This window comes from Scyliorhinus canicula, chromosome 17, assembly GCF_902713615.1.
Source record: "Scyliorhinus canicula chromosome 17, sScyCan1.1, whole genome shotgun sequence".
NCBI classification, from domain to species: Eukaryota; Metazoa; Chordata; class Chondrichthyes; order Carcharhiniformes; family Scyliorhinidae; genus Scyliorhinus; species Scyliorhinus canicula.
The window spans coordinates 112,654,379-112,715,326 of record NC_052162.1 but is presented as its reverse complement, the minus strand read 5'-3'; the positions used below and the strand labels follow the sequence as shown (position 1 = coordinate 112,715,326).

Here is a 60,948-nt window from a genome sequence, read left to right as displayed (position 1 = left end):
GGACTTTCGTGAGAAATAAGCACGGATTCTATAACCCCAAAATAACAAAAATAAATTGACACAGATAGTTCTATCTAGGGGTTTTCCTCGTCCATAGTGAGGACTTACATAACCGTACAACCCACCACCACACCGACCACCCACCAACCATCCTGCCATGGGGCTACTCACCTCTAAAATACGAGGTGAGGGGTATTGAAAATGTCGTCCCTCTTTGTAAATACAAGCATTACTGCACATCAGAGAGAAAAAGACAAGACTCTGCACAAACTTCATGTCACCCTCCAGGCTCGAGGGGCCGACTCCTGCTCCTAATTCGTATGTTATCACATCCTTTATGATAGATTTTAGCATTTTCCCTCCTACTGATGTCAGGCTAATGGGTCTGTGGTTCCCCGTTTTCTCTCTCCCTCCTTAAATAGTGGGGTTACATTTACCACCTTCCAATCTGCAGGAACCATTCCAGAATCTATAGATTTTTGAAAGATGATCACCAATGTATCCACTATCTCTACAGCCGCCTCTTTCAACACTCTGGGATGTAGAGCATCAGCTTTTGGGGATTTATTAACTTTCAACCACATTAATTTCACCAGAACTGCTTTTACTCTTTCAGTTCCTCGTGCTCACTGGTCCCTTAGTTCTTGGGAGATTTCTGTATCTTCCTCCGTGAAGACAGACACACATTGTTTAGTTTCTCTGCCATTTCCTTATTCCCCATTATAAACTCTCCTGTCTCTGCCTGGAATGGACCCACATTGGTCTTTGCTAATCTTTTCCTTTTCACAGGTAGTTTTCAGGTTTCTCACCAGGTTGCTCTCATATTCTCTTCATCAATTCCTTTTGCAAAACTCCAAAACAAGTTCCCAATCTTCAGACTTACTTCCATTGTAGCCACTTTTTGAGCCTCTTCCTTTGATATAATGGAATCTTTAACTTTTCTTGTTAGCCACGGTTGCATCGCTTCTCCTGCTGTGTTTGTTTCTTAAAGGAATCTATATTTGTTGTATACATGTAATAATTCCTTAACTGCTAGCGATTGTCTATCTATCGTCATACCTTTCGTTTAGCTGGTTTAGCTCACTTGGCTAAATCGCTGGCTTTTAAAGCAGACCAAGGCAGGCCAGCAGCACGGTTCGATTCCTGTACCAGCCTCCCCGGACAGGTGCCGGAATGTGGCGACTAGGGGCTTTTCACAGTAACTTCATTGAAGCCTACTCGTGACAATAAGCGATTTTCATTTTTCATTTTCATTCATTTCTTAGTTCCCAATCTACACCAACTTGCACCATATACCTTGACAGTTTCCTTCTGAGAGAAATACACAGATAAATTAAACAAAAGAACCATGTAACCACCATAGGCCATCTCCATGGCAACATGGCATGATTTGGGAGTTCCAAACAGAAATAGGAACTAAATACCTTCCAAATTCCAAACACCCTTTCACTCTGTGATCCTTGTGAAATTTCAAGCCAGGTATTCACAACAAGGCTCAAAGAGCATCAGCCACTCGAGGCAAAGTCGTGAGACCGGCCAGTCCAGCAAAACGAAACCTCTGACCCCCATTGACCAACTAACCGAATGAACGAAATGCAGTCCTGGATGTAATTGAGAGCAGAAACAATAACAGCAGAATCCAGCCCCTATAATCACTTGTGAACTTGTTGGCGTCTCAGCACGTGGGATGAATCACAATATCTCTTCTCACACTGAGAGCAGGTGAATGGCCTCTCTCCACAGTGTGAACTCGCTGATGCTTCTGAAGGGTGGATGAATGTCTGAATCCTCTCCCACACTGAGAGCAGGTGAATGGCTTCTCCCCAGTGTGAATCCGCTGGTGTTTCTGCAGGTTGGATAAATGAGTGAATCCCTTCCCACACTGAGAGCAGGCGAACGGCCTCTCCCCAGTGTGAACTCGCTGGTGTGCCTGCAGGGAGGATGAATGACTGAATCCCTTCCCACACTGAGAGCAGGTGAATGGTTTCTCCCCAGTGTGAATTCGCTGGTGTGACTTCAAGCTGGATAAATGAGTGAATCCCCTCTCACACTGAGAGCAGGTGAATGGTCTCTCCTCAGAGTGAACCCGCTGGTGTGACTTCAGGCTGGATAACCGAGTGAATCCCTTCCCACACTGAGAGCAGGTGAATGGTTTCTCCCCAGTGTGAACTCGCTGGTGTGTCTGCTGGTTGTCGAACCGAGTGAATCCCTTCCCGCACACAGAGCAGGTGAATGGCCTCTCCCCAGTGTGAACTCGCTGGTGACTCTGCAGGTTGTCAAACCGAGAGAATCCCTTCCCACACTGAGAGCAGGTGAACGGTCTCTCCCCAGTGTGATCTCGCTGGTGTCTCTGCAGATGGGATAACTCAGTAAAGTCCTTCCCACACTGGGAGCAGGTGAACGGCCTCTCCCCAGTGTGAACCCGCTGGTGTCTCTGCAGGTGGGATGAATGACTGAAACTCTTCCCACAATGAGAGCAGGTGAAAGGCCTCTCCCCAGTGTGAACTCGCTGGTGTGACTTCAGGCTTGATAAATCAGTGAATCCCTTTCCACACTTAGAGCAGGTGAACGGCCTCTCCCCAGTGTGAACGCGTCGATGAGCTTCCAGCACGGATGGGGCTCTGAATCCCTTCCCACAATCCCTACATTTCCATGGTTTCTCCATGTTTTGGGTCTCCTTGTGTCTCTCCAGGTTTGACAATCGGTTGAACTCTCACACAGAACACGGGTGCAGTCTCTCCCGCTGTAAATGGTGCAATGTTATTTTTTCAGGCTGTGTAACTGATTAAAGCTCTTTCCACAGTCAGTGCTCTGGAACACTCTCACTCGGGTGTGTGTGTGTCTTGGTGCTTTTCCAGTCACACTGATATGTAAAATCTTCTGAAGCCAACAGATCGGGAAACAATTCTTCAAGATTCAAAGGCCGATGATGTATGAGCCCCGCTGAATCGAGTGACTCAGTCTGATCTAGTCATGATGGTTAATATTTTGGTCTGTAATTCCTCTCTTTTAAGAGCCTGCAAAAACAAATAGAAATTCAGAACATACATAACGTTCTTTCTCCTCTTATTCCCCATCCCACACACTCTCCCTCCATTCTCACTCTGCTGTATCTAATATTCACCCTCCCAATTCTCCTGAAGGTGCTGATTCAGGCTGATTGACAGATCCAAGCTCACTGCTTCCTGTCCTGGACACAGAGACCATAACAAACAGGAGCTGCAGTCAGCCATTCGGCCCATCGAGCCTGCCTAACCATTCAATGGGATCATTGGCCGATCTACCTCAGCACCATTTTCCCACACTATCCCCCATATCCCTCAATATCTTCAATATCGAGAAACCTATCAATCTCTGTCCCAAAAATACTTGAGGACTGAGGCCCCACAATCCTCTGGGGTAGAGAATTCCAAAGCTTCACCACATCCTCGAGTGAAGAAATCCCTCCTCATCTCAGCTTTCTCTCCATTTTCCTGCCGGTTCCCTACAACCCCCGACTCCCTCGTCAATTAGAAATCTCTCTTGGGTGGGGGGGGGGGGAAACCACGTGATGTGGGCGCGGGAGTAGCTGCTTTTCCGCAGGTTCTGGTACCACTCACCTATAATCCATCATTTACCCCGATTGCCCGGCACTCATCTTCCTAATCCTTGAATTAATATTTGTTGCCATGTCCCTGGAAGACTTCAGGATTAGTTTTGGTACGATTATACTGAAAAACATCAAGAAATCGGTCGATAAAAGAGCGCAGGCAGATTCAGTGGGAGTGGAGCCGCCGTTTCAACATGGCGGCCTGACCCTCAGGAGGTCTCTCGACCCCGCGCTCTCCGGGGCTCTCTCGGAGGCGGTGAAAATGCTGACTGCCGACATTCTCCATGTTACTGACCAGAGACTGAGTGAGCTGACTCAATATCTGTGAGCTCATGAGGCCGAGCTGTAAAACACCATGAAGAGGCTCGATGATCCGGAGGAGAGAATCCTGAATGTTGAGCAAGATGCCTCCTCGGCGGAGGCAAGAATTCAATCCTTGGAAAACCGACCAAGTGATGTGCTGGACTCCTGGAGGATTTGGAGAATCGAGGGTCAGAGAAAGAACATCAGAGTCGTCTGCCTGCCAGAGGATGCAGAGGGTAAAGCTCCCGTTAGGTTCTTCGAGGACCGGCTGCCACGTTTTCTCAAGCTGGATGTGAATCCTGGGGGTTTCAAATTAATAAGGACGTCATATCCCGTCTTTGAGGCAGAGGGATAGTTTTCATCCCAGGCCTGTAATCATTCACTTCCACAACGTGAAAGATCAATAGAAAGTCCTGGAGACGGGTAAGGTGAGGTGCGACCTGGCCCCATGAGGGAGTGAGGATTTCCTTTTTCCAGGACTTTTGCTCGAGTTGAGTGGAATTATCTGGTGTATCCGCTACGATGCTTTGGGTTGGATTATATTGAGTGGATTCAATTGTATATCACAGACTGGCAGCGGCGGTGCTCACCAATGGTTTAAGGATGTCGAATTCTGAGCTTCAGAGAGGGACTAGACAGGACTGCCCTCTGTCCCCCTTTGCTGTTGGCCATTAGCCACTGAGCCCTTGCCAGAGGCTATTAGATCAGAGTCTCTGGTATCAGGACTGGGGGGTGGGGTGAGGCAGCACAAGATCATGCTCTGTGCAGATGATGTGCTGTTCTGAGTTGAACCCTATTGTTTCAATCGCAGCCATTATTGGAGCAGTGGATAGATTTAGTGCCTTCTCTGGTTCGAAGATCAATTTTACTGAGTCTGAGGTCATACCGGTGAGGAGGGGCAAGGGGTAAGCCCCCTCCTCTTGCTAACCTGCCCTTCAGATACCCTTGCTTGGGATTTAAATATCTGGGAATGTTAATGACCCCCCCTCTTTTAGGCAGCTGTATCATAGAATCTACAGTGCAGGAGGCCGCCATTTGGCCCATCGAGTCCACACAGCCCCTTGAAAAGCCCCTCGTGGCCCCATTCTGGCACCTGTTCTGGTACACAGAGGAAGAATTCAGAATGTCCAATTTACCTAATAGCACATCTTTCAGGACTTGTGGGAGGAAACCCAGGCAGACACAGGGAGAACGTGCAGACTCCGCACTGACAGTGACCTAGCGGGGAATCGAAACTGGCACCAATGCGCTGTGAATCCATAGTGCTAACCACTGTGCTAGACCTCCTGTCTCAGATTTACTGTCCCCTTAAATGTCAGCCATCTCCTAGGGGAAACGAGCCCTTTAATTGAGAACATTAGGAAACAGACCATCCTTTTAGCCAGACAAATAACTTGTGTCAAGCTGAGGGAGAAAAGGATGTCAATGTCTTTAAAAGAGAGAGAGAGACCTGGGCCAAGCTTTCCAGAGTCTGCACCCTCCCTGGATTGACTTCCTTTCCCTTCAGTTGCTGCAAGTGACCAATTGAAGGTCATAATGAAAAAAGAAATGGAAAGGGGGAGAAAATAAAGTGTTTTACTCACAGATGTTGGAAACAGGAGGAAGTTTTAGTCCGTGCGAAGATTCAACCAGAGAGAGAGAAGAGCAGCAACAACGATCAAATAAACAAGCTCTTTGTCCAACTTCCGCATTCACATAATGGGGGAGCGCAGATTGGCTAACGGACAAGACTCCTTCCGGTACTCCGACTCTTCCCATTGGTCAACAAACCTCCAGCGCACGCAATGGAATTACTCTGTTGCGTGCTGACGTCTCCGGGTTCTAGTGCGCAGGCCCGGCGCGGCCCCCGCCTTTGTTCCCCCTCTCTTTCTCTCTCTCTCTCTCCACCTCCTCCAGACAAGGTTTCCAGGCAACCGGCTGACGGCTCCGGCCAGAGCGAGAAGCCGCTCGGTGGTCTCCCCCTCCCAGAGTCCAGGACTGCGCATGTCCAAGGGAGTGGAGAAGTTGCGCATGTGCAGGGTGAGCCCACCCACTGACCTTCCTGCTGAGGCTCACTTGTCCTCAAGCCAATTAAAGGGCTGGTTTCCCAAGGGGATGGCTGACCTTTAAAGGGGCAGTAAATTAATATCAGGCAGGGAGATGTCCAGTGTTTTTATATGGTACAGATTAGATATATTATTGATGGTTCTGTAATAAAGTACATTTATTATTATTTCCAGTTGTGTAATATTGTGCTGAAGCTACGTTATATATTTCCAGACATCTCTTCCCTCAGAGGGTTGTTAGTCTCTGGATTTCTTTTCCACAGGGACCACTGGAGGCTGGGGGGTCACAGAATATATTCACCGCTGATTTAGACAGATGTTTAATAAATTTTTGTGTTATGTTTCTTTTACATTTTTAAAATAATGCAACAGAGTTTATGGGCAAGGTAGCACAGTGGTTAGTACCATTGCTTCACAGAGCCAGGGTCCCAGGTTTGATTCCCAGCTTGGGTCACTGTCTGTGCGGAGTCTGCACGTTCTCCTCATGTCTGCGTGGGTTTCCTCCGGGTGCTCCGGTTTCCTCCCACAGTCCAAAGATGTGCAGGTTAGGTGGATTGGCCGTGTTAAATTGCTCTTAGTGTCCAAAAAAAACGTTAGGTGGGGTTACGGGAATAGGGTGGAGGTGTGGGTTTAAATGGGGTACCCGATGGGCCAAATGGCCTCCTTCTGCACTGTACATTCTATGATTCTATGAGTAACATGAACACTGGTGAAAAATAGGTGCAGAGTGGAACAAGAGATATTACCGCATAAATACAAGTAACGCGTTGAAGATTTAATTCATAGCAGTATATTTGAGGGACCAATGAAATGCCAGATCAATAGAACAACCAGTTAACAGGTTAACATAGTGAGTGGGGAAAGCGGGTAAGATTATATAAAAACAGAAGGATAACAATGCACACCCCAAAATATTACAAAACAATACCAGCTTAGTCAAAATAAAATTAATAGCATAACATAGATGATATAGAATTCCGATAGTGCAGAAGGAGGCCATTTGGCCCTTCAATTCTGCACTCACCCGAGGGCAGCACTGCTGCCTCACGGCGTCGAGGTCCCAGGTTCGATCCTGGCTCTGGGTCACTGTTTGTGTGTAGTCTGCACATTCTCCCTGTGTTTGCGTGGGTTTCGCCCCCACAACCCAAAAAGATGTGCAGGGTAGGTGGATTGGCCACGCTAAAGTGTCCCATAATTGGAAGAAATGAATTGGGTACTCTAAATTTTAAAAAAAATTAGCACTCACCCTCCGAAAGAGGACTCCACTGAGGCATACTCCCCACCTTATCCCTGTAGCCCCGTGCAGTGATCATGGTCTACCAACCTAACCTACACATCTTTGGATACTTGGGTGCAATTTTGCATGACCAATCCACTTAACCTAAACATCTTTGTGCTGTGGGAGGAAACCAGAGCATCCGAAGAAAACTCTCTTTTAAGAGCCTGTAAAAACAAATAGAAATTCAGAACATACATAACATTCTTTCTCCTCTTATTTCCCATCCCACACACTCTCCCGCCATTCTCACTCTGCTGTATCTAATATGCACCCTCCCAATTCTCCTGAAGATGCTGATTCAGGCTGATTAACAGATCTATGCTCACTGCTTCCTGTCCTGGACACAGAGACCATAACAAATAGGAGCTGCAGTTGGCCATTCGGCCCATCGAGCCTGCTCAACCACTCAATATGCAATGTGCATGAGAGTGTGCAAACTTCACACAGTCAGTGACCCAAGGCTGGAATTGAACCTGGATCCCTGGCGCTGAGGTAGCAGCATTAACCACTGTGCCCTAATCCCGGCCTGAGTTAAATTGAATTCACTCATGGAAAGTCCAGGAGGCGCAAGTCAGTCAAATTGGAGCCTATGTATTTGAGATAGGAGTCCACTTTACCCAATACTTTATCCAATGCATCGGACTGAGAATGAAGTACAGATGTTAAAAATTCCATAGGGATGCATTCCATAATCAACCTATGCCAGTTTTGGATAGAGGGAGAATTGACTGGTCTGCTTCTACATTGAGCCAGATGGATATTGGGTCCATCCTAACCCAATCCCTTATGAACCTTAGACAAGAGGCCAATTGATGAAGCCTGATTTTCGGGAGACCCTGCCCTCCCTTAGCTTCTGGTGATTGGAGCTGAACAAACTTGAGGAGAAAAGGCGATCTCTCCTCGCCATGAAATCGGAAGAGCCGACCACCGGGCAAGGTCCATCCTAATAGTCACCATCAGCTGTGGGAAGTTGGCCCAATATAGCTGTCTGAAAGAGGGGCCATTGACATTCCCAAATATTTAAATCTCAAGGGGGACCATCTAAAGTGGAAGTTAGGAAGAGGGCCATCGGCATGGTCTCGAACTCGGTATATTCGATTGTATAACCATAGAAGGCACTAAATCGATCCACTATTTCAGTAATTATGTGGAGCCTGCATGTTCTCCCCGTGTCTGTGTGGGTTTCCTCCGGGTGCTCTGGTTTCCTCCCACAAGTCCCGAAAGTTGTACTTGTTAGGTGAATTGGACATTCTGAATTCTCCCTCTGTGTACGCGAACAGGCACGGAATGTGACAACTATGACATGTTCACAGTAACTTCATTGCAGTGTTAATGTAAGCCTACTTGTGACACTTAAAGATTATATTATTATAATGGCCAGGATCAAAACACTGGGGTTCCACACAAACACCAGCCCATCATCTGTACACAAAATTATCTTGTGCTGCCTCACCCCACCCTCCAGTCCCGATATCAGAGGATCCGATCTGATATCTTCCGGCAAGGGCTCAGTGGCCAACGCAAACAGCCAGGGGGACAGAGGGCAGCCCTGCCTCGTCCCTCTCTGAAGCTCAAACATCGACACCCTTAAACCATTGGTGAGCATCGCCGCTGCCGGTCTGTGATATAACAATTGAATCCACTCAATATAATCCTCACCCAACCCGAAACCTCTCAGCGGATACACCAGATAATTCCACTCAACTCGAGCAAAAGCTTTCTCTGCATCGAAGGAGATCAGCAGCCCATCCAATGGATATTTCTGAAAAGCCTGAATCACATTCAGCAACCTTCCAACATTGTTACTGGAAAACCTTCCCCGTATAAACCCAGTCTGGTCCTCCCGCACGATTGAGCGGATGGATTTGTTTATTGTCACATGTACCGCGGTACAGTGAAAAGTATTTTTCTGCGAGCAGCTCAACAGATGAAATGAAATGAAATGAAAATCGGTTATTGTCACGAGTAGGCTTCAATGAAGTTACTGTGAAAATCCCCTAGTGGCCACATTCCGGCGCCTGTCCGGGGAGGCTGTACAGGAATCGAACCGTGCTGCTGGCCTGCCTTGGTCTGCTTTAAAAGCCAGCGATTTAGCCCAGTGAGCTAAAAGAAAATACATAATAAGACAACACAAGGTACATAATGTAACTACATAACACTGGCATCGGGTGAAGCATACTGGGTGTAGAGTTAATGAGGTCAGTCCATAAAAGGGTCAATTAGGAGTCTGGTAACAGCGGGGAAGAAGCTGTTTTTGTGTCTGTTCATGCGTGTTCCCAGACTTTTGTATCTCCTGCCCGATGGAAGAAGTTGGAAAGGTAAGTAACCCGGGTGGGAGGGGTCTTTGATTATGCTGCCCGCATTCCCCAGGCAGCGGGAGGGGTAGATGGAGTCAATGGATGGGAGGCAGATTTGTGTGATGGACTGGGCGGTGTTCATGACTCTGAAGTTTCTTGCGGTCCTGGGCCGAGCAGTTGCCATACCAGGCTGTGGTGCAGCCAGATAGGATGCTTTCTATGGTGCATCTGTAAAAGTTGGTAAGGGTTAATGTGGACATGCTGAATTTCCTCAGGAAATTATAGTATAGGCACTGTTGAGTTTTCTTGGTGATAGCATCGACGTGGATGGACCAGGATAGATTTTTGGTGATGTGTACCCCGAGGAATTTGAAGCTGCTAGCCATCTCCACCTCGGCCCCGTTGATGCTGACAGGGGTGTGTACAGTATTTTGCATCCTGAAGTCAATGACCAGCTGTTTAGTTTTGCTGGCATTGAGGGACAGATTGTTGTCGTTACACCACTCCACTAGGTTCTCTATCTCCCTCCTGTATTTGGACTCGTCGTTATTCGAGATCCGGTCCACTATGGTCGTACCGTCAGCAAACGACCATAGTCGTTGAAAGTTGGAACCAAATTCTGCCACCAAATGTTCAAGCCAACATTCAAAAGAGAGATTGGGTGATGAGAGGCCCACTCCTTCAGAATCAAAGAGATGTTAGCCTCACGAAGAGTGGGTGGCAGCATCCCCGATCAAAAGAGTGGCAATACATATCTACCAACTGGTCCAACAACAAATCCTCAAACTCCCGATAAAACCCATACCCACAGCCATCTAGTCCCAGTGCTTACATAGAGCATAGAACATTACAGCGCAGTACAGGCCCTTCGGCCCACGATGTTGCACCGTCCTGTGAAACCACTCTAAAGTCCCTCTACATCGTCCCTTATCGTCCATATGCCTATCCAATGACCATTTAAATGCGTTTAGTGTTGGTGAGTCCACTACTGTTGCAGGCAGGGCATTCCACGCCCTTACTACTCTCTGAGTAAAGAAGCTACCTCTGACATCTGTCCTATATCTATCTCCCCTCAATTTAAAGCTATGTCCGCTCGTGCTGGACATCACCATCCGAGGAAAAAGGCTCTCAATATCCACCCTATCTAATCCTCTGATCATCTTGTATGCCTCAATTAAGTCCCCCCTTAACCTTCTTCTCTCTAACGAAAACAGCCTCAAGTCCTTCACCCTTTCCTCATGAGATCTTCCCTCCATGCCAGGCAACATTCTTGTAAATCTCCTCTGTACCCTTTCCAATGTTTCCACATCCTTCCTATAATGTGGCGACCAGAACTGCACGCAATACTCCAAATGCGGCCGCACCAGAGTTTTGTACAACTGCAACATGACCTCATGGCTCCGAAACTCAATTCCTCTACCAATAAAAGCTAACAAACTGTACACCTTCTTAACAACCCTCTCAACCTGGGTGGCAACTTTCAGGGATCTATGGACATGGACACCGAGATCTCTCTGCTCGTCCACACTACCAAGAATCTTGCCATTAGCCCAATACTCTGCCTTCCTGTTATTCCTTCCAATATGAATCACCTCACACTTTTATGCATTAAACTCCATTTGCCACCTGTCAGCCCAGCTCTGCAGCTCATCTATGTCCCTCTGTAACTTGTAACATCCTTCTGCACTGTCCACAACTCCACCGACTTTAGTGTCATCTGCAAATTTACTCACTCATCCTTCTACGTCCTCCTCCAGGTCATTTATAAAAATGACAAACAGCAACGGCCCCAAAACAGATCCTTGTGGCACACCACTAGTAACTGGACACCAGTCTGAACATTTCCCATCAACCACCACCCTTTGTCTTCTTCCAACTGGCCAATTTCTGATCCAAACTGCTAAATCACCCTGAATCCCATGCCTCTGTATTTTCTGCAATAGCCTACCGTGGGGAACCTTATCAAACGCTTTACTGAAATCCATATACACCACATCAACTGCTTTACCCTCATCCACCTGTTTGGTCACTTTCTCGAAGAACTCAATGAGGTTTGTGAGGCACGACCTACCCTTCACAAAACCATGTTGACTATCTCTAATCAAATTATTCCTTTCCAGATGATTATACATCCTATCTCTTATAAACCTTTCCAAGACTTTTCACACAACAGAAGTGAGGCTCACTGGTCTATAGTTACCGGGGTTATCTCTACTCCCCTTCTTGTACAAGGGGACAACATTTGCTACCCTCCAGTCCTCTGGCACTATTCCTGTAGACAAAGATGACTTAAAGATAAAAGCCAAAGGCTCAGCAATCTCCTCCCTAGCTCCCAGAGAATCCTAGGATAAATCCCATCCGGCCCAGGGGACTTATCAATTTTCACATTTTCCAGAATCGCTAACACCTCCTCCTTATGAACCGCAAGCCCTTCTAGTCTAGTAGCCTGTATCTCAGTATTCTCCTCGACAACTTTGTCTTTTTCCTGTGTGAATACTGACAAAAATACTCATTTAGCACCTCTCCTAGCTCCTCGGACTCTACGCACAACTTCCCACTACTGTCCTTGACTGGCCATATTCTTACCTTAGTCATTCTTTTATTCCTGACATACCTATAGAAAGCTTTAGGGTTATCCTTGATCCTACCTGCCAAAGACTTCTCATGTCCTCGCTTGGCTCTTCTTAGCTCTCGCTATAGAGCCTTCCTAGCTAACTTGTAACTCTCAAGCGACCCAACTGAACCATCACATCTTATCTTCACATAAGCCTCCTTCTTCCTCTTGACAAGTGTTTCAAGTGTTTGACAGTGGTGTAACGACAACAATCTCTCCCTCAATGCCAGCTTTACCCGGCTGCAGCTCCTTCATGACATTTAGCACCTCTTTCGTAGAAAGGGGATCATTAAGAGCATCACACTGGCTTTCTGAGGCCTCCGGAAGATTCAAGGAAGAGAAAGAATGCTCCACACCCACCAACACATCACCAGACTGCTCAAACTTGTATAATCCGGCATAGAATTCCCCAAATCCCCATTTGTCTCCTCCGTCTTCACGCTGGGACACCACGGTAGCACAGTGGTTGGCACAGTTGCTTCACAGCTCCAGGGTCCAAGTTCGATTCCCGGTTTGGGTCACTGTCTGTGCGGAGTCTGCACATTCTCCCTGTGTCTGCATGGGTTTCCTCCGGGTGCACCGGTTTCCTCCCACAGTCCAAAGATGTACAGGTTAGGTCGATTGGCCATGCTAAATTTCCCTTAGTGTCCAAAAAGATTAGGTGGGGTTGCTGGGTTATGAGTGTTGGCTGAAGTAGGGTGCTATTTCCAAGGGCTAGTGCCAACACGATGGGTCAAATGGCCTCCTTCTGCACTGTGAATGCTAAGTAAATTCTATGTACATTCTGTGACGCTTCTCCATCCCCCAAGCCGCATAGTAAGAATTTCTCTCAAGTTAGCCATTTTCTTTGTCAAATCGGCCAAGTATTTGCCCAGCTTATTCCCAAACTCGTACAACTTCTATCTCGCAAACATTCAACTTTACTCGACTTGCTGAGTCAACACGGAGTCCAAAGCTGCTCTTGCTGCGTTAACCTCCTTCAGCAATAGCTTACTTGGGCCCTCCATATGATTCTCCTCCACGTTCAGCAAACAGACCTCCAGACCCCGCTGGTTCTCCAGCATCCTGCACCTTTTATTAGCAAAGAACAAAGAACAAAGAAAATTACAGCACAGGAACAGGCCCTTCGGCCCTACCAGCCTGCACCGATCCAGATCCTTTATCTAAACCTGTCTCCTATTTTCCAAGGATCTACTTCCTTCTGTTCCCCGCCCGTTCATATATCTGTCTAGATGCATCTTAAATGATGCTATCATGCCCGCCTCTACCACCTCCGCTGGTAAAGCGTTCCAGGCACCCACCACCCTCTGCGTAAAAAACTTTCCACGCACATCTCCCTTAAACTTTCCCCCTCTCACTTTGAAATCGTGACCCCTTGTAACTGACACCCTTACTCTTGAGAAAAGCTTTTTGCTATCCACCCTGTCCATACCTCTCATACTTTTGTAGACCTCAATCAGGTCCCCCCTCAACCTCCGTCTTTCCAACGAAAACAATCCTAATCTACTCAACCTTTCTTCATAGCTAGCACCCTCCATACCAGGCAACATCCTGGTGAACCTCCTCTGCACCCTCTCCAAGGCATCCACATCCTTCTGGTAATGTGGCGACCAGAACTGCACACAGTATTCCAAATGTGGCCTAACCAAAGTCCTATACAACTGTAACATGACCTGCCAACTCTTGTACTCAATACCCTGTCCGATGAAGGCAAGCATGCTGTATGCCTTCTTGACCACTCTATCAACCTGCGTTGCCACCTTCAGGGCCCACCTTAATGTATTTTAGAATACCCAAAACTTCCCCCTTCCGTATGACAACTTGACCGAGAGTATTTAAACATGACCCTGTTCTGGGTGATCTGTTCTGGGGCCGTTGCTGTTTGTCATTTTTATAAATGACCTAGAGGAGGGCGCAGAAGGTTGGGTGAGTAAATTTGCAGACGACACTAAAGTTGGTGGAGTTGTAGACAGTGTGGAAGGATGTTGCAGGTTACAGAGGGACATAGATAAGCTGCAGAGCTGGGCTGAGAGGTGGCAAATGGAGTTTAATGTAGAGAAGTGTGAGGTGATTCACTTTGGAAAGAATAACAGGAACGCGGAATATTTGGCTAATGGTAAAATTCTTGGTCATGTGGATGAGCAGAGGGATCTCGGTGTCCATGTACATAGATCCCTGAAAGTTGCCACCCAGGTTGATAGGGTTGTGAAGAAGGCCTATGGTGTGTTGGCCTTTATTGGTAGAGGGATTGAGTTCCGGAGCCATGAGGTCATGTTGCAGCTGTACAAAACTCTGGTACGGCCGCATTTGGAGTATTCCGTACAGTTCTGGTTGCCTCATTATAGGAAGGACGTGGAAGCTTTGGAACGGGTGCAGAGGAGATTTACCAGGATGTTGCCTGGTATGGAGGGAAAATCTTATGAGGAAAGGGTGATGGACTTGAGGTTGTTTTCATTAGAGAGAAGAAGGTTAAGAGGTGACTTAATAGAGGCATACAAAATGATCAGAGGGTTAGATAGGGTGGACAGTGAGAGCCTTCTCCCGCGGATGGAGGTGGCTAGCACGAGGGGACATAGCCTTAAATTGAGGGGTAATAGATATAGGACAGAGGTCAGAGGTAGGTTTTTTACGCAAAGAGTGGTGAGGCCGTGGAATGCCCTACCTGCAACAGTAGTGAACTCGCCAACATTGAGGGCATTTAAAAGTTTATTGGATAAGCATATGGATGATAATGGCATAGTGTAGGTTAGATGGCCTTTAGTTTTTGACTTCCATGTCGGTGCAACATCGTGGGCCGAAGGGCCAGTACTGCGCTGTATCGTTCTATGTTCTATGTTCTATGACCCATGTTCTATAGGGGCAGCACGGTAGCATAGTGGTTAGCATCAATGCTTCACAGCTCCAGGGTCCCAGGTTCGGTTCCCGGCTGGGTCACTGTCTGTGTGGAGTCTGCACGTCCTCCCCGTGTGGGCGTGGGTTTCCTCCGGGTGCTCCGGTTTCCTCCCACAGTCCAAAGATGTGCGGGTTAGGTGGATTGGCCAGGCTAAATTGCCCGTAGTGTCCTAAAAAGTAAGGTTAAGGGGGAAGTTGTTGGGTTGCGGGTATAGGGCGGATATGTGAGTTTGAGTAGGGTGATCATTGCTCGGCACAACATCGAGGGCCGAAGGGCCTGTTCTGTGCTGTACTGTTCTAAATCTAAATCTAAACCCCTTTTATCCCTCTTTATTGCATGTTTGAGATTCGTCCTACTTTCCCGATATTCGTCCAAAGCTTCATCAGTTTTGAGTTGCCTCGAAGAGTATGCTTCCTTTTTCATCTTAGCTAGTCTCACAATTTCACCCGTCATCCATGGTTCCCTAATCTTGCCATTTCTATCTCATTTTCACAGGAACATGTCTGTCCTGCACTCTAATCAACCTTTCCTTAAAAGACTTCCACATTTCAAATGTGGATTTACCCTTAAACAGCTGCTCCCAATCCACATTCCCCAGCTCCTGCCGAATTTTGTTATACTCGGCCTTTCCCCAATTTAGCACTCTTCCTTTCGGACCCCTCCTGTCCTTGTCCATGAGTATTCTAAAACTTACGGAATTGTGATCGCTATTTCCAAAGTAATCACCGACTGAAACATCAACCACCTGGCCGGGATCATTCCCCAATACCAGGTCCAGTATGGCCCCTTCCTGAGTTGGACTATTTACATACTGCTCTAAAAAACTCTCCTGGATGCTCCTTACAAACTCTGCTCCATCTTCACCTCCAACACTACACGGATCCCATTCAATGTTGGGGAAGTTAAAATCTCCCATCACAACCACCCTATTACTCCTACATTTTTTGATAATCTGTCTGCATATTTGTACCTCTACTTCATGCTCACTTTTGGGAGGCCTGTAGTAAAGTCCCAACAATGTTACTGCACCCTTCCTATTTCTCAGCTCCACCCATATTGCCTCAGTGCTCGAATCCTCCATCGTGCCCTCCTTAATCACAGCTGTGATATCATCTCTGACGAGTAATGCAACTCCTCCACCCCTTCTACCTCCCTCTCTATCCCTCCTGAAGCATCTATACCCTGGGATATTCAGTTGCCAGTCCTGCCTTTCCCTCAACCAAGTCTCAGTAATACCAATAGCATCATATTCCAAGGTACTGATCCAAGCCCTAAGTTCATCTGCCTTACCTGCTACACTTCTCGCATTAAAACAAATGCACCTCAGACCACCTTTGCATTCATCATCTCTTCCCTGTCTACTCTTCCCCTTAGTCACATTGAGTTTATTGTCTCGTACCTTACTGGCTTTAGTTGCTGCTTCTTTACTGACCTCTAACTTCCTAATCTGGTTCCCATCCCCCTGCCACATTAGTTTAAAATCTCCCCAACAGTGTTAGCAAAAGCACCCCCTAGGACATTGGTTCCAGTCCTGCCCAGGTGTAGACCATCCGGTTTGTAATGGTCCCACCGCCCCCAGAACCGGTTCCAATGTCCCAAAAATCTGAACCCCTCCCTCCTGCACCATCTCTCAAGCCACGTATTCATTCTGACTATTCTTGAATTTCTACTCTGACTGTCCCGTGGCACTGGTAGCAATCCTGAAATTACTAACTTTGAGGTCCTACTTTTTAACTCCCTAACTCCCTAAATTCTGATTGTAGGACCTCATCCCTTTTTTTTACCTATATCGTTGGTGCCTATATGCACCATGACAACTGGCTGTTCACCCTCCCCCTTCACTATGTCCTGCAGCCGATCGGAGACATCCCTGACCCGAGCACCCGGGAGGCAACATACCATTCGGGAGTCTCGTTTTCGACCACAGAAACCCCTGTCTACTCCCCTTACGATTGAATCCCTTATGACTATAGCCCTGCCAGTCTTTTTCCCGCCCTTCTGTGCAGCATTGCTAGCCACGGTGCCATGAGCCTGGCTACTACTGCCTTTCCCTGGTGAGTCATCTCCCCCAACAGTATCCAAAACGTTATACCTGTTTTGGAGGGAGATGACCGCAGGGGACACCTGCACTGCCTTCCTGCTCTTTCTCTGCCTTTTGGTCACCCGTTCCCTGTCTCGCTCACCAATCCTAATCTGCGGTGTGACTAACTCACTGAACGTGCTATCCACGACCTCCTCAGCATCGCAGATGCTCCAAAGTGAGTCCATCCGCAGCTCCAGAGCCAGCATGCGGTCTAACAGGAGCTGCAGCTGGACACACTTCCCGCACATGAAGGAGTCAGGGGCATCGGCCGCGTCCCTGAACTCCCACATTGCGCACGAGGAGCATAACACGGGTCTGGGATCTCCTGCCATTTTTACCCTTTACCTTAACTGATTACAAATATAGTATCAAATAATTAATAAGTGAAAGGAATAAAGATTGTCACTTGACAACAGCCCCTTCCCAAACCACCTTCAAATTAGGCTGACCGCACTGCACGTATGCAAATCTCCCCAGAACAGCCAATCAGTAGCTCCGCTCTGCTGCCCTCTGCTGGATGCTTTCTTGCACTCGAACTCATCGGGTCTCTTTCGCAGGTACACCTTCAAATTAGGCTGACCGCACTGCACGTATGCAAATCACCTCGGAACAGCCAATCAGTAGCTCCGCTCTGCTGCCCTCTGCTGGGTAAGAAATGATCAGCCCCCGAGCATAAACTTTACACGTCTCCTACAAAATGGAGGGGAAAATGCCAGGGGCTGAGTTAAACGAAAGGAAGAACTCAAACTCTTCCGTAAAGAGTAAATGAAGCAACTCTTATCTGGGAGGCATCAAACCTCCACATTCTTGACCTGGGGGGTGAGCTCTCAAGCAAAAACGTCAGACAAACAGGGAACATGGTCCGCGTTTACGATGCTTCCAATGATGCAAGAGGACACCAGGTGTAGGATCGTCCTCAGCATTAAAAAAAAAAGTAGATTCTCATATGACATTGCTGTGGGGCTGGAAAGAAGGTAAAATCTCTGCTCCTCGGGTGCAAAGCTCTCTAAACATCCATAATCACCCATCTCCTCACCATTATGATCCTGGACCAGATTCCAACAGTGAACATAGAACATTATAGCGCAGTACAGGCCCTTCGGCCCTCGATGTTGTGCCGACCTGTGAAACCCCTCTAAAGCCCATCTACACTGTTCCCTTATCATCCATATGCCTATCCAATGACCATTTGAATGCGTTTAGTGTTGGCGAGTCCACTACTGTTGCAGGCAGGGCATTCCACGCCCTTACTACTCTCTGAGTAAAGAACCTGCCTCTGACATCTGTCCTATATCTATCTCCCCTCAATTTAAAGCTACGTCCCCTCGTGTCGAGAATTGTAAGGTGTTTCATTTTGGCTGGAACAATGCAGGGAGACAATATATAATAAAGCGTACAATTCTAAAGGGGTGCAGGAGTAGAGATGTGTGAATATTTGCAGAAATCTTTGAAGGTAGCAGGACAGATTGAGAGTGCCGTTAATAAAGCATACGGCATCCTGGGATTTATCAACAGAGCATATGGTACAAAAACTAGGAAATGATACTAAACCCATAGAAAACATCTGTTCAGCCTCAGCTGGAATATTGTATCCAATTCTGGGTGCCACACACTATATGTAAAGGCATTCGAGTGGGTACTGATAAGATTGATGAGATTAGTTCCAAAGATGAAAGACTTCAATTACATCGGAAAATTGGAGAAGTTCTTCTTGTAAAGGAGTGTTGAAAGAAGATTTGATTGGGGTATTCAAAACCATGAGAGGGTCAGTACAGAGTAGGTGGGGAGAAACTGTTCTCGTTGGTGAAAGAATCAAGAACCGGAAGGGCACAGATTTAATTGGCAAAAGAAGCAATAGAGACATGAGAAGAACAACCTTTTCCTCAGTGAGTGGTGGGAGTGGGGGCACGACGGCATTGATGCCTCATGGTGCTGAGGATCTGGGTTTGATCCCAGCCCTGGGTCACTGTCCGTGTGGAGTTTGCACATTCTCCCCGTGTCTGTGTGGGTCTCACCCCCACAACCCAAAGATGTGCAGATTGGCCAAGCCAAATTGCCCATTCATCGGGGAAAAAAAAGAATTGAGATCTTTAAATTTATATTTAAAAAAGAAACCCCAATATTTTATTTTGGTTTTGGAAGACTGTGAGGACCTCACTCCATGAATGATTTCATGAAAAATAGGGACATAGTATATTGAAATAATCGTTATTACTAACACAGTATTAAAATGTATTTAACATCACACCAGAAAACAGCTGACAATTAGTCCTTAAACAATGCTAATCAATACAGTGAATACAGTAACCCTTAACTGCTACCTTTATTCCCACTCAAACAACAAAAACACCATCTCCGCTCTCAATCCACCGTTAAACACAGTTAGCCCTCAGCAATACCTGCTTTACACAGGTGCTCTTTGACAAAGAGAGACCTCATGTCATCGCTTTAAAGACAAGATCTGAATCCTGTCAGAATCATGAAGAAACAGTATTTCTTGGAAGCTGTTTCGGCTCACCTAGTTACACTCTTCTGAACTGCTTGGAATGAAACTCCTAATCTAACTACAGACATATCTTTTCAACTGAACTGAGATGCTTGACTTCTGCTGACATCTTCATCGAACTCTCAACTAGAACACTGCTTGTCTGCAAAAAGCCTGATATCTTGGGTCCTCCCAGTAATGACATCATCTTACCTAACTGAAATATAATTAATTCCACAGGGAATCCCCTTCATCCAAACAACATTCCATGAGCCCATGCTTTTTAACGATGCTTTCATTGCACCTCTGGCTCCAAAATATATTGGCCTTTCAAATGAGGATTTCTTTTAAAAACATGACTGCAGCAGTCACACACACTAACTCAGGCTTTTAACCCTGCTGCACCAAATACCCAGAATACAATATCTCTGAAATTCCGACAGTCATCAATCACATCATAAACCAAGGTCAACCCCCGAGCTTGCAGCGTGGGGTGAGCCTGGTAACCGGGAGCTTATCTACCAGAGGATTTAAGTGGCAGTTGAAGTCACCACCCATAAAAACTTAGTTGAAGCTAACTCTGCAAAATCCACAAAAGTCTTAGTAATGAACTCTGGGGAGTAATTCGGATAACCATTCATTGAAACAACATCTCCAGACACCGAACCTCTAATGATCACATATCCACCTCCTTTGTCCTTGGTGCAGGTTTCAACCTTAAAAGGGATATTTTTATTAATAAGGATTGCAACACCCCTGCTACTTGAAGAGAAGGAGGCAAAAAAAACCTGCCCCACACAATCCCGCCTCAATTTGGATTGGATTGGATTGGATTTTATTTATTGTCACGTGTACCAAGGTACAGTGAAAAGTATTTTTCTGCAAGCAGGACAATAAGAGGATAGCGTAGATGGGCTTTAGAGGGGTTTCACAGGTCGGTGCATCATTGTGGGCCGAAGGGCCTGTACTGCGCTGTAATGTTCTATGTTCTATGTTGCTCCTTTCATGGACAAAAGCCCCATCTGTACCAGAGTAGGATAAAGTCAACAACACATAAACCCTCCCATAATAACGTAAATACAAAAGAATCACCACCACAATAGATCCAAGGGGACATTCCTCGATAAGACAGCAGAGTGAGAATGGAGGGAGAGTGTGTGGGATGGAGATTTACAGATTTTGGGGAATGGGAGAAGAATGAATGTTCCATAAAAACTAGAATTGTCTGTTCTCAATTTCTATCCTGTACTGACAGTAATGTTGTTGCTCGTTGTGTTCTCTCCTTAATTGGCTCTGTTTATGGCAGTTAATATGGTCGCCTTCCTTAGTTCTAATTATGTTTGCTCAAGAGTCGCCAGGTATCTTTCGATACCGCCACAAGGTTCAATACCGAATACTGATCAAAGACTCGATACACCAGTTAGTAAGTTCGAAATCAATGCTCGTTTATTTACACACACAGTCAAATATACTCATGCACAAAACTCTACCAACTAAACTATCACTACTACTAAAACCTATACTTAGCTTCGGGCGCCCACTCAGTCAGAGGAACAATGGCCGTTGTCCGGTTCTGAGGCTGCTGGGGTTGAGCTGGTACAGAATAGTAGCTAGGAGCGTCTGTTTCATAGCGTGCGTTGACTTTGGACTTACTTGTTCTGGTGAAGCTGCTAGGCAGGTCTCTCCGCGCTGAGAGCCAAGGCCAAGAGAGCGATTCTCTCTTGGGGGCTTCTTCTTATACCCAAAGGGGCTTTGCGCGCTTTTGGGCGGGCCTTGAACTTGGTCCCAATTAATTGGACCGTATCCTGATCATCGGTATCGATTTCCTCCAATAACGGGGTGGCTGCCCTAATTGCTGGGCAGGCCCTAGGTGGCCGTTGGCCTGCTTTGTTCTAGTCTCCTCTGGCGCCGGGGTGTCTGCTTTAGTATCGTTTACCTAAATGTTACTCTTTTGTCCCCGGAGATGGCTCATTAGTATGGTAATGGCTTTGCAGTATCGGTCTTGTCTGACCAATCAACAGACAAACCTTGCACCTGCTTGCTTTCTCAGTATTGTCCATTTTCCCTGCATTCTTTGCAAAGTGTCCATTTTGTAATCGGGACGTGGCCACCGCAGGTGGCTACGATGTCTTTTGTAAATTGTTTTTGCAGGATATTAGAAGAGGAGGAATTACAGTCAGAAATCTCAAACGTCACATCTTGATCTAACAGAGTCACTCGATTCATCGGAGCCTGGATATCATTGCCCTTTGAATCCAGAAAGAGAAATTAATTTTTTATTAAGGGGCATTTTAGTGTGGCCAATTCACCTATCTTGTACATAGAACATAGAACAGTACAGCACAGAACACGCCCTTCGGCCCTCGATGTTGTGCCGAGCCATGATCACCCTACTCAAACCCACGTATCCACCCTATACCCGTAACCCAATGAACCCCCCCCCCTTAAACCTTACTTTTTAGGACACTACGGGCAATTTAGCATGGCCAATCCACCTAACCCGCACATCTTTGGACTGTGGGAGGAAACCGGAGCACCCGGAGGAAACCCACGCACACACAGGGAGGACGTGCAGACTCCACACAGACAGTGACCCAGCCGGGAATTGAACCTGGGACCCTGGAGCTGTGAAGCATTTATGCTACCGTGCGGTTGTGGGGGTGAGACCAAGCAGACATGGGGAGAATGTGCAAACTCCACACGGACAGAGACCTGGGGCTGGTTTCGAACTCAGGTCCTTGGCGCTGTGAGGCAGCAGTGCTAACCACTGCACCATCATGCTACCCTGTGGAATGAACTTTAACCAGTTACACAGCCTGAAATACCATCACCCCATTCACAGCGGGGAGAGACCGTACACGTGTTCTGAATGTGGACGAAGCTTCAACTGATTGTCCGACATGGAGATCCATGAGGAGATACACCCCATGGAGAAACCATGGAAATGTGAGGACTGTTGGAAAGGGCTACAGATGTCCATCATCGATTCATTAACACTGGGTAGAGGGAGTTCATCTACTCTGTGTGTGGGAAGGGATTCCATGATTCATCCCGCCTGCTGAGACACCAACAAGTTCACAATTGATTACAGGGGATGTTTTCTGCTGTTATTGTTTCTGCTTCAGTTACATCCAGGACTGCATCTTGTCCATTCTGACAGTTGGTCAATGGGGATGTCAGAGTGAGCGTGAGAAACTGAAAGAGATTAGTATTAGTGAAAAAGTAGTACTGGAGAAATGAACCTGGTTGAAAGTTAATAAATCCCCAAAAGCTGATGCTCTACATCCCAGAGTGTTGAAAGAGGCGGCTGGTGAGGTAGTGGATACATTGGTGATCATCTTTCAAAATTCTCTAGATTCTGGAATGGTTCCTGCAGATTGGAAGATGGTAATTGTAACCCCACTATTTAAGGAGAGAGAGAGAAAATGGGGAACCACAGACCCATTAGCCTGACATCAGTCGGAGGGAAAATGCTACAATCTATTACAAAGGATGTGATAACATACTGTTATGGGCCAGGGTTTAGAGAACCCCAAAGTGTTTCATGAAGTTCACCTGACCCACAACTTTTAATAGATTGTGGTTATGGGGAGCACATGGGCCTCTGGTATAGGTGTGATGCAACAGGAATCTACAGTACTTTTAAATTAAAACAATGTTTCTTTATGAAACCAGTTAACACTTTATAAACCCACAGTAAACAGCTTAACTATCAACACCGATAAATCCCCCAAAGAATACAGTACTCTAAAAGTAACTCTTAATCTTTCCTTGCAACATCCATCCGACAAAAAGAACCCTTTTTACAGAAAGACATCAGGTTTAAATTCTCTGCTGAGAACAGTTATCACTTCTAAACTCGCAAGTGATTGGAAGACATTCCTTTCATGCAGAAAGAATCAGAATTACACCTGGTTTTGCTGGATGCAGCTTCCAATCTGCAAAACGAAACTAAATACACCCTGTAGCTGCAGGTCCAAAGCGAAAGTGAAAGCAGACAGGCAGCCTAGCTTCACCCACTCTGTGACACCACTGCAGCTATCTAATAAACACCCATTTCTTAAAGGTACACCCACTACAGCTATTCGATAAACACCCATTTCTTAAAGGTACTCTCGCATGACAATAAGAATTCGGAGCAGGAGTAGGCCACTCGGCCCCTCAAGCCGGCTCCACCATTGAATAAGTAACTTCAACTCCACATAGGCCCCTTAGAAAATACATCTGGGGAACAAGTAAATGGCAGAGGAAGTAGTACTGGACAAACTAATGGGGCTAAAGGCAGACTAGTCCCCTGGCCCTGATATCTTGCATCGTAGGATCCTAAAAGAAATGGCTACAGAGATAGTGGATGCATTGATTGTAACTTTCCAAAAATCCTTGGATTCTGGAGTAGTACCAGAGGATCGGAAAACTGCCAATGTGACACCTCTGTTCAAAAAGTGAGGGAGGGAAAAAGCGAGAATCTACAGACTGATCAGCATAACATTTATTATTGTAAAAATGTTGAAATGCATTATTAAGGAAATAATAGCAGCACATTTGGAAAATCATAATCTAATCAGAGTCAGCATGGCTTCATGAAAGGGAAACTGTGTCTGGCTAATTTAGCAGAATGGTTTTGAGAAAGTCTCGACAAAGAATGTATCACGGGGAATCGGTAGATGTATTGATTTGAACTTCCAGAAGGCGTTCGACAAGGTATCTCACAAAATGTTAAGTCACAAGATTGAGCCCATGATGTTGGACGTAGTATATTGACATGGATGGAGAATTGGCTAATGAGCAGGAAACAGCATGTGGGGATAAGGGTTTCTTTTTCAGGTTGGAGACCTGTAACCAGTGAGGTTCCACAGGGATCAGTGCTGGGACCGCAACTGTGTACAATTTATATTAATGACTTGGAGGAAGGAAGCGAACATATTGTCGCCACATTTGCAGACAATACAAAAATACGTGGAAAGGCAAGTTGCGAGAGGGATACAAACAGTTTGCAAAGGGATATTGATTGGTTAAGTAAGTGGCCAAAAAGTTGGCAAATCTGCAGCACGGTGCTGCAGTGGTTAGAGCTGCTGCCACATGGCACTGAGGTCCCAGGTTCGATCCCGGCTCTGGGTCACTGTGTGGAGTTTGCACATTCTTCCTGTGTTTGCGGGGTTTTGCCCCCACAACCCAAAGATGTGCAGGGTAGGTGGATCGGCCACGCTAAATTGCCCCTTAATTGGAAAAAATTAATTGGGTACTCTAAACTTATTCTTTTTTAAAGTTGGCAAATGGCGTACAATTTGGGAAAATGTGAAGTTGTTCATTTTGGAAGGGTGAACAAAAGAACGGTATTATTGAAATGGAGAAAAACTGCAGAAAGCTGCAACACAAAGGGACTCGGGGGAACTTGTGCAGGAAACACAGGAAGCTGGCAGACAGGTGCAGCAGGTAATCAGGAAGCTAATGGAATGTTGGCCCTGATTCCAAGGGGGTTGGAGTATAAGAGTCGGGAAGTCTTGCTGCAACTCCCTCATTTAATGAAAGATATTATTTCATTTGAGGAAGGATCAGTAGGATACATAAGATCAGAACATAAGAACTAGGAGCAGGAGTAGGCCATCTGGCCCCTCGAGCCTGCTCCGCCATTCAATGAGATCATGGCTGATCTTTTGTGGACTCAGCTCCACTTTCCGGCCCGAACACCATAACCCTTAATCCCATTATTCTTCAAAACACTATCTATCTTTATCTTAAAAACATTTAATGAAGGACCCTCTACTGCTTCACTGAGCAAGGAATTCCATAGATTCACAACCCTTTGTGTGAAGAAGTTCCTCCTAAACTCAGTCCTAAATCTACTTCCCCTTATTTTGAGGCTATGCCCCCTAGTTCAGCTGTCACCCGCCAGTGGAAACAACCTGCCCGCATCTATCCTATCTATTCCCTTCATAATTTTATATGTTTCTATAAGATCCCCCCTCATCCTTCTCAATTCCAACGAGTACAGTCCCAGTCTACTCAACCTCTCCTCGTAATCCAACCCCTTCAGCTCTGGGATTAACCTAGTGAATCTCCTCTGCACACCCTCCAGTGCCAGTACGTCCTTTCTCAAGTAAGGAGACCAAAATTCAACACAATACTCCAGGTGTAGCCTCACTAACACCTTATACAATTGCAGCATAACCTTCCTAGTCTTAAACTCCATCCCTCTAGCAATGAAGGACAAAATTCCATTTGCCTTCTTAATCACCTGTTGCACCTGTAAACCAACTTTTTGCGACTCATGCACGAGCACGCCCAGGTCTCTCTGCACAGCAGCATGTTTTAATATTTTATCATTTAAATAATAATCCCATTTGCTGTTATTTCTATCAAAATAGATAACCTCACATTTGTCAACATTGTTTTCCATCTAACCCATTCACTTAACCTATCCAAATCCCTCTGCAGACTTCCAGTATCCTCTGCACTTTTCGCTTTACCACTCATCTTAGTGTCATCTGCAAACTTGGACACATTGCCCTTGGTCCCCAACTCCAAACCATCTGTGTAAATTGTGAACAATTGTGGGCCCAACACTGATCCCTGACGGACACCACTAGCTACTGATTGCCAACCAGAGAAACACCCATTAATCCCCACTCTTTGCTTTCTATTAATTAACCAATCCTCTATCCATGCTAATACTTTACCCTTAATGCCATGCATCTTTATCTTATGCAACAACCTTTTGTGTGGCACCTTGTCAAAGGCTTTCTGGAAATCCAGATATACCACATCCATTGGCTCCCCGTTATCTACCTCACTGGTAATGTCCTCAAAAAATTCCACTAAATTAGTTAGGCACGACCTGCCCTTTATGAACCCATGCTGTGTCTGCCCAATGGGACAATTTCTAACCAGATGCCTCGCTATTTCTTCCTTGATGATAGATTCCAGCATCTTCCCTACTATCGAAGTTAAGCTCACAGGCCTATAATTACCCGCTCTCTGCCTACCTCCTTTTTTAAACAGTGGTGTCACGTTTGCTAATTTCCAATCCACCGGGACCACGCCAGAGTCTAGTGAATTTTAGTAAATTATCACTGGTGAATTTGCAATTTCCCTAGCCATCTCTTTTAGCACTCTGGGATGCATTCCATCAAGGCCAAGAGACTTGTCTACCTTTAGCCCCATTAGCTTGCTCATCACTACCTCCTTAGTGATAACAATCCTCTCAAGGTCCTCACCTGTCATAGCCTCATTTCTATCAGTCACTGGCATGTTATTTGTGTCTTCCACTGTGAAGACCGACCCAAAAAACCTGTTCAGTTCCTCCGCCATTTCCTCATCTCCCATTATTAAAACTCCTTTCTCATCCTCTAAAGGACCAATATTTACCTTAGCCACTTTTTTTTTGTTTTATATATTTGTAGAAACTGTTACTATCTGTTTTTATATTCTGAAAGTTTACTCTCATAATCTATCTTACTCTTCTTTATAGCTTTTTTAGTAGCTTTCTGTTGCCCCCGAAAGATTTCCCAGTCCTCTAGTCTCCCACTAATCTTTGCCATTTTGTATGCTTTTTCCTTCAATTTGATACTCTCCCTTATTTCCTTAGATATCCACGGTCGATTGTCCTTCTTTCTACCGTCCTTCTTTTTTGTTTGTATAAACCCATTGTATAAACCCATTGTAATCTCCTTTGTTTAAGCACAAAACACGAGTGTTTGATTTTACCTTCTGACCCTCCATCTGTATTTTAAATTCCACCATATTGTGATTGCTCCTTCCGAGAGGATCCCTAAATATGAGATCATGAATCAATCCTGTCTCATTACACAGGGCAAGATCTAGGACCGCTTGTTCCCTCGTAGGTTCCATTACATACTGTTCTAGGAAACTATCGCGGATACATTCTATAAACTCCTCCTCAAGGCTGCCTTGACCGACCTGGTTAAACCAATCGACATGTGGATTAAAATCCCCCATGATAACTGCTGTACCATTTCTATATGCATCCGTTATTTCTTTGTTTATTGCCTGCCCCGCCATAATGTTACTATTTGGTGGCCTATAGACTACTCCTGTCAATTACTTTTTCACCTTACTATTCCTGATTTCCACCCAAATGGATTCAACCTTATCCTCCATAACACCGATGCCATCCCTTACTATTGTCCGGATGTCATCCTTAAATAACAGAGCAACACCACCTCCCTTACCATTCACTCTGTCCTTCCGAATAGTTTGATACCCTCGGATATTTAACTCCCAGTTGTGACCATCCTTTAACCATGTTTCAGTAACGGCCACTAAATCAGTCATTCATGATGATTTGCGCCATCAACTCATTCACCTTATTTTTGATCCCGATATGGAGGGATTATCTTCGGGGCAAAGGTTAAACAGGTTGGGACTCTACTCATTGGAATTTAGAACAATGAGAGGTGATCTCATTGAAACAGACAGGATTCTTAAGGGGCTTCACAGGGTAAATGCTGAGAGGATGTTTCCCCTCATGGGAGGGTCTCGGACCACAGGGCATCGCCTCAGAATAAAGAGATGTCAATTTAACACAGATGAGGGGGAATTTCTTCTCTGAAAGTTGAGATTCTTTGGAACTGACAGTTGTGGGGACAGAGTCCTTGTGTATATTTAAGGCTCAGACAGATTCTTGATCAGTGAGAGAATCAAGGCCTACGGGGAAAGGGCAGGAAAGTGGATGTGAGAAATGTCGGATCAGCCATGATCCTGTTGAGAGGTGGAGCAAACTCGAATGGCCGAACAGCCTACTCCTGTTCCTGTTTCTTATGGTCTTATTCCTGCCTACCCCTGATAACCATTCACCCCCTTGCTTAGCAAGAATATCTCCAGTTCCGAAGACTCACGACCCTCTGAGAGAAAAAAGTTCTCATCTACCATCTTACTTTTAAAGTGAGTCCAATTTCCAGATTCTCCCACAAGAGGAAACATCCTTTCCACATCCACCCTGTTGAGGCCCCTCAGGATCTTATACGGTTCAATCAAGTCACCTAAACTCCATCGGACACAAGCCCAGCCTGTCCAATCATTCCTCATAAGACCAGCCTCCAATTCCAGGTATGAGTCCAGTAAACCTTCTCTGAACTGCTTCCACCACATTGACATAATTCCTTAAATGAGAGCAATACTGTACACAGTGCTCCAGATGTGGTCTCACCAATGTCCTGTATAACTGAAGCATAACCTCCCTACTTTTGTATTCAATTCCCCTCACAATAAACAATAACATTCTATTAGCTTTCCTAATTACTTGCTGTTCCTGTACACTCACCTTTTGTGATTCATGCTCCTGGACACCCAGATCCCTCTGAGTCTCAGAGCTCTGCAATCTCTCACCATGCAGATAATTAGCTTTTTTATTCTTCTGGTCAACATAGACAATTACACATTTTCCACATTATACTCCACATCTTATCCCACTGATTTCACACATATCTTTTTAACCTCCTTATGTCCTCTTCACAATTTGCTTTCCTATCTATCTTTGTATCATTGGAACATAGGAGCAGGAGTTGGCCATTCAGCCCAACCATTGTCCTGTACAATACATCACCATTCAATACGATCATGGCCAATCATCCCGTTCAATGCCTTTTTCCCCCCACTATCCCCATATCCCTTTGTGTTATTGGTATTTAGAAATCTGTCAGTCTCTGCTTTAAACACAATGACTGAGCTTCCACATCCCTCTGGGGTGGAGAATTCCAAACATTCACAACTTGTAGATCTCTGTCGATCAAACCATTGCCCCGTTCTATCCCCATATTCCTGTTGGTTTATTTCCCTCTAGTGCCCATCCAACCTCCTTTGGGAAAGAGTCCATCATCTCTGCTTCTACCCCCTTTCGTAGGAAGTGGGTTCCAGGTTTTTCCCACTTTCGTCAAATACAAACGAGGTTCAGAGAGCACAGATGGAGGCCGTTCTGTCCATCGGTCCCATGCTGGCTCTTTGCATTAACTATTTAATTAGTCCCATCACCCTGCAAGTTTCTTTTCCTGCAGAATCTGTCCAGTTCCCTTTTGAAAGTTACAGTAGAATTGACTTCCTGCACCATTGTCAGGCAGTGAATCCCAAATCACAAGAAGTCATTCTGTTTTAAATCTAATACTTTCATGATACGCTGTGTTTGGATTTTCACAGGGGATTTGAAATGGAGAGAAAGACATGGTTGTTGCACAAATACAAGACTCCGTCTTTATGAGTGATCTTCGTAAGTGGGCAGAGTTTGATATACCCAAGTTTGCATCCCAAGGTGCCAGTCTGGCACTGCCAAGGTATCCATGTTCTAGGAGGAGGGTCAGGGGGGAGGCCCTGACCACTCAGGGTCTCCAATATCCTGGGAGACCCCTCAGGTAACATACCTGGTCCACATTTGTGCCGACCAGTCACGCTCTGCGCCCGGGTGACCGTTCTCTGGGAAACCGGTTAATTACGGAAGGACGTTAGATAGGGGGTCCTTCCTGTTAGAAGAATAGAGATTGGCCTTAATTAGATCCAGATCTCGGCAACAGGAGCGGGCCAGTTGGATCGGTAACCAATTGGCGTGCTTACCGATTTCAGACTCTCCCGCGATCTAACTGGCTTGCCCAGCACGTCACTGCCATTAGATCGAGCCCCGAGTTTTATTTGCTGTAAATTTAAAAGCTTAATTGCTGGGTATTAAAAGAATGTGTAATGAAGATAAGCATACTGGCAAGAGAGACCTTCAAGCTCTGATTGGCCTCAACATTTGAAACTGTATGAATAAGGGATTGTATAGAATCAGATAAAGGGATAATATGAAACAGTTCTATTGTATTCCTGTCTGCGATAATGAGAGAAGGCGGCGTCAGTAATTGGGGATCCAATTAAATTAATCAAGTGGCCAAATTGACCAATTGTCATGTTACAACAGGCCCATCTCTGACGTGAGGTAATGGTCACTTTGGGTATAAAAGTATTTTCCGAAGGCCTTCCTTGCTGAAGGAGAGTTCGAAAGAAATTACTGTCACAGCAGGAGCCAGACTCTCGAGGCTGAATGCCACAAGAATTACTGTCAAAGAAGGAGCCAGAGAGAGTGTTAGCGGGAGAGGATCTCAAATAAATCACTCAATGCCCAGGGCTGCTGGTCCTCAGTTTATTTCGCCGGTGGGGAGATGCCATCTGATAAAGACCCAGACCATCTCTCCACTGAACAGAGGAAAACATCCATTCTTATACATTTTTCAAAACAGATGCACAGCCCATTTCAGTCGGACCTTGTCCAATACTGATTATAGATTACATACATTAGATATATATCCAATTAAATTTGACATTATGTAAAGTGGGTTGGTACCTTACTGCCTCCTGACTTCATGAAGAAGTCACTCATACTAACTGTTGAAGTTATCCCTCTTGTCTGCATTGGCGACCTTGGGCTGGCGAGGATGAATAATGATCCTTGTATTTCTCTGTGCCTGTCTCCCTAGAATCTCCCATGTCTGTTTCCCATTCAATGTCTTGTTATTTATACCAGTTTGTGACTTAACTTGTGAAATGGTTGTTCAGGAATGTGGCTAACTCAGCTAACAGCCATTTTGTGGAACATCTTTTTTTATATAAATTTAGAGCAGCCAATTATTTTTCATTTCCAATTAAGGGGCAATTTAGCGTGGCCAATCCACCTAGCCTGCACATCTTTGGGTTGTGGGGGTGAAACCCACGCAGACACGGGGAGAATGTGTAAACTCCACACAGACAGTGACTCAGGGCCGGGATTTGAACCGGGGTCCTCAGCGCCGCAGTCCCAGTGCTAACCACTGCGCCACATGCCGCCTGCATAACTTTTTTAAAAATTAGATGTCTGTCCTTTCTGATATTAGTAATTTTTAGCTTATAAAATCACAAGCATTGTTTATGCACTCTCTATTCCGACAAATTGCCTTTTTCCAGGTATCTAAACCAATGGATACCTTTTGTATAAAAACCTTCTTTCTGAATCTGACTTCAACAAAGGGTGACGCTTCTACAGACTGATCACCCACAAGAAGTTGTAAAAGTCAATGTCCTAAAGTTGTTCAGTAAGCATTTAAATTTAAAAAAAAAAAATTTAGAGTACCCAATTATTTTTTCCAATTAAGGGACAATTTAGCATGGCCAATCCACCTATCCTGCACATCTTTGGGTTGTGGGGGTGAGACCCACGCAGATACAGGGAGAACGTGCAAACTCCACACATAGTTACTGAGGGCCGCGATAAAATCCCTGTCCTCAGCGTGATAGGCTGCAGCGCTAACCCCTGCTAAACATTTCAACTGAACAAATTTTTTAAATTTACTATCCAGTCAATTTAAAAATTGCATTTCTATCGCGCCTTTCACAACCACAAGACGTCCCACAGTGCTTGACTGCTGATGAAATCGTTTTGAAGCCACTTCCTATTTACACACAGCAAGATCCCACACAGCAATGTGATAATGAGCCAATGATCTGTTTTTAGTGATGTTGATTGAGGGATAAATATTGACCAGGACACCGGGGATAACTCCCCTGCTCTTCTTCAAAATAGCGGCTGTGGGAACTTTTACACCCACCTGAGAGGGGCAGACAGGGCCTCAGTTTAACATCTTATTTGAAAGAAGGAAACTCAAACAGTGCAGCACTCCCTCAGTGCTGCGAGGAAGAATGTCGGATGTGATTTTTGTCCTCAGGTCCCTGGACTGGGATTTGAACCCACAACCTTCTGACCCAGAGGTGAGAGAGCTGCCCACTGAGCCACGGCTGACACTACGGACAATACAAAGTTAGAAAGGGAAAGTTACCCTTTAAAAGCCCCACCCTTTGCCTCCAATGCCGAAATCTAATAATAAACACCCCAGCATAAATAACAGATTTGACTGACAAATATTGAAGTGTTGGTTTAAAGTAACAAGTTCTGACTTCCCATTTGAGCCTCGTGCACCTTTCTGTCTCTATTGCTCGTGTCAATGACAGGCAGGCGACTGAGAATAACGGGGCCTGTGCCCCAGTTGGGAAACTGCCATGGGCGTCGCACTAATAGAGAGACAGGAAGGTGCTGGAGGACTGACTGGGAAATGGGCCTCCAACCAATTGTTATATCGGTCACTCAGAGCGAAAGAGAAACCCGTCTCTTTAAATACATAAACAGGGAAGAGGCTGCAATGAAATCTGTCCGCTTTAACCTGCACAAAAGCAGGAGGCTCAGATTAACAGACTGCAAAGGGAGTCCATTCAGCCCATCGTGCCCCTGCTATCTCTTTGAAAGGACTCTCTGATTCATCCAACTGCTCTTTCCCCACAGCCCTGCAAATTCTTCCTCTTACCCTTTGGAAAGATCTGCTTTCAGACAGATCAGAACACATTGCATCAAAAAATAAAATAAAATCTCATCTTCCCTCTGGCTCCTTTGCCAATTACCTGAGAGGGTCGCACTTTCTGTTAAACAGCTTGCCAAGGGGTGGCACAGTGATTGACATTGCTGCCTCACAGCGCTGCGAACCTGGGATCGATCCCGGCCCGGGTCACTGTCTGTGTGGAATTTGCACATTCTCCCTGTGTCTGCGTGTGTTTCACCCCCACAACCCAAAGTTGTGCAAGGTAGCAAGGCAGCAGGGTAGCATGGTGGTTAGCATAAATGCTTCACAGCTCCAGGGTCCCAGGTTCGATTCCCGGCTGGGTCACGGTCTGTGCGGAGTCTGCACGTCCTCCCCCTGTGTGCGCGTGGGTTTCCTCCGGGTGCTCCGGTTTCCTCCCACAGTCCAAAGATGTGCGGGTTAGGTGGATTGGCCATGCTAAATTGCCCGTAGTATCCTACAAAAAGTAAGGTTAAGGGGGGCGTTGTTGGGTTACGGGTATAGTGTGGATACGTAGGTTTGAGTAGGGTGATCATGGCTCGGCACAACATGAAGGGCCTGTTCTGTGCTGTACTGTTCTATGTAGTTGGATTGGCCACGCTAAATTGGCCCTTAATTGGGAAAAAAAATAATTGGGTATTCTAAATAAAGAGCTTGTCAACCCGCATCAATCTAATCATGAAAAGTCCAGAAAAATCAAATATTCTTTACTGTTAAGATCCCCGCTGATGTTAAATGTGAGAGTTTCCTGAAACTCAGAAGGGTAGCTGGAACACTGGTTGGTCATGGTGTTTATTTGCAATTTGGTAAACTGCAAAAAGATGTGAACCAGGGAGAAATAGTCCAGTCATTGAGAGAACAATTCATACAGAATATTTATTAACTTAAGAAAAAAGACAGAAAGACTATAATGCACAACACTTAATTACGCTAATGGCTACACACACACACAGTTGTTAGTGGGAATGACTCAGCACTCTGGTTTGCTCCAATCGCCAAACAGTTTATTGATTTAACACCGGCGGGGAGCGAGTCACTGGGCTCACCATGTACATCTCCACTGAACAAAGAAAATCATCAATATTTATAGTTACTCAGCCCATCCCGGCCGGACACAATCTAATACTAACGATTATAGATTACATATTGCTGCGACCATCAATTCACTCAGAGACACGAGTAGAAGTAAACTGTGGCTTTAATTGACTTACAACTGAGCCTGCCTGCGACTAGCTGAACTGAAGGCGGGCTCGCAAGACCGCAGCACTTTATACTTCCAGTTGTGGGCGGAGCCAAGGGTGGAGCCCTGTACAAGCTCCTCATCTCCCCCTGTGGGCAGAGCCGCGCAACGGCTCACAGATGGAGCCCACAGGGACACAGTGATATACAATGTGGATTAATATTATACATTCACCACACATATGTTAAATATTGATCCAATGAATTGAATAACTAAGCATGATGGGGCTGCGTAATCAGCTCATGAACAGGGGCCTCCTCATGATGTTTCACACACACCTTATCGACCATCCTTGGGTCTTCTTGGGTACATCACAAGACTACCTTATCTTAACCTGGTTTCCGCCTGGTGGAGTTAGTAATTACCCAATTACCCAGCCTGGGGCTGATAAAGAGAGGCCGTGCTGAATGAGCTGTTCTCGCTGTGTGTAACTAGACCACAGGAATGTGGTCAAGTCAACGAAACCCCATGATGCTTCACAAACGGTTACACTCCATTTTAATTAGTATCGTACATTGTTAGTGTGTATATACATAATATATAGTTTATATAGTGCAAGTGCCTTTACCTCTGGCCCACTGTAACAATCCCCGCTTTAGGTAATGGAATAGCCCTAGTCCCATTCGCCAACATTATTAGTTCGTCATTGCTCCCTCTTTTGTAAAGTTGTCCAGTATTCCCTGCCTCTGACGTGCTGGCCAGTCACGTGATTTCAGGAATCCCAGTCGTTCAAATGTAATTAATATGTCCCAAGTTAATACGTCCCTCTGAGATAAGCACCTTCTGATTCTCTTTGATCGTAGCTGTGGCTTTCTTTCACAAAGTGTCTCGTCTACAGGATCTATCATGCCCCATGTCAGCGCCAGGATTAATTGTACGCTGACTTGTATTTGTGACATTATCTGAATTCAGGAGTGGATGTTCACATTCATATCCCAATCCCAGATCCTCTCCCACCAGCTCTGGCTTTGCAGCCCTCGGTCTGTATCCTGCTCCAGAGTTTGACTGACTGGCCGACCCTCAGTACCTCTGCTAAATGCGGGAAGGGAGACCGCTTTGGCTTCTCATAATCCTGTAAATGCTCATGAAGCTGATCTGAGGCAGTGGTGGCTTCAACTCCTCATCATTTTAACATGGGACTATCCGGGCCAGCCCTATAGTAGTCACTGGGGTGTAAAGCAAAGATTTGGATATGGATAGGGCATCGCAAACTAGTGGAACAATGTGACTCTTGGGTCATGGAGGCGCAGTATTGCCTCCCCTCCCCCCCCCAACCAGAACCTGCTCTGGGGAAAGGTATGGCTGGAGGGACGATTTGTGAGACACAACCCTCAGTGTGATTGAATCCACATTCATCCAGCTCCTCTTCCCCACCGAGTGAGGACACACTGTAATACCACCCTGCTGCTTACACCCAGTGAGGGAGATTCTATACAACGTATAGTTCCTTTTGTATGACAGCAGTCTCAATCAGATAGTAACAGAGGGAGGCCTCGCACAACTCCAATATTTTCCAAATGGTGGAGTGGGAACGGCCCTGTGTCCCAGAAAACTATGGGGATCATGAGGACCACCCCTATCCTGGTTGCCTCACCAATTTCACAATCGGGGATTACTGGGTTTACCCAGGTAAGACCCTTCAGAGTACAATTGCCCAGTATCCCCTTCCCATGGCCAGCTGGGCTACATGTCTGTCCAATCTGGCACCTCCCCCTCTGTATCTGATCAAGGTTGTGTCATATTTGACCCACCTTCCACTGACCATAAGCATGACATAGTTGTCCCGGTCTTCAGCCTTTTGGCATCCTCTTGCTCTCTGTCATTAAGATGGCTCATTGTTTTGACGTGGGCTTCCAACACTGAGATCCCATCTAACTGTACCCCCACAACTCCCTCACCCAGGTTGGCTCGTTTCGCCTGGTTTCTCTCTGCTCGGGCAGCACGGTAGCATGGTGGTTAGCATAAATGCTTCACAGCTCCAGGGTCCCAGGTTCGATTCCCGGCTGGGTCACTGTCTGTGCGGAGTCTGCACGTCCTCCCCGTGTGTGCGTGGGTTTCCTCCGGGTGCTCCGGTTTCCTCCCACAGTCCAAAGATGTGCGGGTTAGGTGGATTGGCCATGCTAAATTGCCCGTAGTGTCCTAAAAAGTAAGGGGGGGGGGGGGGGGTTGTTGGGTTACGGGTATAGGGTGGATACGTGGGTTTGAGTAGGGTGATCATGGCTCGGCACAACATCGAGGGCCGAAGGGCCTGTTCTGTGCTGTACTGCTCTATGTTGTAGAAGTTCCCTCATCACTCCTCCAAGTCAATCTATTCTTTCCATTTAACCCTTGTTTGTCTGGCGAGTTCGCGACAGAGGCCCCCATATTAAACCCGGTGAGAACATCACTAACTATTTCACTCTTACTCCTGCCAAATTCACTATGTCCTCGAAAACCTCGTGGCGCCCATGGCATCAGCATCTTGCTGCATGAGAATAACACTGAACAAACGATACTTATTCCTCACTTGCGCTGAGCAATATTCCAGCATTTGAATTTCGGAGATATTAATCAGCACAGGTACAGTTTCAGGCTTGACGTTGTCATACAATATTTCACCCTTATCAAACAGCATAATCCCATACTCGGGCCATTAATTGCTGGTGGGCAGAGCGGTTTTGCTGGTGGGATGAATAGCATTGTGGGTTGCGATATCCTAGGAGAGGGAAAGCCACACATACAAGGACAACGCTGGTGTACTCCCTCCTCAAACTGCCCGCGTACTGTCACCCCTTTTCCATAGGTAACCGTTGCCTGGGTTCCAACAGGGAGCCCGCAAATGATTCTGCAAACACACCCGCCAGCTCTTCTCACCTCCTTTCCTCAGCACAGCCGACATGTGCAGTCAGTGGAACAGCGTAGGCATACCCCGTCTTTTCACGGGTACACTTGAAGCCGTGCATTAAAGTATGTTCCACCTTTGCTCCAGTCTTGGGCTATTGGGATGTATATCGAATCAGTGACATTATATGAACTATGGGGCTCTGTATAATTCCGTTCCCCTTGCATTACTCAGAGAGTGGTTAGGGTGCGGAATGGACTGCCTGCTGTGATAGTGGAGTCGGACACTTTAGGAACTTTCAAACGGTTATTGGATACGCACATGGAGCATACCAGAATGGCAGGGAGTGGGATAGCTTGATCTTGGTTTCGGACAATGTTCGGCACAACATCGAGGGCTGAAGGGCCTGTTCTGTGCTGTACTGTTCTATCTATCTATCTGCTGTGACTCCAGTGACAGGTCTACATTCTCGTCTGCTCACAGTCACCCCAAGGGCAGCACGGTAGCATGGTGGTTAGCATAAATGCTTCACAGCTCCAGGGTCCCAGGTTCAGTTCCCGGCTGGGTCACTGTCTGTGCGGAGTCTGCACGTCCTCCCCGTGTGTGCGTGGGTTTCCTCCGGGTGCTCCGGTTTCCTCCCACAGTCCAAAGATGTGCGGGTTAGGTGGATTGGCCATGCTAAATTGCCCGTAGTGTCCTAAAAGTAACGTTAAGGGGAGGGGTTGGGTTACGGGTATAGGGTGGATACGTGGGTTTGAATAGGTGATCATTGCTCGGCACAACATTGAGGGCCGAAGGGCCTGTTCTGTGCTGTACTGTTCTATGTTCTAAGGTTCCGAATACTGGCACGAGTCCCCATGGCCATTGTCGCCCCATCCTTTTAGTTGGTTAGTCTGAAAATTTAAACAGAGAGTCCTGGTCGTCACCAGGTGTTAGATTTCACCAGCACATCTCTCCTCCTGCATTGACCGAATGCGTTCTGTTATTCAGGTGTTAGTAATTGTTTATATTTTACAACCTTATCATCCTATCTCTTCGAGGTTATGCGCCTGCTGTTGTGTCTGAACCCGACACGGATGTAAGAACGTAAAAACTAGGAGCAGGAGTAGGCCATCCAGCCCCCCCCCCCCCCCCCCCCCCCGAGCCTGCTCCGCCATTCAATATAATCATGGCTGATCTTTTTGTGGACTCAGCTCCACTTACCCTCCTGCTCACTGTAACCCTTTACTGTTCAAATATCCATCTCCCTTGGCCTTAAAAACATGAGGTAGCCTCAACTGCTTCACTGGGCCGGGTATTCCACAGATTCACGACCCTTTGGGGAGCAACTGTGCTAACCACTGTGCTACCGTGCAGACTTTCAGTGTCCTCTGCACACTTTACTCTACCACTCATCTCAGTGTCACCTGCGAACTTTGACACATTACACTCGGTCCCCAACTCCAAATCATCTATGTAAATTGTAAATAGTTGCGGTCCCAACACTGATCCCTGAGGCACACCACTAGCCAACTGATCGCCAACTAGAAAAACACCCATTTATCCACACTCTTTGCTTTCTGTTAGTTAACCAATCCTCTATCCATGCTAACACGTTACCTGTAACGTCGTGCACCTTCATCTTATGCAACAGTCTTTTGTGCGGCACCTTGTCGAATGCCTTCTGGAAATCCAGATACACCACATCCACCAGTTCCCCGTTGTTCACCGTGCTCGTAATGTCCTCAAAATGTGCTTGCACCAGTTTAGTTATCCATTGAAATATTGCCCAGATCCCGGTCAATACCAGTATTTTTCTTTTTATTCACTCATCGCAGGCTGGGCCAGCATTTATTGTCCATCCCTAATTGCCACTTGAGGGGTTAGTTAAGAGTCAACCACATTGCTGTGGGGCTGGAATCACATGTCGGCCAGTCCAGGTGGGGGTGGCAGAGTTCCTTCCCCGGAAGGGCATTCGTGAAGCAAACGGGTTTTCAGAACAATCGCCAACCTCTGGTTCAGCCGGTTATCTACCTTCAGTTGGGGATCAGTGTTTCCATCGGCCCTCCCCTTTCATAGCGACACATTCGCACGTATCACTGGTCATGACAATATTGTACAATCCGGTCCATTTTGGGGCAAAGCCTGCCTGTTCAGGGATGACTCACACTGGGATCCTGTCACCTATTTGAGGCACAACTTGATCAGTTTTGAACACTTGCGGATTTCTAAATCCCACATCACTGGTCAGTCCCTTACCTCCTGTGCCTACCATTAGAACCTTCAGATACCTCATACAATTTTGAATACTGTTTGAATAACACACTGGAGAATGGATTATTTGGAGGCTCAGACCTCTCTTCCTCAAAGGGCAGTGGAAGCAGAGACTTTGAATATTTTGAAGGCAGAGCTGGATCGATTCTTGATAAGCAAGGGGGTGAAAGGTTATCAGGGGGTCAGCAGGAATGTGGAGTTGAGGTTGCAATCAGATCAGCCGGGAACTTATTGAATGGTGGAGCAGGCTCGAGGGGCCGAGTGGCCTACTCCTGCTCCTAATTCGTCTGTTATTACATCCTTTATAATAGATTGTAGCATTTTCCCTCCTACTGATGTCAGGCTAATGGGTCTGTGGTTTCCCCGTTTTCTCTCTCCCTCCTTAAATAGTGGGGTTACATTTACCACCTTCCAATCTGCAGGAACCATTCCAGAATCTATAGAATTTTGAAAGATGATCACCAATGTATCCACTATCTCTACAGCCGCCTCTTTCAACACTCTGGGATGTAGAGCATCAGCTTTTGGGGATTTATTAACTTTCAACCACATTAATTTCTCCAGTGCGACTTTTTCACTAATACTAATCTCTTTCAGATCCTCGTGCTCGCTGGTCCCTTGGTTCTCTGGTGTTTTGGGGACGATTTCTATATCTTCCTCTGTGAAGACAGACACACATTGTTTAGTTTCTCTGCCATTTCCTTATTCCCCATTATAAACTCTCCTGTCTCTGCCTGGAATGGACCCACATTGGTCTTTGCTAATCTTTTCCTTTTCACATTCCTATAGAAGCTTTTCCAGTCGGTTTTTATGTTTCTCGCCTGTTTGCTCTCATATTCTATTTTCTCTTTATCAGTTTCTTGGTCCTCCTTTGCTGAATTCTTTTTTTTTTAAATTTAGATTACCCAATTATTTTTTCCAATTAAGGGGCAATTTATCGAGGCCAATCCATCTACTCTGCACATCTTTGGGTTGTGGGGGTGAAACCCACACAGACACGGGGAGAATGTGCAAACTCCACACGGACTGTGACCCAGAGCCGGGATTCGAACCTGGGACCTCAGCGCCGTGAGGCAGCTGTGCTAACCACTAGGCCACCGTGCTGCCCCTTTGCTGAATTCTAAAACAATTTCCCAATCCTCAGGTTTACTACTATTTTGGCCACTTTATGAGCCTCTTCCTTTGATCAAATGGAATTTTAACTTTTTTTGTTAGCCACAGTTGCATCACTTTTCCTGTTGGATTTTTAAATGAATCCATATTTGGTGTACATATGTAATAATTTGTTACCTGCTAGCGATTGCCTGCCTATCGTCATACCTTTTCATCGAATTTACAGTGCTGAAGGATGCCATTCGGCCCATCGAGTCTGCACCAGCTCTTGGAAAGAGCACCCTACCCGAGGTCAACACCACCACCCTATCCCCATAATCCAGTAACCCCACCCAACACTAAGGGCAATTTTGGACACTAAGGTCAATTTATCATGGCCAATCCACCTAACCTGCACATCTTTGGACTGTGGCAGAAACCAGAGCACCCGGAGGAAACCCACGCAGACACAGAGAGAACGTGCAGACTCTGCACAGACAGTGACCCAAGCCGGGAATCGAACCTGGGACCCTGGAGCTGTGAAGCAATTGAGCTATCCTCAATGCCACCATGCTACCCTTTTAATGCAATCACTCAAACTACTACAGCCAACTTGCCCCAGAGCTCAACAATTTCCTTCTGTGAGAAACATCCAGGTAAAATAAACAAAAAAAAAATTTAACCACCACAGCCCATCCCCATGGCAACATGGCATGCTTTAGAGAGTTACAAACAGAAATGGGAACTAAATATCTTCAAACTTCTAAACACCCTTTCACTCTGTGATTCTTGTGAAATCTGAAACCAGGTATTCGCAACAATTTTCAAAAAGCATTAGCCCACTGGAGGCAAAGTCGTGAGAATACCACGTCAGTCATAAAGAAGCCCGCTGGCCATCTCCATTGTCCAACTTTCAGAAAGAACAAAATGCAGTCCTTGATGCAATTGACAACAGAAACAGGTACAGCAGAATCCAACCCCTGTAATCACTTGTGAACTTGTTGGTGTCTCAGCAAGTGCGATGAAACAATGAATCCCTTCCCACATTTAGAGCAGATGAATGGCCTCTCTCCAGTGTGAACTCGCTGGTGTCTCTTCAGTGTGGAGGAATCGCAGAATCCCTTCCCACACTGAGAGCAGGTGAACGGTCTCTCCCCAGTGTGAACTCGCCGGTGTTTCCGCAGGGTGGCTGGATCAGTGAATCCCTTCCCACATTCAGAGCAGGTGAACGGCCTCTCCCCAGTGTGAACCTGCTGGTGTATCAGCAGGCTGGATGACTGGATGAATCCCTTCCCACATTCAGAGCAGGTGAATGGCCGCTCCCCAGTGTGAACTGCCCGGTGTATCCGCAGGTGGGAAAACTGAGTGAATCTCTTCCCACACTGAGAGCAGGTGAACGGCCTCTCCCCGGTATGAACTCGCTGGTGTATCCGCAGGTGGGGTAACTGAGTAAATCCCTTCCCACACTGCGAGCAGGTGAATGGCCTCTCGCCAGTATGAACTCGCTTATGTGTCCGCAGGTTGGATGAATCACTGAATCCTTTACCACACTCGGAGCAGATGAACGGCTTCTCCCCAGTGTGAACTCGCCGGTGTCTCTGCAGTGTGGTTGAATGGCTGAATCCTCTTCCACACACTGAGCAAGTGAATGGTTTCTCCCCAGTGTGAACTCGCTGGTGTGTCTGTAGGGTGGATAAATCACCAAATCCCTTTCCACACTGAGAGCAGGTGAACGGCTTCTCCCCGGAGTGAATTCGCTTGTGTTTCAATAGGTGGGATACCTGAGTGAATCCCTTCCCACACTGAGAGCAGGCGAAGGGTCTCTCCCCAGTATGAACCCGCTGGTGTTTCTGGAGGTTGTCTAACCGAGTAAATCCCTTCCCACACTGAGAACAGGTGAATGGTCTCTCCCCGGTGTGAATTCGCTGGTGTATCTGCAGACTGGATGAATGACTGAATCCCGTCCCACACTCAGAGCAGGTGAAAGGCCTCTCCCCAGTGTGAACTCGCTGGTGTGTCCGCAGGTGTGATGACATGGTGAATCCCTTCCCACACTCAGAGCAGGTGAATGGTCTCTCCCCAGTGTGAAATCGCTGGTGTGTCTCCAGGGTGAATGAACGATCAAATCCCTTCCCGCATTGTGAGCAGGTGAATGGCCTCTCCCCAGTATGAATGCGTCGATGTATTTCCAGTTCTGATGGGGATCTGTATCCTTTTCCACAGTCCCCACATTTCCACGGTTTCTTCATGTTTTCAGTCTTGTTGCGTTTCTCCAGGTTGGACAATTAGTCACAGCCTTGTCCACAAACAGAACACGTGTCCGGTCTCTCCTCGCTGTGAATGTGTGATTTTTTTTCAGGCTGTGTAACTGGTTAAAGCTCTTTCCCAGTCAGTGCTCTGGAACACTCTCACTCGTGTGTGTGTGTGTGTGTCTCGGTGCTTTTTCCGTCACACTGATATTTGAAATCTTTTGAAGTCGATAGACCTAGTAAATAATTCTCCTTTTTAAAAGGGCAATGATATTCAGGTCCCAAGGAATGGAGCGACTCTGTCAGATCGAGACGTGATGTCTGAGATATCTGTCTGTAATTCCTCCTCTTCTAATATCCTGTAAAAATAATTCACAAAAGACATCACTGAGAGCACTGGGTAGAAATTCAGAAGAGACAATTCTAGTTTCTCAGGAACATTCTTTACTCTCTCATTCCCCAAAAGCTGTAAATCTCTATCCCACACACTCTCCCTCCATTCTCAGCTGTATCTTATATTCACCCTCCCAATTCTCCTGAAGGTGCTGAGTCAGGTTGATTGACAGATCCATGCACACTGCTTTGTTTTTTTGGGTTTGGGCCAAGGGTGTTATCATGACAGGTACGGGCTTGAAGGGCTGAAGGGCCTGTTCCTGTGCTGTATTGTTCTTTGTTCATCCTCGAGTGAACAAATCCCTCTTCATCTTGCCTTTCTCTCAATTTTATAACCTGCTCCCCATAACTCTTCACTCCCTCTTCAATCATAAATCAATCCAACTTATCTTTGAATATATTCAGTGACCCCCAGACTCCACTGGTCCCTGTGGAAGAGAAATCCAGAGACTAACAACCCTCTGAGGGAAGAGATGATTGGAAATATGTAACGTAGCCACAGTGCAATATTACACTACTAGAAAAGATAACAAATGTATTTATTACAGAACCATAAATAATATATGAAATATGTTCCATGTAACATCACTAGACAGATCTCCCTCCAATATTAATTTACTGACCCCTTAAATGTCAGCCATCTTCTGGGGAAATCAGCCCTTTAATTGTGAACATTAGGAAAGAGACCATCCTTTTAGCCAGACAAATAAATGTGTCAAACTGAGGGAGCAAAGGATGTCAATGTCTTTAAGAGAGAGAGAGAGACCTGGGCCAAGCTTTCCAGAGTCTGCACCCTCCCTGGATTCACTTCCTTTCCCTTCAGTTGCTGCAAGTGACCAATTGAAGGTGAGAATGAGAAAATAAATGGAAAGGGGGAGAAAAGAAAGTATTTTACTCACAGATGTTGGACACAGGAAGAGGTTTCAGCCTGTGGGAAGATCATCTTTCATTTACACAAAGCCCGTGCTCTGATTGGTTGGAAGACAAGAGTCCTTCCGGTGCCAATTCTTTCTATTGACCAAGACATCAGCAGAAAGGTCAAGGGTGGGTGCTGCCCTACACATGCGCAGTTTCCGCTCTCCCTTGGACATGCGCAGTCCAGGGCTGGGGGCAAGATGACCGAGTGGTTTCTCTCTCTGGCCCTAGCCGTCAGCCGGTTGCGTGGTTGTCTCGAGGAGGGGTGGGGCGAAACGGATGGGGGCGGGGCTCCCGTGTCCACGCGTCGGGACTGCGCACTGGAACCCGGGACGTCATCAAGGAGTAGCGTAACTCCTATTGGCTGATCCAGGCAGGGCCTCATTGTGATGTCACAATGTGGAGGTTGGACAATGAGTTTCAGACTGAAACTTCCTCCTCTGGGCAACATCTGGGAGCAAATCAATGTCTCCCCCTTTCCATTTCTTATCTCATTCTGGGGGGGGGGGGACATTAGTCACTTGCAGCAACAGATGAGAAAGGAATGGAATCCAGCCTGAAGATTTAATACATTTTTAGTTCAGTAGATCATAGAATTTAGTGTGGAAGAAGGCCTTTCGGTTCATCCAATCTGCACCGTCCGTTGGAAAGGGCACTTAAACCCACGTCTCCACTCTATCCCCGTAACCCCACCTATCCTTTTGGACACTAAGGGGCAATTTGTAGCATGGCCAATCCACCTAACCCGCACATCTTTGGACTGTGGGAGGAAACCGGAGCACCCGGAGGAAACCCACGCAGACACGGGGAGAATGTGCAGACTCCACTCAGACAGTTACCGAGGCTGGAATTGAACCCAGGGGTTGGGAACCACAGTGTTGGCTTACTAGGTGTCATGACTGAAGGGGAAATAGAGAACAAAAATAAGCGAACAACATCACCCTCAGGCAGAACAAAAAAGGTGACAATCTTTAGTTTAATGCAGGAAAGTGTGAGGTGATTCGTTTTGGAAGGAGTCACAGGAATACAGAGTACTGGGCTAATGGGAAGATTCTTGGTAGTGTGGATGAGCAGAGAGATCTTGGTGTCCATGTACATAGATCCCTGAAAGTTGCCACCCAGGTTGATAGGGTTGTTCAGAAGGCCTATGGTGTGTTAGCGTTTATTGGTAGAGAGATTGAGTTTCGGAGCCATGAGGTCATGTTGCAGCTGTACAAAACTCTGGTGCGGCCGCATTTGGAGTATTGCATGCAATTCTTGTCTCCGCATTATAGGAAGGATGTGGAAGCATTGGAAAGGGTGCAGAGGAGATTTACCAGGATGTTGCCTGGTATCGAGGGAAGATCTTCTGAGGAAAGGCTTAGGGACTTAAGGCTGTATTCGTTAGAAGAAGGTTAAAAGGTGACTTAATTGAGGCATACAAGATGATCAGAGGATTAGATAGGGTGGACAGTGAGAGCCTTTTCCTCGGATGGTGATGTCTAGCACGAGGGGACATAGCTTTAAATTGAGGGGAGATAGATATAGGACAGATGTCGGAGGTAGGTTCTTTACTCAGAGTAGTAAGGGCGTGGAATGAATGAAATGAATGAAAATCGCTTATTGTCACAACTTCAAATGAAGTTACTGTGAAAAGCCCCTAGTCGCCACATTCCGGTGCCTGTTCGGGGAGGCTGTTACGGGAATCGAACCGACTTGCTGGCCAACTTGGTCTGCTTTCAAAGCCAGCGATTTAGCCCTGTGCTAAACAGCCCCATTTAATACCTGCCTGCAACAGTTATGGACCCGCCAACATTAAGGACATTTAAATGGTCATTGGATAAACATATGGATGATAAGGGAATAGTGTAGATGGGCTTTAGAGTGGTTTCACAGGTCGGCGCAACATCGAGGGCCGAAGGGCCTGTACTGCGCTGTCATGTTCTATGTTCTAACTGTGAAAAGGGAGGTGGTCAATGCAGGACTGAGGGTGTTGTACCTAAATGCGCGCAGTATACAGAACAAGGTAAATGAGTTTGTTGAGCACATTGAAATGGTTGTGGGAAACTCCTTATTTTTTTAACTGTTCTACAGTTCCAATCTCTGTCACAAGGGGAAACATCCTCCCAGCATTTTTTCTGTCAGTTCCACTCAGGACCTTGTTTTTCAATGAGATCCTCTCTCATTCTTCTAAACTGCAATGGACACAGTCCCAACCTGTCAAACCTTTCCCCAGAGAATAACCCCCTCTCCGGGGAGTCAACTTCCTCTGAACTGCTTCTAATGCAACTATCTCATTCTGAAACAAGGTGACCCAAACTGTACACAGTGCTCCCAACACAGGTTGGGATTCTCTGCCGGCCGACACAAATCGGGAAAGGCAATTGGGGAGACAATCGGTTTTGACCCTGAAATCGTGGCGGACGCCAAATCACAATTCTCCGGTGGCTCGACAGTGGCATGAATGTGTTCCACAGCGTACGTACAGTAAACGCTGCTTGCACATCATTAGCGGGCCTGACCTGGTATTCTCTGGGGGCTCCGCGATTCTCTGCCTCCAGCAAGGTTCCAGACGGCAAGGCTCACTTGTGCTTTCAAAGATCATGTAACAGGCGTCGTGGCTGCTGAGGAGGAGAGGGGGGGGGGCACGGAAAGTGTCCAACCTCGCCACAGTTTGCTGACAGTTGTGCCGCTGGCCGGAGTTGGAGGATAGAGGGAGTAGCAGGGGTGGCTAGGAGATGGGCTGTGGGGTCGTGGTGGGCGGGCATGGAACACCATTGCCGCAGCCTGCAAGGCAGTCATACAGCTGCGCCTGCTGCAGACTGTCCATTGTGAACTTAGTGCCATGGGTCATATGGGTGTTCCCCCCCCCCCCCCCCCCCCCCCCCCCCCCCCCCCCCCCCGGCCACCCTCCCTAGCTGCCCTCTGGTCCCAGCCAGCCCATCAATGGGATGGGGGCGCTCCATCTTATTGGCTGTGATGAATGTGTGTGGGAAGTAAAGTGTGTATCTGCGGCTGCAGCTTGAGATTAGCAGCAGAAATGGCAGATGATTGTAAACCAGGGGCTGGTTTAGCTCACCGAGCTAAATCGCTGGCTTTTAAAGCAGACAAAGCAGGTCAGCAACACGGTTCGATTCCCGTACCAGCCTCCCCGGACAGGCGCCGGAATGTGGCGACTAGGGGCTTTTCACAGTAACTTCATTGAAGCCTACTCGTGACAATAAGCGATTTTCATTTCATTTCATTTCAATTAGTTCATAAATCAAAGATTGGTTTCTGACATTAGTTTCAGCTGGTGAGGGATAGAAACTGGGGACATGAGAGATACTCAAGTGGGAAAGGTAAAGGAGATGTGATGGGAGATAATAAGGAGAATGTACCTCAGATTAAAAAGAAATCCAGGAGGGTGGAAAAGAGATGAAAAGTTTCAAATATTTTTCACTGTAATAAACTAGGCCATGTAAAGTCACAGTGTTGGTGGTTGAAGAAAAGCACTGGAAAGGCTGATGTGGTAAAACAGGATAAGACAGTGGGATTTGTTAGAGTGGTAAAGGACAGCCCAAGTGAAGCGAAGGAGGTGCAAATGTTTGTACAGCCTGTTCAAGAAGTAATTGTTAAGAAGGTGCCAGATGTCTTTAACAAATTTACTTGTGTGGGCATAGTTTACTCATGTGTATCAGGAGGAGCAGGTAAATAAGTCACAATTTTAAGAGATACAGGGGCTAGTCAATCTGTAATGGTAAGAGATGAAGAATTATGTAGTTTGGGAAGCATGTTGCCAGAAAAGGTGGTGATATGTGGAATTCAGGGTGAGAGGAGTAGTGTTCCGTTATTTAAGGTAAGGTTGGAAAGTCCAGTGAAGAGTGGTGAAGTGGTAGTAGGAGTAATAGAGAAACTATCTTGTCCAGGAATACAGTTTTATCTTGGGTAATTATACAGCTGGATCGCAGGTGGGATTGATGCCTACTGTGGTTGATAAGCCAGTGGAAAATCAGACAACTGAAGTGTTGAAGGACGAATATCCTGGGACTTTTCCGGATTGTGTAGTTACCCGGTCACAAAGTCACAGGTTAAGACCAGAGGAGAAATCAAAGAGTGAAGATGAAGTTGAAGTGCAATTATCAAAAACGATTTTTGATCAGGTGGTTGTAAATGAACAAGAACAGGTGGAGGATGAGCCGGATATTTTTAGTTCAGGAAAATTGGTGGAGTTGCAACAGAAAGGTGTAGAAATAAAATGGATATATCAGAAAGCATATACGGAAGAGGAATCTGAGAGTATACCAGAGTGTTATTACCGTAAAAGTGATGTCTTGATGAGAAAATGAAGACCTGTACATATGCAGGTGGATGAAAAGAGGGCAGAAGTTCATCAAGTGGTATTGCCGGTCGGGTATAGAAAGGAGATGTTGCGAGTTGCACATGAGGTACCAGTGGGAGGTCATTTGTGAATCAGGAAAACTCAAGCTAAAATCCAGAAACATTTTTATTGGCCTGGACTATATAAAGATGTAGTTAAAGTTTGTCAATCATGTCACACATGTCAAGTGATAGGGAAACCTCAAGCAGTGATAAAACCAGCGCCTTTAATACCCATTCCAGCATTTGAGGAACCTTTTACAAGGGTCCTAATCGATTGTGTAGGACTGCTTCCTAAAACAAAAAGTGTGAATCAATATCTTTTCACTATAATGGATGTGTCCACTAGATTTCCAGAGGCCATTCCAGTACGTAATATTCGCTGAAAGGATTGTGGAGGAGTTACTTAAATTCTTTACTAGATATGGAGTACCCACAGAAATTCAATCGGATCAAGGATCAAATTTTACTTAAAAGTTATTCAAAGAAGTTATGGATAGCTCAGGAATAAAACAATTTAAATCAACTGCGTACCATCCAGAATCGCAGGGAACGTTAGAAAGGTGGCATCAGACATTAAAGACAATGTTGAGGGCATAGTGTAAAGATTATCCAGAGAATTGGGATAAAGGAATTCCATTCGTATTGTTTGCAATTAGGGATGCACCTAATGGGTCTACCAAATTGAGTCCTTTGAACTAATTTTTGTTCATGAGGTAAGAGGACCACTGAAATTGATTAAGGAAAAATTGGTGGGTGAGAAATCAGAAATTACACTATTGGATTACGTGTCAAATTTTAGGGAACGATTAAATAGAGCAGGTGAATTGGCTAGACAACATTTGAAAGTTGCACAGAAAGTTGCACGTGATGAAACGGGTAGCGGACAAGAAATCCAAAGTTCGTAGTTTTGTCAGTGGGGATAAAGTTTTAGTGTTGTTACCAGTGGTAGGTGAGCCTTTAAAAGCTAGGTTTTGTGGACCTTATCAGATTGAAAGGAAATTAAGTGATGTGAATTATGTGGTTAAAAACACCAGATAGAAGGAAGACTAACTGAGTGTGTCATGTGAATATGCTTAAAAGGTACTTTGGGGCCTCACGGTAGCATGGTGGTTAGCATCAATGCTTCACAGCTCCAGGGTCCCAGGTTCGATTCCCGGCTGGGTCACTGTCTGTGTGGAGTCTGCACGTCCTCCCCGTGTGTGCGTGGGTTTCTTCCGGGTGCTCCGGTTTCCTCCCACAGTCCAAAGATGTGCGGGTTAGGTGGATTGGCCATGCTAAATTGCCCGTAGTGTAAGGTTAATGGAGGGATTGTTGGGTTACGGGTATACGGGTTACGTGGGTTTAAGTGGGGTGATCATGGCTCGGCACAACATCGAGGGCCGAAGGGCCTGTTCTGTGCTGTACTGTTCTATATGTTCTATTCTATATGAAAGGGAAGGTGAGAAAAAGGAAGTTTTAATGATTCTAACTCAAAGTGACGAATCAAATCCAGATTACTGTGAATTTGACATACCTCAAATTAAATTGGAAAATGAGGATGTTCTTAAAAATTGGGATGAATTGTTGAGTTACCTTCCAGAGGAAAAACAAACTGACCTGAAAGAGTTATTGATATCACATGGGCAAGTTTGTAGAGATAAATTGGGAAGCACTAAAATGGCTATACATGATGTAGATGTGGGAAATGCTGTTCCTATCAAATAACATCCATATAGACTTAACCCTTTAAAATTGGCACAGGTTAACAGACAGATTGAGAGTATGCTGAAAAATGGCATAATTGAAGTGGGTTGCAGCCAATGGAGCTCACCCATAGTGATGGTACCTAAACCAGACAGTACCTAGCGGTTGTGTGTGGACTATCGAAAGGTGAATGCAGTTACAAGAACGGACTCTTACCCTATCCCACGTTTGAAGGATTGCATTGAGAAAGTGGGATAATCTGCTTCCATTTCCAACTTCCAGACGTGGAAAGAACATTTAAAACATCGCATGGAGTTCTTCGATCGACTTCAGGAGGCAGATTTGGTAATGAACCTAGCCGAAAGTGAATTTGGAGAAGCCCGAATCTCTTTCCTTGAGGAGTTTCCAATACCCTCAAAACGAAGGGAAATAATGCGATTTCTTAGCATGAGTGGATTTGATCAAACCTTTGTGCAAAGGTTTTGTGGCGTAATTATTCCACTGATGGACTTGCTAAAGAAACATCAAAAATTTCAATGGACAGCAAACTTTCAACAGGCATGTGACTTGTAACAAAAGTAAAAAATGAAACCATCTTGAAGTTGATGGTTTATTATTTTTTCTTGGGGGGAGGTGTCATGTGAGAGTACCTTTAAGAAATGAATGTTTAAGCAATGTACCTTTAAGAAATGGGGCAGCTCATATTATTGAAGTGATGTCAGAGGGGGGAGTTGAGCTGAGATCACTTCTGCTTTTTGGGAGTTTTAGTTTCAGTTTTGAGGAAAAGAGCTTGGGTGTGTGTGTGTTTGCAGTGAGCTGGATCTGCGGAGATCTCTGCCAGCAAAGACTATTTCTGAATCATTTGGGTGATTTAAACTCATAATAGTAATGTCTTTAACCTGATGTGTTTCTGTTTAAAGGTATTAAGTCTTTTGGAGTTTTGAAGGAACATTTTGAGGGATTATTTAGTGGTGTATTATTTTGGGGGTTATCTTTAAAGTAAGGGGTGTTAAGGGATCCAATGTTTATTTTAAAAGGTTAAGTTGAATTCATGGAATAAACATTGTTTTGTATTTAAAAACCCACGTGTCCATAATTGTAATACCACACCTGGAGACCAAGCCGTGTGCTTCAAAAGCAACAATACATTAAAGGGAGAGGTTGGTTGAACTCCATGATACATTTTGAGGTTCTGAAAACGCTGCTCCCATAACAACTAATGTTAACCATTGTGCACCATGCTGAGATGATGCATCTCAGGCATTCTGTCTAAATTCTCAGTAACTTCTCAGTGATTGAATCAAGTTATTTAAATACAAAGAATTGAAAGTAGAAGAGATACACAAACTTAAACTAATACAGCAATTACTAATACAGGGCGGCACGGTAGCACAGTGATTAGCACAGTTGCTTCACAGCTTCAGGGTCCCAGGTTCGGTTCCCGGCTTTGGTCACTGGCTGTGTGGAGTCTGCACGTTCTCCCTGTGTCTGTGTGGGTTTCCTCCGGGTGCTCCGGTTTCCTCCCACAGTCCAAAGATGTGCAGGTTAGGTGGATTGGCCATGCTAAATTGCCCTTAGTGACCAAAAAGGTTGGGTGGGGTTACTGTATTATGGGGATAAGGTGGAGGTGTGGGCTTGGGTAGGGTGCTCTTTCCAAGAGCTGGTGCAGATTTGATGGGCTGAATAGTCTCCTTCTGCACTGTAAATTCTATGATACTACAGAACATAGAAAATAAATCCATAAAGGTCATTGGTGTGCTAAAGTCCAGGTAGCAAGATACACAGTAGAAAATAATAATAATAATAATAATAATAATAATCACTTATTGCCACAAATAGGCTGCAATTAAGTTACTGTGAAAAGCCCCTAGTCGCCACATTCAGGCACTTGTTCGGGGAGGCTGGTATGGGAATTGAACCCGCGCTGCTGCCTTGTTCTGCATTACAAGCCATCTATTACATAGAATTACATAGAATTTACAGTGCAGAAGGAGGCCATTCGGCCCATCGAATCTGCACTGGCTCTTGGAAAGAGCACCCTACGCAAGGTCAACACCTCCACCTTATCCCCATAACCCAGTAACCCCACCCAACCCTAAGAGCAATCTTGGACACTAAGGGCAATTTATCATGGCCAATCCACCTAACCTGCACATCTTTGGACTGTGGGAGGAAACCAGAGCACCCGGAGGAAACCCATGCACACACAGGGGGGATGTGCAGACTCAACACAGACAGTGACCCAAGCCGGAATCGAACCTGGGACCCTGGAGCTGTGAAGCAATTGTGCTAACCACAAGGCTACTGTGAGGCCCAGTGTGCTAAACCAAATGCCATTTTTAATTAATAAATTACATGTTCATAAGAAATGAAAGTCACAGAAATAATACAACTACACCATTACAGAAACTAATAATAAAACCACAATACTGCAGGAAATCTGTTGTAGAATTTGAAGGAAAGTCACTATTTCGCAATAAGTTAAAAAGTGAATACAATATAAGGCATAGCATTTCTGCAGCATTGACACAATTAAATGATGACAAACATCACATGTATCCCCAAATCCTGCCAGAAAATGCAACAGAGATTCTCATCCTGCATTAGTCCTGTGGGAAAACCATAAAACGTAATCCTTTTCTATGTTCTATATTCTTCTTTGGCCGAAGACAATGTGGCACAAGTCACTTGTCAATAAGGAGTGCACCTGAATACAGAGACTCACATATTGCAACACCGTATTGAGTGAACTGATTCATACACTTTGATTCTGTGATAACTAAACATAACTAAACCAAAACTGTTAAAATTAATAAACATAGACTGCCCAACAATATTATGATCACTGTTACCTACATGCTCCATCACAGTGCATTTATTTACATAGAATTTACAGTGCAGAAGGAGGCCATTCAGCCCATCAAGTCTGCACCGGCCCTTACAAAGAGCACCTTACTCAAGCCCACATAGCTAACCTATCCCTGTAACCCAGTAACCCCCACCTAACGTGCACATCTTTGGACTGTGGGAGGAAACAGGAGGAAACTCACAACACATTGAGCTCTCCATGATTAATAAGGGAATCAGGGGTTACGGGGAGGAGTGAGGGATGAGAAACATGTCAGCCATGATTGAATGGCCTCATTCTGCTCCTCTGTCTTATGGTCCTATAGACTGCTCCCTTGCTGGCTCAAGGAGGAACAGCTCGAAGAAATTTCCCCCCCAAAACTTTATGAACCACCATTCCAGGCTATCTTTGCGAATCCCATGAACATTCAATTAAAGTCACCCATGGTTGTTTTGATACTGGTGGAGGTAGATAGGAGTAATGCAGAAGATGGGGACCCAGCGAAGTTGGAAAAGAGGAAAGAACTACAGGTGAGCTTTGACCGACTATCTACCAGGAAGGCGGTACTCAAATGAGGTGAACATAGAGAGAAGGCGGGGCATATGTTGACGGGTCAATTCTGGAGCAAGGCAGCGGCAAGGGAAATTGCTCAGGTGAGGGATAGGGCAGGGAAGTTGGTGGTAGCTCCAGATCAGGGCCGGATGGGTTTCCGGTGGAATATTATAAAAAATTCAAGGATAAGTTGGTACCCCTGATGGTGGGGATGTTTGAGGACGCAATGGGGAAGGGGGTGTTGCCACAAACCTTGGGGAAGGCATCTATTTCCCTGTTGCTTAAAAGGGATAAGGATCCGACGGAGTGTGGGTCGTATAGGCCCATATCACTTTTAAACTTGGATACAAAGATATTGGCGAAGGTACTGGCAGGTAGGCTAGAGGAGTGCCTCCCGAAGGTGATAGGTGAGGGTCAGATGGGGTTTGTGAGAGGGAGGCAGCTCTTTTCGAACATTAGAAGGGTATTGAACGTGGTTATGGCACCAGCGGAGGGGAAGGAAACAGAGGTGGTTGTTGCATTGGACGCTGAGAAGACGTTTGACCGGGTAGGATGGGAGTGTTTGATGGTAGTTCTGCAGCGGTTTGGGATTGGACCCAGATTTGTGAACTGGGTAAAGCTATTATATAACGAGTCGAAGGCGAGTGTCCGCATGAACAATATTCGCTCGAGATACTTTTCTCTCCACCGTGGGACGAGGCAGGGATGTCCTATGTCCCCCCTGCTGTTTGCACTCGCGATTGAGCCATTGGCATCGAGGGTATGGAAAGGGATAGTGCCGGGGCGAGGATAGAGCATAGGGTGTCCTTATATGCTGATGACTTGTTATTATACATGTTGGAACCGAGTGTGTCAATCGGGGAAATACTGGAGCTTCTTTGGGTGTTTGGGTCTTTCTCGGGTTACAAACTAAATCTGGACAAGAGTGAGTATTTTGTGGGGCCTCGGCTGGGGGTGGGGGGACTGCCATTCAGTAGTGCAGGGACTCACTTTAGATACCTGGGGGTGCAGGTTGCCCGGGAGTGGCGGGGAAGGGGGCGGGGGGGGGGGGGGGGGGGGGGGGGGGTGCTCCGCAGGTACAACATTTCTAGTTTGGTGGGGAGAGTGAAAGCTGATCTGGCAAGGTGGGATGGTCTCCCTCTGTCACTGGCGGGTCGGGTACAGGCGGTTAAAATGAATGTGTTGTCGTGATTCCTGTTTATTTTTCAATGCCTGCCGATTTTCCTGCCAAAGGCATTTTTTAGAGAGATTGAAGGGATGATAACCTCGTTCATATGGGGAGGGAAGGTGGCCAGAGTTAGAAAGTTGCTGCTATAATGGGGAAGGCAGGCAGGGGGTTTGGGTCTCCCGAACCTGATGTATTATTACTGGGCGGTGAATGTGGAGAAGGTGCGGAGCTGGGTCAGAGGGGTTGATTCCCAGTGGGTCAGAACGGAGGGGAGTTTGTGCAGGGGGTCGGGATTGAAAGCACTAGCAACAGCACCGTTCCCGACGGCCCCGGGGAGATACTCAGGGAGTCCGGTAGTAATAGCTTCATTGAGAATTTGGAGGCAGTTTCGCCAACACCGGGTTGGGGGCAGGGTCAAGGGAAATGCCGATTCGGGGGAACCACAGATTTGTACCAGGAAAGTGGGATGGAAATTTTAGGAGATGGGAGGAGAAAGGAATTAGGACACTAAAAGATTTGTTTCTTGGGGGTTGGTTTGCAGGATTGAAGGAGCTGGGAGCGAAGTATGGGCTGGAGCAGGGGGAAATATTTAGATGTATGCAGGTTCGACTTTGCCAGAAAGGAGATACAGAGCTTCCCAGTAGAGTCGGCTTCCACATTGCTGGAGGAGGTGCTGACGACAGGGGGCCTGGAGAAGGGAGTAGTGTCAGCGGTGTACGGAGCTATTTTGGGAGAGGAGAAGGCACCGCTGCAAGGGATCAAAGCAAAGTGGGAAGAAGAGTTGGGAGAGGGGGAACGAGAGAGACACGCGGTTGGTGTGTTGCCTCCCAGGTGCCAGGGTCCGCAATGTCTCGGATCGTATTTTTGGGATCCTTAAGGGGGAGGGGGAGCAGCTCCAAGTCATGGTCCACATAGGTACCAACGACATAGGTAGGAAAAGGGATAGGGATGTAAGGCAGGAATTCAGGGCGCTAGGATGGAAACTTAGATCCAGGACAAACAAGGTTATTATCTCTGGGTTGTTACCTGTGCCACGTGCTAGCGAGTCGAGGAATAGGGAGAGAGAGCAGTTGAACACGTGGCTGCAGGGATGGTGCAGGAGGGAGGGCTTCAGATTCCTGGACAATTGGGGCTCATTCTGGGGGAGGTGGGACCTCTACAAACGGGATGGTCTACACCTGGACCAGAGGGGTACTAATATCCTGGGGGGGAAATTTGCTAATGCTCTTCGGGAGGGTTTAAACTAGTTCGGCAGGGGGTTGGGAACCTGAATTGTAGCTCCAGTACACAATAGGTTGAGAGTAGTGAGGTCATGAGTAAGGTTTCAAAGTTGCAGGAGTGTACCGGCAGGAAGGAAGGTGGTTTAAAGTGCATCTACGTCAATGACAGGAGCATCCGGAATAAGGTAGGTGAGCTTGCAGCATGGGTGGGTACCTGGGACTTCGATGTTGTGGCCATTTCGGAGACATGGATAGAGCAGGGTGAGGAATGGTTGCTGCAGGTGCCGGGGTTTAGATATTTCAGTAAGCTCAGGGAAGGTGGTAAGAGAGGGGGAGGGGTGGCATTGTTAGTCAAGGACAGTATTACGGTGGCTGAGAGGACATTTGATGAGGACTCGAATACTGAGGTAGTATGGGCTGAGTTTAGAAACAGGAAAGGAGAGGTCACCCTGTTAGGGCTTTTCTATAGGCCTCCGAAAAGTTCCAGAGATGTAGAGGAAAGGATTGCAAAGATGATTTTGGATAGGAGCGAAAGTAACAGGGTAGTTGTTCTGGGGGACTTCAACTTTCCAAATATTGACTGGAAACACTATAGTTCGAGTACTTTAGATGGGTCCGTTTTTGTCCAATGTGTGCAGGAGGGTTTCCTGACGCAGTATGTAGATAGGCCAACAAGAGGAGAGGCCACATTGGATTTGGTACTGGGTAATAAACAAGGACAGGTGTTAGATTTGGAGGTAGGTGAGCACTTTGGTGATAGTGACCACAATTCGGTTACGTTTACTTTAGCGATGGAAAGGGATAGGTATATATCGCAAGGCAAGAGTCATATCTGGGGGAAAGGCAATTATGATGCGATGAGGCAAGACTTAAGATGTATCGGCTGGAGAGGAAAACTGCAGGGGATGGACACAATGGAAATGTGGAGCATGTTCAAGGAACAGCTACTGCGTGTCCTTGATAAGTATGTACCTGTCAGGCAGGGAGGAAGTGGTCGAGCGAGGGAACCGTGGTTTACTAAAGCAGTTGAAACACTTGTCAAGAGGAAGAAGGAGGCTTATGTTAGGAGGAGACGTGATGGTTCAGTTGGGTCGCTTGAGAGTTATAAGTTAGCTAGGAAGGCTCTAAAGAGAGAGCTAAGAAGAGCCAAGCGAGGACATGAGAAGTCTTTGGCAGGTAGGATCAAGGATAACCCTAAAGCTTTCTATAGATATGTCAGGAATGACTTCCGGTTGCGGCTATGACTAGCTAAGCCGCACATTTGGAAGCTCCTGCAACAAAGGTGTTTTTGGGCCAATTGGAGGGCCCCAACGGCGCTGAAAAAACGAATCCCGGTGGGGGAAGGTCCCCTGAGGAGAACTAGACCGATTTTATGGTCGGTACCCGGAGTGGAGCGGCAAGAAAAACGGCAGCAGCTCCCCAAAAAAAGCGGGGGAAGAAAATCAAAATGGCGGCCGGCGGTGCATCGGAGGAGTGGAAGAAATGGGCGGAGGAGCAGCAGGCCGCTCTCCTCCGTTTTTTCACGGAGATGAAAGTGGAGCTCTTAGAGTCCATGAACGCGACGGCCACCAGGTTGGTGGGAGCCCAGGCGATCCAAGAGGCGTCGATTAAAGATCTGCAGCAGGAGATGACCGCGAGGGAGGAGGAGGCCACAGTCATCGGGGCAAAGGTGGAGGTGCACGAGGCACTCCACATGAAGTGGCAGAGCCGCTTCGAGGAGCTGGACACTCGGATGAGGAGGAAAAATTTGAGGATCCTGGGCCTGGAAGAAGGCCTGGAGGGTTCGGATCTCCCGGGATATGTGGCGGAGATGTTGAGCTCCCTGATGGGGGAAGGGGCCGGTCCGGCGCCCCTGGAATTGGAAGAGGCATACCGGGTCATGGCCAGGAGGCCTAGGGCAAACGAGCCCCCGAGGGCGGTGCTGGTGCGGTTCCAGCGGCTAAGTGATCGAGAGAAAGTCCTGAGGTGGGCAAAAAGGGAGAAAAGCAGCAAGTGGCAGAACTCGACGGTAAGGGTGTACCAGGACTGGAGTGCGGAGGTGGCAAAGCGGCGGGCCCGGTACAACCGGACAAAGGCGGTGCTACACGCGAAAAAGATCAAATTTGGAATGCTGCAACCGGCGCGCTTGTGGGTCACCTACAAGGACCAAAATCATTATTTCGAGTCCCCAGAGGAGGCCTGGACCTTTGTACAAGAGGAAAAGTTGGACACGAACTAAAACCTGGGAGCACCGGCGGTCGTAGCCGCCGGGGGACTCTTGATTGAGCAAGTGGCCCTTTTCTTTTTCAGGCCAGGTCGGAACTGGGTAACAGTTTCGTGGATTGTTTGGGGTGTTTTTTCTCGAACGGTTGACTTTTCTGAATATTTTGAAGGTTTCGAGTTGTTGGGTGTTTCTGTATATTTGTACTGTTGAAATCTCTATTGTGGGTCGTTGGCTTCTTATGGGGTGTTTCTTCCCGTTTCCAATTTCCCTTAGTTATTTACCCCTCTTACCCTTTTTCTTTGGGTGCTTGGGGGGGTTTTTTGTTCTTTTTTTCTTTTCGGGTTATGGTTATCTGCGGTTATTTATACTGTTTGATGGAGGGTGATGGTTGGGCACACTGTTAGTTGATAGCTAGTTAATTATTTTGTTATTTAAGTATGTAGTTAAGTATTTATGTATTTAGTTGCCATTGGGTATTTATATCGTTAAGTTGGGGAGACGGGACGGGGGGGAGCGGGTTGATTATGCGGGTCTTTCTCGGGGGTTTTAAGGGGATCTTTCACGGGCGCAGATGGGGTGAACCGGGAGGAGTCGGAATGTGGCAGGAGCAGCCGGGTCAGCGGAGACCAGCTGACTCTCGGGAGTACGATGTGGGGTACATCGCGGCTAGGAGGGGTCCTAGCCAGGGGGGGGGGGAAGGGGGGGGGGGGGGGGTGGGGGGGGACACCGGGTTGCTGCTGGAAAGACCAGGGACGAGAAGGGGAGAGCCGGGGGGGTGGGGGGGGGGGCCATCGCTATGGGAAGCGGGTCAGAAAAGAAGGGATGACCCGGGGCGAGCAAGGGACAAGACATGGCTAATCGACAGGGAGTAGGGACGGGTCGCTCTGCGACCCGATTGATCACGTGGAACGTAAGGGGGCTGAATGGGCCGGTCAAAAGATCAAGGGTCTTCTCACACCTGAAGGGACTGAAGGCTGATGTAGCAATGCTGCAGGAGACTCATTTGAGGGTAGCAGATCAGGTCCGCCTGAGAAGGGGGTGGGTGGGACAGGTGTTCCACTCAGGCTTGGATATCAAGAACCGGGGGGTGGCGATTTTGGTGGGAAAGAGGGTGTCGTTTGTGGCGGCAGAGGTGGTGGCAGACAAGGAGGGCAGGTACGTGATGGTGAGGGGTAGGCTGCAGGGAGAGAATGTGGTACTGGTAAATGTGTATGCCCCGAACTGGGACGACGCGGGTTTTATGAGGCGCCTGCTGGGCCTCATCCCGGGACTGGAGGCAGGGGGCCTGATCATGGGAGGGGACTTTAATACGGTGTTAGACCCTGGGCTGGATAGATCGAGTTCCAGGACGAATAGGAGGCCGGCAGCGGCAGAGGTGTTAAGGGGGTTCATGGAGCAGATGGGAGGGGTAGACCCATGGAGATTTGGTAGGCCTAGGGCGAGGGAGTATTCTTTTTTCTCCCACGTCCACAGAGTGTACTCTAGGATCGATTTTTTCGTATTGAACAGGGGGCTGATACCGAGAGTGCAGGACACGGAGTACTCGGCCATCGCGATATCGGACCATGCACCACATTGGGTGGACGTGGACATGGGGGAGGCGCGGGACCAACGCCCGTTGTGGCGCCTGGATGTAGGGCTGTTGGCGGACGAAGAGGTGTGCAGAAGGGTGAGAACGGGCATTGAGAACTATCTGGGTACGAATGACACAGGTGAGGTGCAGGTGGGGACGGTCTGGGAGGCCTTGAAAGCAGTGATTAGAGGAGAGCTGATCTCCATAAGGGCACACAGAGAGAGGAAGGAGAGGCAGGAAAGGGAGAGGCTGGTGGGGGAGCTCCTAGAAGTAGATAGGAAATATGCGGCGGCACCAGAGGAGGGGCTATTAAGGGAGCGGCGTAGCTTGCAGGCCAGGTTCGACCTACTGACCACTAGGAAGGCGGAAATGCAGTGGAGAAGGGCGCAGGGTGCGGCGTATGAGTACGGGGAAAAGGCGAGCAGGATGCTGGCACACCAGCTTCGTAAGCGAGATGCAGCCAGAGAGATTGGGGGAGTGAGAGAGGGGGGTGGGGATGTAGTGCAGAAGGGGCAAGAGGTGAATAGGGTCTTTAGGGACTTCTATAGGGAATTGTATAGGTCTGAACCGCCGAAGAGGAGAGGGGGAATGAAGAACTTTCTCGACAAATTGGGGTTCCCAAAGGTACAGGAGGAGCTGGTAGAAGGGTTGGGGGCGCCGATAGAGCTGCAGGAGCTAATTAAAGGGATAGGCCAGATGCAGGCGGGGAAGGCGCCGGGGCCGGATGGGTTCCCGGTGGAGTTTTACAGGAAATTTGTGGACTTGGTGGGTCCAGTGCTGGTGCGAGCCTTTAATGAGGCGCGCGAGGGGGGGGTTCTGCCCCCAACAATGTCGCAGGCCCTGATCTCCTTGATTTTGAAGCGGGACAAGGACCCGGTCCAGTGCGGGTCCTACAGGCCCATCTCCCTCCTGAATGTTGACGCCAAGCTGTTAGCAAAGGTCCTGGCAACCAGGATAGAGGACTGTGTGCCAGGGGTAGTCCATGAAGACCAGACGGGGTTCGTGAAGGGACGCCAACTTAACACAAATGTCCGGAGATTGTTAAATGTGATTATGATGCCAGCAGTGGAAGGGGAGGCGGAGATAGTGGTAGCGCTGGACGCGGAGAAGGCATTTGACAGGGTGGAGTGGGAATACTTGTGGGAGACGTTGGAAAGGTTTGGGTTTGGGGAGGGATTTATCAAGTGGGTAAAACTGCTCTATTCAGCTCCGATGGCAAGTGTGGTAACAAACGGGAGGAGGTCAGAATATTTTGGGCTCCATCGAGGTACTAGGCAGGGATGTCCCCTATCGCCCTTACTCTTTGCATTAGCGATTGAGCCGTTGGCGATGGCACTGAGGGGTTCAGGGGGGTGGAGAGGACTGACAAGGGGAGGGGAGGAACATTGGGTCTCGCTCTATGCGGATGATTTGTTGTTGTATGTGGCAGACCCGGAGGGGGGAATGCCGGAGGTAATGGGGATACT

At 46.8% G+C, this 60,948-nt stretch overlaps 1 protein-coding gene across 1 annotated transcript; it reads right to left on the bottom strand.

The window, feature by feature from the left end:
- Positions 1-497: 497 nt before the first annotated feature.
- LOC119952238 (oocyte zinc finger protein XlCOF6-like) lies at positions 498-44,105 on the bottom strand. The gene is made up of 4 exons (XM_038775891.1): positions 43,879-44,105; positions 41,366-42,945; positions 7,348-7,365; positions 498-2,518 (listed from the first exon to the last, which is right to left on the bottom strand). Exons 2-4 carry the CDS (start codon positions 42,584-42,586, stop codon positions 1,676-1,678), a joined length of 2,082 nt encoding a protein of 693 aa, XP_038631819.1. The 5' UTR covers positions 42,587-42,945; positions 43,879-44,105; the 3' UTR covers positions 498-1,675.
- Positions 44,106-60,948: the final 16,843 nt, after the last annotated feature.

Excerpts from the sequence above, each read along its gene's own strand:
- LOC119952238 (XM_038775891.1), bottom strand. The coding sequence starts at position 42,586 with ATGAAGAAACCGTGGAAATGTGGGGACTGTGGAAAAGGATACAGATCC.